The 51176-nt window shown below is 55.2% G+C and overlaps 4 protein-coding genes across 5 annotated transcripts; 2 read left to right on the forward strand and 2 right to left on the reverse strand.

Annotated features, from left to right (window-relative positions):
- Nucleotides 1-1045: 1045 nt before the first annotated feature.
- F8A1 (coagulation factor VIII associated 1) lies at nucleotides 1046-2547 on the reverse strand (the record flags this gene model as incomplete). The annotated part of the gene is made up of 1 exon (XM_082004139.1): nucleotides 1046-2547. One exon carries the CDS (start codon nucleotides 2545-2547, stop codon nucleotides 1486-1488), a length of 1062 nt encoding a protein of 353 aa, XP_081860265.1. The 3' UTR covers nucleotides 1046-1485.
- Nucleotides 2548-9801: 7254 nt separating this feature from the next.
- On the forward strand, nucleotides 9802-12898 carry LOC309408375 (putative G-protein coupled receptor 34; the record flags this gene model as incomplete). Its single annotated transcript, XM_082004186.1, is given in 5 exon segments — nucleotides 9802-10120; nucleotides 10123-10275; nucleotides 10278-10417; nucleotides 10419-10834; nucleotides 12646-12898. Coding segments are annotated over 5 exon segments (1281 nt in total).
- Nucleotides 12899-13304: 406 nt separating this feature from the next.
- Nucleotides 13305-23826, forward strand: DKC1 (dyskerin pseudouridine synthase 1; the record flags this gene model as incomplete). Its single annotated transcript, XM_082004334.1, has 15 exons — nucleotides 13305-13320; nucleotides 13581-13642; nucleotides 13937-14023; nucleotides 14590-14681; nucleotides 15205-15389; nucleotides 15912-15976; nucleotides 16550-16676; nucleotides 17054-17184; nucleotides 18174-18317; nucleotides 18766-18886; nucleotides 20177-20295; nucleotides 21434-21537; nucleotides 21995-22061; nucleotides 22818-22976; nucleotides 23478-23826. 15 exons carry the CDS (start codon nucleotides 13305-13307, stop codon nucleotides 23544-23546), a joined length of 1548 nt encoding a protein of 515 aa, XP_081860460.1. The 3' UTR covers nucleotides 23547-23826.
- Nucleotides 23827-26476: 2650 nt separating this feature from the next.
- MPP1 (MAGUK p55 scaffold protein 1) lies at nucleotides 26477-44995 on the reverse strand (the record flags this gene model as incomplete). Of its 2 annotated transcripts, none has more annotated exons than XM_082004336.1 (12): nucleotides 26477-26653; nucleotides 28518-28592; nucleotides 29241-29443; nucleotides 29911-29991; nucleotides 30613-30693; nucleotides 31589-31695; nucleotides 31972-32108; nucleotides 35575-35643; nucleotides 36846-36931; nucleotides 37959-38037; nucleotides 38376-38519; nucleotides 44894-44995. In XM_082004336.1, the coding sequence occupies 12 exons, from the start codon at nucleotides 44993-44995 to the stop codon at nucleotides 26477-26479; spliced, it is 1341 nt and encodes a 446-aa protein (XP_081860462.1). The 2 variants fall into 2 exon arrangements, with proteins under 2 accessions (XP_081860462.1, XP_081860461.1); XM_082004335.1 differs by having other exon boundaries at nucleotides 31972-32168.
- Between the last annotated feature and the right edge of the window lie 6181 nt (nucleotides 44996-51176).

Raw genomic sequence — 51176 nt, forward strand, 5'->3', positions numbered from 1 at the left:
GCCACCAGCCTGACCTGCAGCACACGTCCCTGCTTCCTCTGGACACAGGCTGTGGAAGGGAGCGTCTGTGTGTACCACAGCCAGCCCAGTGCACCCGAGGGCGGCCGGGCACTGGGTGGCTCAGAGCAGCTGGTCCTCACACAACCACCCTGCCTCATGGTGGGGTCCTGGTGTCCCCACCACAGCCCTCCCCTGGTGCTGCCAGCAGAGCTCTCCTCAGAGGTGCCCCAGGCCACGTATCTTAGAGGTGTGAGCAGAGACTACCTGACCCCGGCAGGGCACCCTGGGAATTCCCAAGCCAATCTCTGGCTGTTGCTGGGCTGGCGCACCCACCCTGCCAACCCCCCTGTGATGGCAGCCCGCACCTGGCTGACCCCCACCAGTCACCAAAGCCACCTCATAACCCTGCTTCAATTTACTCTCATCTCCTCACAACCTCTAACCACACTTATCAGATTTCCAACCCCTCCATTTGGCAGTTATCTCTACCTGTTTATTATAATCCCAATTAGGACCAACTTGAGGCCAGGCAGTCCTATTTCTTCCCAATTACACATGCTTTTAAAATTATTATACCTTTCTCATCTGGATGAAACAACTCTCTCAATAACATGTTAACATCGGCCCTGGATGAATTATATCCCACACAAGCATTAGAAGATGATGATGCACATTGACCCATATCTTCCCTTAACGTGGGCATTTGATTTCTTGTAACATAACCAAATCCCCAGGGCTACAGAGGTGATGGAGGTGAGGGAAGGAACATTTCACAGACACAAACCCCCCACCTGCATCGCAAGAGGGTTATGGATAACATTAGAAACAATAGCGTGAAGCCCAACAGAAGCAATTGCAGGGGGAATCAACAAGCAATAGGGGACTATAGGGTGGTGCAGAGACCGACTCTGCCAACTGTGCTACAAAAAAGGTAGTCAGGCCATGACCACCCGTCCCCAGGCAACCACTTGCAGGTCAGTGATCAACTCCTTTGGTCTACCACAAAGTCAAATGCATGGCGTCATGTTGGCTGCAGTCTCTTTTGTTTTCAGGAGAGAAAAAAGAATTAAAATCTCTTTTAATGTAGTTTTTTTTAAAAAAGCAGCTCCAGCAACATTTGATTCCTAGATGTGCAAATGCTCCAACACATGTACCCCTGGTGATACACTCCTAGGAAGTTTTCCTGAATGCAAAGTACAGCCAGTTCTTAAAGAAACAGCCTGGTTCTGCCTTGGGTTTACATTTTTCCAAGCATGACAACTTTCAATACATACAGTGAGCAGTTTACTATGACACAAAATAAACGAGTAGATGCATACATTCACTCATCCATTACTACTTGCTTCTGTTACAGAATTCGTAGTAAAAAAAAAAATAACGAAACAGAGTATATGCCAACACAGACTGCAGCTTAAGGAACAAAAGTCCATGTCCAGCCCTGCCGCCCTGCAGAAGCGTGGCGAGACCCGGACCTGCCACCCCCGCTCAGAGCCCCTGTCCAGCGGGGCTGAGCATCTCCTGCAGCACCAGGTGCAGCAGGTGGTTCTGCTCGGCGCTAAGCAGCGGCCAGAGCTCGGCCTGCAGGGCCTTCAGCGCCTCCGCATCCTTCTCCTGACACGCCAGCACAGCCGATTGCAGCAGCAGGAAGAGCTCGGCCGGCAAGTAGCTCGCCGCCGGCGGCAGCCCGCCGCCCGCTCCGGGGCCGCCCCCGGGCCCCAGGCCGCCCTCCGGCGCCTCCCAGCAGTACTGCTCCAGCGTCCGGGCGTGCTCGGGCAGCAGCTTGGCGGGCGGCGGCTGCAGCAGCAGCAGCAGCAGCACCCGGGACACCTCGCAGCGCGCCAGCACGTCCAGGAAGGCGCCGCCGGGGGCGCCGCCGCCAGCACCGCCCAGCCCGGCCCCGGCCAGCGCCTGCGCCCGCGTCAGTGCCGCCAGCGCGCCGGCGTAGTCGCGGCCCAGCAGCAGGCAGGAGGCGCGCTCAGCCAGGCAGCGCAGCGCCTCCAGGGGCAGCCGCGCCGCCGCCAGCAGCTCGGCCGCCCGTTGCAGGTGCGCGGCTGCGCGGGCCGGCCGGCCCGTGTCGCGCAGCGCGGCCGCCAGCTCCAGGCACAGCCCGGCGGCCAGCGCCGGCTGCCCCCGCTCCAGGTGCAGGCGGGCGGCGAAGGCGCTGCAGCTCTGCGCCGCGGCCACGTGCTCGCCGAAGCCGCCGCGCAGCCCCAGGCGCTGCCGCAGGTCCCGCTCCTGGCGCAGGAAGAGCCGCGCCGCCTCGGCCAGGGCGGCCGCCTCGGCGGGCCCGTGGAAAAGGCTCTGGGCGCAACGCGCTACGGCCAGCTGGCACCAGGCCGCGTAGGGCAGGCTCTCCTGGGCACGCAGCTCCCGCGCCAGCGCCGCGAACTGCTCCGCCGCCTCCGCCACGTTCGGCTTCCGCAGGAATCGCCACCGCAGCTTGGCCGACACCAGCCGGTACCGTGACAGAAAGTCCCCGTCCCCGCCGAGGCCCGGCCCGGAGCCGCCCGCCCCGCCGGGGCCGGAGCTGCCCACCGCCGACAGCATCGCGCGCCGCCCGGAACTGACGCGCCCCGCTTCGCTCCGCTCCGCCTCGCGTGCCGCCGGCCAATCGGCGCCCGCTCCGGGGTCACGTGGACGGTGGGGCAGCGAAGAGGCGGGGAGGGGGCGTGGCTACTGACGAGAGAGACGTGATCTCAACGGCGCCGCGCCCACTAGGAGGCGTGGTTATAGGTGGCTGGCCCCGCCCCAGGCACGGAGCGGGGCTGGGCAGCATTGCGCCACCCCGCGGCTGGGCGGGGGAGAGCCGCAGGGCGGGGGAGCCTGGGGAGCCGGGGGAGCCGGGGCTCTCGGGTGAAGCAGCAGCAGGTAGGCTCCAACAAGAAGAGTTCACCCAAATGGTAGCAGGTGGGTGGGCGAGTCTCTGGGCCAAAGGATGTGGGTGGCAGGAATTTTAGATGAGATCAGAGGGTGACAGATGAACACTTGGATGAGAGAGCTCTTGGGGTTCCTAAACACAGAAACTACATCTGACTTGGGAAATACCCAGTGCTCAAAATATTTGGTGCTGGAGAGAGTAAGTGGGTGGGGGAAGCATCATGCATGCTTGCCTGCTTCTTGCTTTTCCCTGAGCATCTGCTTACAGCACTGCTGGAGGTACAGTTCTGGGCTGGGCAGGCCCTTGGTCTGGCTGAGAGAGGCTGTTCTTATACTCCTAGAGGTATGAGCACATATACCAAACTGCACCCACACCGTGAGCTGAGGTGGCATGGCTGGGGAGCCCTGTGGTGTCCTCTGCAGCCGGAATTCCCTCCTGTTCTCTCCCCATTCCTGAATATCATATCGCACAGGCTTGATGGCAGGTGGCACGCAGCTTTCAGGGTGTCCCGAACAAGCACAGAGCAGCCATGTGGTTGCTGTGACATGAGCACTTTCCTACACGTGTCCCATCAGCGCACTGGTAAAAGCATAGTCCCAAAGGACAGCGTGGGTGTCAATGCCTGAAACTAAAGTTCGAGTTCAGTGCTTCACATTGATGCCTAGAGTTCAATTTGTATAATAAAAAAACCCAAGCAGAATTGTAAGAAAAAACCACTCTGACCTATGGTTTTAGCTCTTAAAAGGTACTGCAAAGCTGGCATGTGAAACTGAAGTGTGATCGATAATGTAGCTCATCCCTCTGTAACTCTTCAGAATGAGTAAAAAATTCCCCAAGCAAGCGATGATGCTGCAGCATAACAATGCTCACAAAACACCAGCTCACAACAGCCATGCAGACCACAAGCTGTCAGAGTCTCCCTGTGCTGCAAGACAGCCTGCGAGCTGCAGGTCACTGTGTGCTTCCTGCGCTTGAAGCCAAGCACGGGCAGTAACCACCCGTCCTCAGGACTAAAGACCTTTTTCCTGTTCCCAGTCCCAGCAGAGCCTTCTGCTCTGCCAGTCTCTACTCTGGACTGGGCTGCACAGTCAGGCTGGTGCCATCCCAGTTATATCAGCTGATCTAATAGAAGATGTCCCTCCCTGCGAGCCTGGCCTCGCTTCTCGCCTTTACGCCCTTGCGGCTCCCGCCCCGGGTGGCAGGAAGCAGGAGCTCACTGCTCCTGGATCCGTCTCCCAGCCCTTTCAGGAGCCAGGTTGCTGCAGAAGGCTGGGCAGGAACACGGGGGACATAAGTGTGGCCGTGTGCTTAGCTGTGTGGATATGTTTGAAAGTGGCTGACACCAGCCAGCTGACGCTGTAGAAATGCACTTTCAAATTTCCTGGTCTTTCTCAGTTTACAGTTACTTCTCTGCCTGCTGGCTGGCACGTGTGCTTAGGTTTATCTTTCCTAATTACTCTGCAAGGGCTGGAGGTGAAGCTGATGCAGCGCAAGACGCCGGGACAAGTCAGAGAAATCAGGGCTTTCACAGCCTCCAACCTTCGTTCTTTAGGCTTTAAGATTTCCACAGCTGGAACAAACCCTGCTCCCTTACTCATCTTCGATGCTGGCCCTGCAGAAAAGCCGTGGTTTCTCTCTGGAGGGAAGCAGCACCTTGAGGTCACCCAGGGCAGGGATGCTGTCGGGGGACAGGGTGTCCAAGAAGCACAGCCAAGTTGTTTCAAATCAAGCCACGTGCACCCACTGGTAAACTATCCCATGGATCTGGATTTCACTCCTGTTTCCCAGAGCCACTAAGTCAGTATGTGACAGTGCCTTGCGGTGGAACAGAGGATGGCAGGTGACCCAGCCCATCCGCAGGTCTGGGTTAGACTTCAGGATCAAGCCCGAGGCTGCAGATACTGGAAAGGCAGCCCATGGGCTGGGGGGCTTCTGCCGGGGGGAGGCAGATGAGCTGAGATTTCCGCTGGCGTGGGAGGCAGCATTGCTGCAGGAGGGTGGCTGGTGCTGACACAAGCCCTGGCAGCGCAGCGCCTGCCCTTGGGCTTCCTGTGCAAGTCCCTGACAAGGGGTAAGAGCACAGTCAGGTACAGGAAGGGATTTCTCTCTGGCCCGCATGAATGGTGACTTGACCTACTTTTGAGAGGTCTGAATGCAGCTGGACCTAAAGCCTGTTGCAGGGCAGCTGCAGGGTGGGAAGCAGGAGGGTAGGATGTAGACACCTCCTTCCCCCAAGAGGCTCAGACCTCCGTAAGCCCCCACGAGCTGCCCAGCAGCCCCCAAGCTCTGGGCACAGCAGGGATTTCTGGTGCCGAGAGCTCTGCGCTGTCCACGCTGCTGACAGACTGTCATGGTTTAGCCCCAGCCGGCGACTAAGACCCACACAGCCGCTCGCTCACTCCCCCGCGGTGGGATGGGGGAGAGAATCAGAAGAGTAAAAGTGAGGAAATTCATGGGTTGAGATAAAGACAGTTTAATAAGTAAAGCAAAAGCTGCACACGCAAGCAAAGCAAAACAAGGAATCCATTCCCCACTCCCCATGGGCAGGCAGAGGTTCAGGGAAGCAGGGCTCCATCACACATAATGGTTTCTTGGGAAGACAGACACCATCACTCCAAAAGACCCTCCACCCCTTCCTTCTTCTTCGTCCCAGCTTTATATACTGGGCATGACATTATATGGTATGGAATATCCCTTCGGCCAGCCTGGGTCAGCTGTCCTGGCTGTGTCCCCTCCCAGCTCCCCATGCACCCCCAGCCTTCTTGCTGGCAGGCCAACACGAGAAGCTGGACTGTCCTTGACTGCTTAGCAACGACTCAAAACATCAGCACCTTATCAACATTTTCTCATCCCAAATCCAAAACATAGACTCACGCTAGCTTCTATGAAGAATATTAACTCTACCCTGGCTGAAACCAGGACACAGACATTTCGCAGTGCTGACATTTGCATGCGCACAGCTGGAGGACTGATTCGCTTCTTGGCACCTGCTTCATTTACTGCCCTTTGGGGCTCATGCTGGAACACATGCAGATGAAGAGATCCTGAGTTCATGTCCCTGCAGGAGGCACGAGGAGCTGCCTGGGCAGCTGGAGACAGTCATATTTGTGGGAAGAGGGGCTGCAGTGCTTGTCATGGGGCTGGGAGGATGCTGGGCTTGACCCTGAGCTCTGCCCAGCTCTGCCCAGCCACCTCAACTGCTGGTGCCTCCCCTTCCCTGGGTGTACAGCAGTGCTGACGGCATGGAGGGTGCTGCCCCATCTTTGGTCAGGACGGCTATGTACAGCTCTATTTGCTCTCTCAGCCTCAGGCTGCACCAGCCAGTGGAGAGCAGCATATGAAAGGATTTCTCCTTTCTGCTGCCATCACCTGCCTGTTCCTCCCCTGCCTGCTGGGGCTATTTGCATCTGTGTGTGTGCACCTCACACTGCTCTGCAAGCTAAATCCAGTAATGTGGAAATAGTTTGCAGAATGATCTGCTCCATGCACGTGGCTGTTGTGCTTTTGGTGTCTGGGATGAGGGCCGAGGGACGAGCTGCCTGTCCCCTGTCCGTGCAATTCCCATGCCTGGATGAGCTGCCCTGGCAGCTCTGGTCTGTCTCCACACCACCCCAGCCAGGCACTTGGTGCAGGAAACTCTGGGAATATCATTTGGGCAAGGCTGAAACCAGTGCAGAATCAGGCCAGTGTCTCCAAGAGAGTGGGTGCTTCAAGGACTTGCAACTGAATTTCTTCCTCCTCAGCATGGGCAAAAGCTGGGAGAACTCCCCTCCTTCTGCCAGCACAGACCCATGCTCGCAGCCCCGATGCCATGGAGTAGCTGTGAGCAGTGGCACGCTGCCGTGCCCCATTTACCTGTGGCTGAGCTCTCCTCTAAGTGCCCGGCACCCCCATGGCCCCCGAGGGCAATGGATGATGCAGCATGGGGTGCTTTCATGAGGCATATCAGGTTCGGCTTACGGTTTGACCCATGCTGGTGCGAATGAGCCGATGTGGAGAGCGGAGCACCCCGGGCTGGACAGCTGCTCCCTCCAAACAGGCTCATTCACATGAGCTGCTGCTGTGGCCAGTGCTTGCTTGGGAAAATGGGTGTGTGGGGTGTGTTGAAGAGCCTGCATCAGGACAAGCCCCTGCAAAATGCACTTCCTCTCCAGGGCCAGAAGGGGAAAAACCCATCAAGCCCGCATGGGAGGAGCAAGGAAACCGTGGAGGATGTTTGTCACGGTGAGAGATGTCATCACCAGCCAAGGGCTTACAGGGGCCACGGTGAGAGCAGGAACTACTGTCACTGCAGAAGGAGCAGAGGAGAGGTGCTGAGAGAGGTAGGTGACTCTGGGGTGGCTTTTCTTCTTGCTGTGAGTCACTGGGATGTTTTTGTCACAGGGGGTGAGTGTTGGGGGGAAGAGGGAGCAGGGGGTACTGAGGCCAGCTAACTCAGGTTGGGGCTATGGCTGGTGGGAAAAGCTGGGCTGGGGCTGGGTGGGGAGAGCCGCGGGCTCAGCAGGAGCCCAGGACAGGCAGGGTCATCTGCCACACACATGGGCTTAAGCATGGCTGGAGTTGCACACAGGTGTGGGGACTGTGGCACAGTTGTGCACACTCAGGCAAACTGTCACAGCCCTGTAGTAGTCACAGGTGTGCAGACACATACAAAGTGTATCACTGTACCCATGCTCACTTGCACATGAAGGTCTGGCTGCCATGCAGTTGTACATACACGCATGTACCCACACAGAGTTGTACATACATGCACACACCCCTGCACAACACACACGCAGCTCTCTATATGCTTGTATTAATAGTCAGGCTGTGCACACACCCAGGGGTCAGTGCCTGCCTCTGCAGGGACCTGCACAGCCCCCAGGTAAGAGGCACCATGGTGGGTGCATACACAGGCACACAGAGATGCTGCAAGGATCTGGGCTGAAGCAGTCAGGTGCCTGAGGCAGTCAGGTGCCTCAGTTTTCAGCTCCTCATTACAAGAAGGATGCTGAGGTGCTGGAGTGTATCCAGAGAAGGGCAATGAAGCTGGTGAGGGGTCTGGAGCACAAGTCTTATGAGGAGCGGCTGAGGGAACTGGAGTTGTTCAGTCTGGAGAAGAGGAAGCTGAGGGGAGACCTTATCGCTCTCTACAACTACCTGAAAGGGGGTTGTGGTGAGGTGGGTATTGGTCTCTTCTCCCAAGTAACTAGTGATAGGACGAGAGGAAATGGCCTCCAGTCACGCCAGGGGAGGTTTAGATTGGATTTTAGTAAAAATTTCTTTACTGAAAGTGTGGTCAAGCATTGGAACAGGCTGCCCAGCGAGGTGGTGGAGTCACCATCACTGGAAGTATTCAAAAAACGTGGACGTGGCACTTCAGGACATGGTTTAGTGGGCATGGTGGTGTTGGGTTGATGATTGGACCTGATGATCTTAAAGGTCTCTTCCAAACTTAATGATTCTGTGATTACCCCTGTACAGCAGGCAAGAACTGTGAATTTGAGGCATTCAACCCGTGGTGTTTTTAAAGCACTGTATGTCACAAGCAGCAAATCCAGCTAGCTCTGCTGCCTTTGTCCTAAAGCACCCAGGGCTGGCTCTGCCCTGCCAGACGTATGAAGGGAGCAGAGAAGTCTGTTAGAGAAGTTGTGGCAGGTGGGAAGGAAGTTGGAGGTTTTTGCAGCTATGGGTCATCTGACATCATGGAAAGCAGGAAGGGGAGTGAAGTGTGAGGGGCTGGAAGGAGCCCAGAGGAAACAGGAGCTCGTGGGCATGTGAAGTGCTTCTGCGGTAAGTCCCCAGCAGGGCCAGGCAGAACTGGGCCACCACGGCTGCAGTGTCTCCATCCCCGGCGTGGGCTCGTTCCCAGCCTTCCGCCACTGGTGAAGAAGCCCTGCAGCCTTGCACCACGGATGGAAAAGCAGCGGTGGGTAAAGTCATGGGAAGACGGCTGAGACCAAAACCACACAGGCACACGCATGCATGCAGCGCCCAGAGCCGGAGCTCCAGCCTAGCCACCAGGACCAGCAGCACAAGCGCAGCCCCCTGCACTGTCACTGCTGGCCGAGAGCTGCAGCCCGGTCCCACTGTCCTGCACTTCGCAAGCGCCAGGATGACTGTGGGAGAAGGGATGGGCATGAGAGTGAGCTGGGCAGGGAGGAAGAGTCCAGTGGAGGGGGCTTTGCTCCCAAGGCAAGCACAGATATCAGATATGAGAGCAGCAGAATGGCAATGAAGGAAGAGCTGGGTATAGGTTTGATTTCCCAACCTCAGAGGGGACAGTAGGGAGCTCTGACGTCAGCAGTGTCCCTCAACAATGCCAGGATATCCATATGTATCATGCTGCCTGTGGTCTGAATTCATGTTTGCTATACCCATTTGATTGCTCACGTACAATCAAAAATGTGTTTTTCCCCTGCTGAGGAACCACGGATTTTGCCATTTGGTAGGGTGTGCTTACCTAGCACACAGCAGCCAACTTCCACCACTCCAGTCTCACATCCTCCCTTAGCAGAAGGTAGCACAGAACAGCCAGGAAAAAAGATGGTTACCACACCTGGGACAGCAGAGTGCTGCCGGACCATCCGGCAGCAGGAGTGTGGTGGTTTGTTTTCTCACCAGTGTTGAATAATCAGATTCTCTGTGGAGGTTTTCCTGCAGGCCTGAGCCCCACAGCAGAGAAGGCAGTACCAAAAAGCCACTGTGTGGACCTGGCAGACTCATGCTCCTAAGTCCCCAATCTGGTTTTCCATGTGTGTACAAGCTGGTGGCCTTTGCATAACAGTTTGGGGGACATCAAAGTTGTGTTTGTAGTGACCTGGGGCACCAGGGAACCGTAGAGGTACTGCAGCGGTCTTCAATACCTGCCTGTATGGAGTCAGCTCATGCAGATGTCCACTCCAACCTCCTGCATTTTTCTTTCCAGATCTGTGGCCCTAATGATGGACTCCCTGAGCACCCCCTTTCCTGCCAGTCAGCTCACAGAGCACAGACTCAGCAATTCCTGCTGTCAGATCCGAGACGAGTTCCTCTGTGTGACGCTCCCTGTGATGTACTCCTTCATCTTCATCATCGGGCTGCTCAGCAATGCCCTGGCGCTCTGGGTGTTCTCATGCGGTGTGCAGCGCAGGACCTCCCTCACTGTGTACAGGAGGAACCTGGCGCTATCTGACCTGCTGCTCTCCCTCTGCCTGCCCTTCCGCATGGCCTTTCAAAGCAAGAGCGAGCCTCTGATCTTCTGCACCATTGTTGGGGCCCTCTTCTCAACATGTATGTCAGCATCACATTCCTCAGCCTGATCAGCCTTGACCGCTACCTGAAGATCATCCAGCCCCTGCAGAAATTTAGAATTCACACTGTGTCCTGTAGCACTATGGCCTCCGGGGTGGTTTGGTTGGTGCACACAGTGTTCATGCTGACTTTTTTTTTGAGACAAGAGGAAAAGCGCCCTGTGACCATAAATGCTTCCACTTCAGGAGCAAAAGCACCACAGCAGCAGTTTTTAACACAGTTGCAGTAGCCACTTTCTTCATCCTGCTGCTGCTCTTCCTCTACTTCTTACAGCAGGATATTTGCAAAGCTCCACACAGTCTCCTCAGTGAAAGCTCAGCAGCTGAAAAAGAGGACCAGCATGAGAGCCATTGCCAAGACCTTCATAGTCCTGATCATCTTCATTGTATACTTCACACCCTATCACATTGTCCACATTCCTTACATCCTCGCGCAAGTGGGGACCTTTTCTAGTTTGCCCTGGAAACAGGGTCTCCACTTTGCTAATGAGCTTGTGCTCTGCATCTCAGCCCTCAACAGCTGCCTGGACCCAGTCATCTTCTTCTTGTCCAGCAGCTTCCAGAGGGCTGTGCTCTGCACCATCTGTGGCAGGCTGAAGAGAGGCCTCCTAAGGAATCAGGGGTGGCTGAGTGACAGCAGGTCTGAGATGAAGATACAGGCTTTCCAGTGGGACCAAGGTCTCAGGCATGGGACCTTCTCATCAAAGATTTGCTCTGACTGCTGGTGTTTACCAAACAAGACTTGCTGGAAAGGTGGAGAAAGAAAATGGAACCACTTCATGTTTCTTCCACTGACACCACCAGGGCTAGAGCTTTCTTGGGGCATAAATGAAGAGGATAGGATAACTTAACTTAAGGGACCTTACTTTTCCCTGCACCAGCTCTGCTGACACAGCTGAAGAACATATTTCCCAGGAAGAATGAAAGCTGCAAGTATCAAAAGAGAAACAGCCTTGGCCTAGAGTCTCTACCCAGCCTGGGGAAGGGCAGGTACAAGAACCCAGGACTGAGAGAGGCTCCTTCAATGGGAGGAAAAGAAGTGATGGGAGTAATGGGAATGGCAATCTGCTTGAATGTTTTCTAAGTGCCACATTATCTCCATGCCAGAGATAGCAGGAAAAGGGAAAGGGAGATGATGAGTGCAGAAGCATTGGGAAAAGATGAGGGCGACATCCATCAGAGCATTACTTGGGGAGTGGGTGAGTATTTTGCTCCATGACGGAGCCCAGAAATGTGCACTGCGGGGCTTGGAGGACAGGCAGGCCAGGAAACATTGCAAACCTGCAACCCCAAACCAGGACAACGATAACTTTTCCTCTCTTGATGTTTCCACAGTCTTTGTAATTCCAGGTCAGCCTCACTTTTCTGTATATTCAAACAGGCAGCTCCAGGCTTCCTTTAGCAATTTTCCTTTGCACACTTCCCTGGCATGTTCACCTGAGACCAGCAGCTTTGCCTGGCCATTGCACAGCACTTGTTTGGCACTTGGACCATGCCAAGCAAGTGGCCCAATGGCCAAAGGGAATGCACCACAGGAGGGCCTAGCAACATTTTCTGCCTGTCTTACTCTTTGGTGTCATTCTCTTCCTGCAGAAGGGAACATTTCCCGGTTTGTATTTTTTCTGTTTCATATGCCCATTTGTTTGCTTATTTTAGAAGCCTGCAGACACAGACTGAGCCACTCCCACATCAGGCAGACACAGCCTGGGCAATGAGGAGGAGGAAGGATTTTCATTCAAACTGTGAACTGTTGCAGTAACTGCTTAGCTCACACACTTGAATAATGCTTGGGAGAATAAAAATGTTTCATTAAAAACTGAATCCTCTGATCTTTCCAGTTAAGGTCTGAGCAACCCCAAACCCCACGGTAGCTCTGTTGAAGGAGCACCTTAAAAATCAGAGGACAAGACTCGCTGTGCTCTTTCATCTCTGCTGCCAAAAACATTAAGAGCAGGAGAGGGATATTTTACTCTTTAATGGGTGTGGGGGAAACACTGAAAGCCAAGTTCTCCCTGTGTAAAGCTGCAAATAAAGGTCACAAAACTGTTTGCTTTTTCTGATTAGTGTTAATGAGTCAAAGCAGAAACGCTACGTGGTTCAGAAACCTCAGCATCGCAACACCAGCGTAAAGGTAACCCATAGAGCTTGTGGGAAGTCATTTCCCCCCCCTTGTAAAGCAGAGTCCCTCGACACCTCCCTGCCTGTACAGTAGCACAGAGGCTAGAAATCCTCACCACCCCACACGTGGCCAGCACCCTGCGCCCCACTGCAGCGGAGGGCCATGCAGGCCACACAGTACCAGTGCAGGTTTCCCTTTCGGGGGAAACAAGAAGTACGATGGTTTAGGTGAGAGATGGGACCCCAAGGGCAGGTTGAGGGGGCTGGCAGGGACGCGGAGGCAGCCCCTGGGCGGGAGGAGAAACCGCAGGGCAAAGGGGCTGATGCTCCCTCCCGAGAGGCAGGTGCCCCACGCCATGTCTTCTTTCCTCGGTGAAGGCAGCTCCTGCTGCTGCTCCCCGACACCCCAAGGGAAGCGGGCTCGGCCAGCTCCTTCCAGGAGCCAGAGGCACCTCCGAGCCCGGCTCCCCACAGCTTGGCGCGTCCCGAGGTCACAGAGCTGGGCGCCAGCCCTGCAGGGGGGCGGCAGCGGCTCTTCCTGCGCCGGCAGCGGGACCTGCGGCAGCGCCTGGGGCTGCGCGGCGGCTTCGGCGAGCACGTGGCGGCGGCGAGCTGCGGCGTCCGCACCTAGAGCGAGGGCAGCCGGCTCTGGCGGCCGCGCTGCACGACACGGGCCGGCCGCGCCACCGCGCACCTGCAGCGGGCGGCCGAGCTGCTGGCGGCTGCCCCTGGAGGCGCGGCGCTGCCTGGCCGAGCGCACATCCTGCCTGCTGCTGGCCTGCGGCTACGCCGGCGCGCTGGTGGCACTGACGCGCTCATATACAGGGGCGGGGCGGGGCGGGGCGGGGGCCCTGTCCGTGGGTGGGTCCCGGAGCGAGCGGCGGGACGCTCGGTTAGCGCGGACGGTGCCAGGGGGCGACATCGGCCCGCGCCGCTCTGGGCGGGGAGCGGTCACGTGCTGGTGTGGGGCTTGTCGGGAAGGGGCGGCCCTTCCGGTTCCCTGCACGGTGGCGGTGGTAGCACCACGCGGCACGGCCATGGCGGACGGGGACGGTGCGCAGCGGCGGGACCGCCGGGGTGGCGCCTCACCCCGCTGGGCGCAGTGTGCATAGGCGGGAGGGGACTCGCGGAGCCCCGGCGGGGAGGTGTCCAGCGGGGCTGGGGGCCACCATGCCGCCACGTGGGGGAGGGTCGGCGGCGGGCCGGGCCCGGAGGGATTCGGGGCTGCGAGCTCCCTCCCGAGCCTGTCCCGCTCCCGGAGCGGTTGGGCCGGCAGGGCCTCGGCGGGGACGCTCAGCGTGTCGCTCCCGCAGGTTCTGGCGTGAAGAAGCGTCGGAAGAAGGAGAAGCGGGTGCTGCCGGACGAGGATGTGGCGGTGAGTGCGGTGCCGCTGGCCCAGCGAGAGGGCTGCCCGGGGTTCCTGGGGCTCTGCCTAGCCCGATCCGTGGCGGCGCGGTGGGACGGTTCGCTGGGTTTGGCGGTGGGGATGGGAGTGACGGTGCCTCGCGGCGTGCGCAAACGGGCATCCCCCCGCCGCCAGCGGAGGGAGCGTGGCCGCTGCAAGGACCGAGGCCTCGTGGCGGGCAGCGGGGCCGCGTGGCGGCGGCGAGCGGGAGCGTGCGCCTGCGGGTTTCCTTTCTCTGATCTCGGGTAACTTCTCCACCCTCAGGACATTCAGCACACGGAGGAATTTTTCATCAAGCCCGAGTCCCGGGTCGCCCAGCTGGACACGTCTCAGTGGCCCTTGCTGCTGAAGGTAGGGTGGGTTATAGACCACCTCGTGGCACACCCCTGTGCCTGCTTTTGTTTCTCGGTGCAGGCCCGTGGAGATGCACAGCTCCTTCTCTGTGTAACCCTACTGCTAAGAAACAGCATGCGTGACACTCGAAGCAGAGACAAACCGTCTGCATGCAGAGATCATGTTATAAAGTTTGTCCAGCAGTATCATTTGCATGCCTGCTTTCTAAGCTTATCGTCTTCTGTAGAGACCCTGCCAGATTTCTTCAGCTGTTTGGTCTGACAGTGGCCTGTGGTCTGTGTAGACTTCCGAGTTGCTTGTGCTGAGTTTCTGGGGCACACTGGATTTATCTTGCATTGTCAATGTTGATTCTGCTGCTTCCCATCTCTTTTGTTGCAGAACTTCTGTTTCTTTTTGTAAAGCATTGTGGTTTCATTGTTGGGTCATTTTCATTTTGGAAGAGGTTATTTCAACTTAGATGCACAAATCAGGTGTCATGTAACTGGGGAGATGTATTGGGGCAAAACAGTGCTGAAACCAAGGTGAGCTCAAGAACACTTGTAACTTTTGCTTGGATTTTGTAGAACTTCGACAAGTTAAATGTGATGACAGCACACTACACACCTCTTTCTTCTGGTGCTAATCCCCTGAAGAGAGAGATTTCCGACTATGTTCGGTGAGTGCAATAAGGTCCAGAGTGGTTTATTTTTCTTTCACAGTTAGCATCTTCAAAACAGTTTCTGTTCTGGATTCCCTTTGTACCTTTCTGCTTGACTCAGTACCTTGCTACTAACCACTAAATGTCCAAAGAGGACCCGCTGGTCGCTTCGTGTAAAGTTTGCTTTGTTCTGTGGATGGACATGCAAACACTTCAGGAATTCTCTGGGGTCTTACAGAAAGTCCTGTGGCCTGACAGACTTTGAGACTGCTTGGACTTTGTAGCATTTGGTTTCGTTTAAGTGCAGAGTAGTGATGAGCAGTCTGGGGAAAACGGAGTTCTTTGACCATGGAATATATCACCTGCTCTGTGCAGAGCATCTTGATGTGTGCTCACTGAGAGCAGCTGTGAGGCTCATCACTTATTTGGCTGTATAAAAATACATTTCCTTGCAGCCAGAATAAATGTTTCCAAAGTTTTTGTGCTCTTGCTGTGTTTGCTCTGATGCTTAGCTCCTACTTTCTGTCATCTTGTGTTATAGGTCTGGCTTTATTAACCTCGACAAACCTTCCAATCCATCTTCCCATGAGGTGGTTGCATGGATCCGACGCATCCTTCGAGTAGAGAAGACTGGACACAGTGGCACTCTGGATCCTAAGGTGACTGGGTGCCTCATTGTGTGCATTGAGAGGGCAACACGACTGGTCAAATCTCAGCAGAGCGCAGGTATGTTAATTGCCCAGGACCATTTACAGTCTTAAGTGACTAGGGAGGTGGTGGAGTTCTTTTGGAGACAAAATGGAGATTTCCAGTCTTTGAAAGGGCTACCCTTGGTGTTTAGTGCCTTGAGCTTAAGGGTTGCTTATCCTTCTCGCACCAAGCCAGTGAGGGAGTGAGATACACGCTGTCACAAGTGGTGTTTTTTTTTTTTTTTTCTGCTTCTCTGGGACTTGTGCTGTTTCAAGTTGGTGAAAACACTTCTGACAGACTGGTTTCATCTACTAACTGAACTTACAGCCTTAGCCTCTACCAGTCCAGTGAAATAAAACTTGGTGAAAAAATAAATGTAGCTTACATTTATTTTGTTGGAAGAATAACCAGCTCCATAATAAACTGTGTGCACTTCCTAGGAGAGGTGGTTGTGAAAATTTCAGGGCTCTGTGGATGTGTGGCTGTGAAGCAGTGTGGACCTCAAGGTCAACATTAAATGCAAGTGGCCACTCCTGACTGCTCTTGTCGTTCTTTCAGGCAAAGAGTATGTGGGAATTGTTCGGCTGCACAATGCAATTGAAAGTGAGGCTCAGCTTGCCAGGGTAAGTCTCAGCATGCGCTTAGCCATGCTGGCACTTTACATGCAAAGTGTTCAGCATTGGTGGGAGATGAGAGGGTAGGAGCGGAGCTCAGGTGTGCTCTGTGTGTGAGGTGATGATGAAGTTTATCCATTCTCTGAGTGCAGTGGTGCTGCCCTCCTGCAGCACCCCGATTCCTGTTCTAGGGTCTGGGTGCTGTGCAGCCTCCAGAGACCCTCTGGTCTCCCAGTGTCCTACTGGGGGCTGCTGTGGTGTGTGGTGGCTGCCTGCAGGAGTGATGTGGTGCTGGCAGGGTTGGAGCCCCTCTTTTGGGGGGCTCCATCCCCACTGAGACGAGGGATGATGTCTGATCACATACTGCCACCTGATGAAAAAGCCCAGCTGTGCTCACTGGCAGCTGGGGTAGCATTTTGACCACATCACTGGTTCAGACTGGCTTTATTGCACATGACATCACCAAACGATGAACCTTGTGGTTTCTCACTCATGGAAGTGGTCACAGCTGCTGGAGACCCCAGGGTGTTCCTATGTTAGGGCATAGGTGTAAGCTGTTACTTCTTCTGCTTCTACCCTCAGGCAATAGAAACTCTGACAGGCGCGCTGTTTCAGCGACCACCCCTCATTGCTGCTGTCAAACGACAACTAAGAGTCAGAACCATCTATGAGAGCAAGTTGGTGGAGTATGATCCTGAGAGAAGATTAGGTAAAAAAGGGCTTTCCTGCTTCCTTCTTAAGCTGACAGCTGATAAATTTTCCTCTGAAATGGGCAGCTTCATATTCTTGGCAGATGTCTTAAGACATAAATCTTCAGCACCATAAAGCAGTAACTGCTTCATGCATTACTTTGTGCTGAGAAGCAAATCCCATCTGTTTTATGTACTGCTGCATCCTTCATTGAAGAGCCAAATGATGTCAATTAGATGGCATTAGCACTCGGTGCAAAGATGACCTTCATCTATCACCCTAGGCTGATGGCTTTGTGAAGGGTTGGGCATACAGCTTGTCTTGGAGAGATCTTCTAGGTGTGGTTCATTTCTAGATAGGTATTTAAATACTCTTCTGTCCTGTCCTGCATTTCAGGTATCTTCTGGGTGAGCTGTGAAGCGGGCACATATATCCGAACACTCTGTGTTCACCTTGGTTTGCTGCTTGGTGTGGGGGGCCAGATGCAAGAGCTTCGCAGAGTGCGCTCGGGCATCCTGGGAGAGAAGGTAGAGTGGTACCTCTAACTGTAAACAGCAAATTTGAAAACGTCAGAATTGCAAGTGTTCCTTGGAACTGCATTAGTTTTACAGTGTTAGGAGAAGGTATAGGTGTATGCTGGCCAGGAGGAGCTTTGTGAATAGCCCTGAAAACATGGGAGCTTTTGCTATAGATGGTCTGTAACCAAAGTGTTGAGTTCAGTTCAGGGTGTTGCCCCTGTTCTGGTAATTAAGCTTTGGGACAGTGAGTGACTGGGAAGTGCACCATGGTGACTGAAAGGTTGTTTTATGCCACCTGTGTTTCTCAGCCTACAAACCATGTGCATGCCATGAGTTCAGGCATGTGAGCTGTCTGCTTAGCAATCTGTGACCACTTGGTGTCAGGGCACACTGCAGGGAACTTGCTTCATTGAAATGAGCCTGGGAGATGCAGTCGTGTGGGATCTTGCACACTTGTACAGTCTTTTCAGTCTGGTCATAGCTGGATGCTGCTGCCAGTTCAAACTCCAGAACTAAGTTCTTTACTTGAAAAGCAGTATTGAAGTGTAAGTGCTTCCCCACCTATCTGTGCTTTTGCCACAGCTGTAATCACTGCCAGTCATTTCTTAATTACAGCTGCTTCAAGAATTTATTCCCTGTCACTAAAGAGCTGGTTAGTTTAGACTTGTACTCGCTAATCTCTGTCTAGAGGTCCCAGGTATTTGTTTAAGTTTGGTCATATTTCAAAGTTTCATGTGGACAGACCTCATACGCTAGGTCCAAGTGCTGTCTGAGATTAGGAAGGTTGAAGGCTATGGTAGCAGAAGTCAGGCTGACCTCAAGCTGTTGATGGAATGTGTCCTTGCCTGTTTTAGGGTGGTTTTTTGATGCTTCTGAGTTGGGCATCTGTTTTTCATGCCCTTTCAGCACACTGTTTGCTGTTGGACCTTAGCTGTTTTCTTCTGTGTGTTCCAAGTTGGAAGCTAGTAGGAGAGTTTAGAGGCATTGTTTCTTTGCAGGACAACATGGTGACTATGCACGATGTACTGGATGCACAGTGGCAGTACGACAACAACAAGGATGACAGCTACCTGCGAAGAGTTATCCTGCCGTTGGAGAAACTGCTGACTTCACACAAGCGACTAGTCATGAAAGACAGTGCGGTAAGTTCCTCAGATAGTGCCAGTTGACAGCCAGAGACTGCAAAGTGTCCTCCTAACTTGTACAGCTAACATAATGACTGGAGGAATCGGGATCCATATGGTGTCCTGATTGTGAGCTGTGTAGCACCTAGTATGGGCCACTGACAGATGAGCAGTAAGATATGAGTGCCAAGAATTGAGTGGCAGAGAAGCTGCTCTCCTCACTTCAGGAGGATGCTGATGGTTATAAGAGATCTGCCTCACATGTTGTTTGGTGTGACAGGTGCTTTGCTTTGTTTGCTTTTTCCAAAGCCTCGAAGTTTTAGATAGTGGACAATAAGAAATAGGTACATAGGGATGTTATTACAGGGACAGTAATGGCAATGGGAAGCTAAAATATTAGAGGCACTTCTTACGTTGTTTTTATTCTCTAATAGCTTATAAGCCTTCCTGTTCCCTACATTTTCAGGTTAATGCGATTTGCTATGGAGCCAAGATCATGCTGCCTGGTGTCCTGAGGTACGAAGATGGTATTGAGCTTAATCAGGAGATTGTTGTCATCACCACAAAAGGAGAAGCTATCTGCCTAGGTATGAAACACCTTGTTCTTCTTGTGCCCAGCTAACTGCAGAAATAATAGACTGCGTTCCAGTGAATGCACAACAAATGAGTCCCTGTGCACAGCTGGTTTCAGTAGTTTTTCCTGATTGGGACTGTGGGTTAGTATGGCCCAAGGCAGCTGGTCTTGGGTAGCATGTTAGGAAACAGTGGCTGCATCAGTCCTTGGCACAGTGTGAAGAGTTCCTCAGCCTGGTTTCAGCTGTGTGATGCTCAGGTGTGCTTTGTGTGTGAGGTGATGACAAAGTTTATCCATTCTCTGAGTGCAGTGGTGCTGCCCTCCTGCAGCACCCCAATTCCTGTTCTAGGGTTTGGGTGCTGTGCAGCCTCCAGAGACCCTCCAGTCTCCCAGTGTCCTACTGGGGGCTGCTGTGGTGTGTGGCTGGCTGCCTGCAGGAGCGATGTGGTTCTGGCAGGGTTGGAGCCCCTCTTTTGGGGGCTCCATCCCCACTGAGATGAGGGATGATGTCTGATCACGTACTGCTACCTGGCACATCACACTTTCTAAGCAGATCAGTGTAAAAGGACTTGAGCAACTACCAGCTCAAGTAACTTGAAAGGGTGCTTTGTTCTAGCCAGGGTCTTCAGAAAAGCTATTTAGGTGGACAGTGCTGACATACTGTACAGATGGTCTGTCACGATGCTCAGTGCCGTACACCCTTGTGCTCAGTCCAGACCCGTGGGACTGAGGGGCCTTGGAGGTGTAACATAGCCAACCTCTTCCACCCTGTTGTGTTTTTACTGCCTGCACTCTGGCAGTCTTGGGGACCTGGCAAGAAAAATCTAATTTACTGATAAGACTAGTTTCCTCTAGTTTGGCTCTCAAAGTTTTGGGAGCTGATAAAGGAGCAGCACTGTTCCTTTCTATAGTGGTGTGGTTCCTTGAGTTGCCTGGAATTGCTCCAGCAGCTGGTCACAGAGCTTTTCCCCATCCAGTAGTTGGTGCTGCTCTGGGAAATGGTTGGTCTTACTGTGTTCACTGATCCAGAACTGGTTGTCTGGTGTAAGCCTGAGAGGCCTGTGCTTTATGGTGTGGTTAATGCTTGACTGACACACTTGCTGCCCTTGAGCAGGGCAGCTCTCTGAAGTATTAGTCCAGAACTTAACCTTCAGTGATGTTTTGGGGTGAAATGGCACTAGTGGGGGCTGTTGCTCCTCTTTGTGCTGACAGAGGAAGAACAGGGTGAACACAGCAGGTTCCTGTGTTGCTGTCATAGTTCTGCTGTTAAAGAGTTAATGACCTCTCTGCCTTGCTTCTGCAGCCATTGCGTTGATGACCACAGCAGTCATTTCTACTTGTGACCATGGCATTGTGGCAAAGATCAAGAGAGTGATCATGGAGAGAGACACATATCCCCGCAAATGGGGTCTCGGTCCCAAGGTGAGCAGTGTTGGGGTGTGGTCAGTCCCAAGGTGGCAGTGGGAGCCCAGCTGTCAGGATGTGGGACTCCAGGCTTTTCAGGCAGAGCTGTGCCTGTGTCTTCTCTAGGGTCATGGTGTAATTCTGTTGTGCTCTAGAGCCCTGATGGTGGCACCTTCCCAGTGCTGGGGCCATGCCAGCCGTGTCGGTGGGAGCAAGGTTTTCCCTCCCAGTGGAGCCTGAGCAGCTCTACCTGAGGCCCAGCGGGGGCTGCTGCTGGTGCTCAGGCGTGGGCTCAGGTCTGTACAGCACCATCCCTCCTCTGGTAAAGAGCCAAATGATGTGAAGCGGATGGCATTAGCGCTCTGCGCAAAGATGACCTTCCATCTATCACCCCATACTGATGGCTCTGGAGGGGATGGGCAAGGAGCTGCTTTTTGTTCTGGTGCAACTGCAACAATGCCAAAATGTGAACTATCTGGTGAGACACTAAATTGTGCCTGAAGGGCAGGAGCAGTAGCAACTGTTGGGTTCCGCTACTGTCTCAAGCATGTGGTAGTCATGGAAATCAGCATGTCAGCAGTGCAAGCTTTACTGCAGCCAGACTGGTGAATGAGGTGATGTGATCACTGTGGTGAGTGATGCAGCTCGGACTGAAAACTTGGTGTCAAGTTGCTGTGGCTTACTCCATTCCTGTCATTCAGGTGAAATGTAGAAAGCTGTGGGATGCATGCACATCTGTCTTGCAGCAAATATGAGGTAATGTGAGCCAGTTCAAGCATCTTGGAGTCTTAGAAAAGCCTTGCATTTGGAGCTGGAGTGGTTCAGCTGAAATGGAGCAAGTCATTAAGCTGGAGAAACCCAGTCAAAAGATCTGAGCTCCATGATGTGCAGAGTCATCTTAGTCTGCTGCTGTTAACTTCCCAAAAAAATTAGGCCTTGATGAAGATGCCTCCTGCCTGAGATTTGTAGGCTGCTGTGCAGGGGATGTTTCGTGTGATTTGTTAGAAGGTCCTTGGAGAAGTGTTAAATCAATAATGCTGTAGTTGTTGGCTTGGCTTGTTCCTGGATTACCTCCTCTTAGGCCAAGTAGCTAAAGCCCCAAGGAGGATTTCTCCTTCCTGGAGCTGCAGTCTGACTTGTTGCATGTTGCTCTCAGGCCAGTCAAAAGAAGATGATGATCCAGAAGGGTCTGCTGGACAAGCATGGAAAGCCCAATGAGAGCACACCAGATTCCTGGAAGAAGGAGTATGTGGATTACAGGTGGGTACAGGCTGTGTGGCTCCTGCATGGCGGGCAGAGGGGAGCCCTGTGCAGCGAGGGCTAGGCGCTGCTGGTTGTGCTTGGAGCATGTTAGGCTGGGCTGAAGGCTGTCATCCGTCTGGACCCGTAGGGTGCAGTGACATTTCTTGCAGTCCTAGGCAACGTGCTGCTAGTGGGCAGCACTGGAGGAAAATGCCCTGAGCAGATGGTTATCCCTTTCTAGCCTGTGCTTGTGGTTTTAGAGGGAGTCAGTCTGCTAAATTAAATGGGGGAGGCCTTGCTGTTGCCCAGCCCAGCTGGCCCTGGTGCAGGCTGCAGGTCTTCCCCCACACCAGCCTCCCCACCTAGTGCCTGGTGCAGGTTATGGAGCCCTTGCAAGGAGGTCAGGGCTTTGTACTTGTACAGAGTAGCATGAGGCAGTGGCTTTCCTGCTCAGCGTGGGGATCTTCTCTTTCAGGGATGCTTCCAAGAAAGAGGCAGCTGCCATTCCCCGAGCTGTTTCAGAGCTGGAGAGGGCTCCAAAAGTGAGTATTGTTAGTACTCTCTGGCTCTAAGTTTGCTTGGGCCCTGATGTAGAGTGGATACACGCCTGTTCCTTTAGGCAGTTGATATCGGGCACTGGATTGTGTGCTGCTTTGGCTGGCTGTTTTACAGGGGAAGGTGTTTTGTATTCTGGGAGCCTAGTGCCCCAACATGTGTTGTGGTTGCATGGCCCATAAGGCCCCTGTTTAAGGCCTTGCCCCTGGGTGTTTTTCTCTGGGATGTTGTACTTTGGGTGTGAGTCCTGTGGCACAGTATGAGAATGAGGAGCTCTGACATGTGGTGTACAAGCTGAAGCATCCAAGGAAATGTTGTACGGCCACAGTGGATGTTTGTTGTGCCAGAGAACCTTTCTGGAGTCTACAGACAGTTGCAGAAATGTCCACGCAAGAGTTGCATCTAAAGTTCCCTAAGTCAGGACTTGTGCTGTGATCTAAGGATCTAAGTCAGGGCTTGTGCGTGCACTTGGAAAGGTGTAGCAGTGTTTCAAACTCTGGAGCATTTGGGGTACAGGAAACACTGAGAAATATGGGGTGCAATTCTGGCAGAAGCAAATCCTAGACAGTATATGCTTGGAGACGACCACTGGCAGTTTGTAGCTCAACCTCCTGCTGAAAGCATTGTTAACTGCGAACTTTGATTGAATCAGGCAAAATAGTTGCAATGGGCTTGCAAGCAGTTTTCCCATCACTTGAGCTCATTTGGAAGATGGCGTGTCTGACAATGTGTTCCCCTAACAGAGGAAGCGAGAGTCAGAGAGTGAAAGTGAGGAGGCTGTGACCCCACCATCCCCTGCCACTCTGCCACCAGAGGAGCTGAGCAAAAAGGAAAAGAAAAAGAAGAAGAAAGAGAAGAAAGCCAAAGAGGCAGCTGAGAGTGGGGAGGAGCAAATAGATGTGGTATGTAACTGGGTGCTGCCATGGTACTGTCCCAGCATGGGAGAGATTCCTGGAGGTATTGGGGAGAGACAGCATAAAGACATCATCATCCTGTCGCTGGAGTGCCAGGCTCCCAATAGACAGAGGAAGATGTCTATGCAAGTGCATTTGTAAACTGAACTGGTTGAGGGTGGTGGAAGATTGTGCAGGTGAGGCTTGTGGGGTGGGTCTGCAGTGGGGCAGGGATGGGGTGAGCCACAATCTGTCCTGGGGTAATTGGTGGGTACATGTTCCTGCCAGGCCACCTCTGTGCTCTGGTACCCTGTAATGGGCCTCAGTGCGAGGATGGTGCCTGGTATTGTGATGACATTCAGTCAGTGTGCTTCAGTGCTTGTACAGTGGTGAGGGAGGATTGTGGCCATGGGGAGCCTGCACTGTGTCTGGAGTGGGGCTGTTCCTCCTGAAATGAGCAGTGGGGGATTCCTTTTTGATTCCTTCCTGACCTCTCTAACCTCTTCACAGACCAGTGAGATCAGCACCAAGAAGAAGAAGAAGAAGAAACAAAAGGAGGTAGAAGAGAGCTCAGAATAAGCGACTGGATCTGTCCAAAGCAGGCGACCTTGTTGGGAAGGAGTCTTGAGACCTTGGGGAAAAAAAAAGTGGATTGACTGTGTGGCAGAGAAGCCAGCAAGTTCCAAGTTCCTTTTCTGCTGTGTACATGAGTGAGCGGGTGTGTTTGCACAGGATATGCCCTGCTTAGGTACCCCTCCTCATCCTGTTTTAAGGGTTGCCAGAGGAGCGGGGTGCCTGACTGCCCCTGCACTGGATTGCTCTCTAAAGCTGAACACCGTGATGCCAACAGAAGTGGTATCTTCAGGGAAGTTCTAGCTTCTGGCTCTTACATCGTGTCTCTGTTTTTACCTTGAGAGAGAGGAATAACATTTCTCTCTTCTTCTGTCCTGCCTCTCTCTTCCTTTTCTTCCAAGGTTGAAGCTGTTACCTGACAGTCTCAGAACGTGTTGATTGTCTGGAGGACTGGCTTTGTCATGGCCCATCTGAATGGGTACAGCCAAATTGGTTATTGAAGGGTTCCGGTTTGTTTTAATCTGGCTGTATGCTTGGTGTGACCCACAGCTAGATGAGATCAATAGTCCACCCAGATATTCTTCAGTACTTTTTAACTTTATCATAAAACAATTACAACTTTAAATTCCTGCTTTTTTGCTTTACAGTGTGGGGACCTGCTTGTTAGTTGTCAGGTGATCCCCAGACCCAGTGCCCCAGTGACCTTGACAGTGTGTACCTCTTGCTGGCTCTTCGCTCTTCTCTACTCAGTTGTTGGAAAGGGACTGCAGCACTTTGTTGCCTTCCCTGGTTTTGATATCTAATATGCTCTGAAGGCTGGAAGTGGGGATGCTGCTTTGGAGCAAAAGTGAAGTAACCAGAAGGTGGATGGCCAGTACGCTTTGTGCTATTGGGACTGGAGTCCTCATGAGGAGACACTTGGCCAGAGGCAGCTCTGCAAGGGGCACTGGGTGTGGGTCTTGAGCGGTTTCAGAAAGACTTGTCCTAATTTCCTTATCTGGGTGGCTCACTGGGGGTGGGAGGTCTGGGTCACAGGGGTACTGCTGAGCCAGGATTTTAGCTGCTTTGTTCTGAGCTTCATCCCTGCAGAGATTCTGTAATGTTTCTTAAGCCTTGTGCATTGCTTTTGTCTTTACCATCTGATTTTTCTCCCCTCCAATGCTAGAGATACACACAGGCAGTGGGGCCAGCAGCAGGTGGCTCTCAGAACCTGAGCGGGAAAAACTCCATTTTTATTTACTCTTTTTTATATAAAAATAAAAGCCCTATTTTTGAATAGGTGATTTTCTTGCTCATCTGGCTCCTATAAGAGGTCAGTGGTTTGTTCATGGGGAGGGGATGCAGCTTAACAGATATGCATGCTGCAGCTGGGCAGGTAAATGGCTGCCCCTTCTGCCCAACCTTCATGCCGTTCTCCTAAAGAAGCTGCTGGTGCAGAGAAGTCATACTGATGTGGACCATCACTGGACAGGCCTTTGTTACTGGTCAGGACTTTGCAGGTGCTATGGGGCCACCCTCCACTTCTGTAAAACCCACTGGGATGTATGCCTGGAAGCTGATCTCTGTTCTCCTTTGCCTGTGCTGGAGTGAGCTGCTGGAGGGGTCTGATGGTGTCTGGATGGAGGGACTGTTTGGTCCGGGACTGTTTGGTCCTGGCCTGCCTAACCTTGAGTGTGTTAGGGTCAGGGAGGTGGGAACAGAGTTGTAGCTGTGGGCAAGTGCTCAGCTGAAGAGGTAAAACACCAGACACAGCAACGTTTCAGCACGTTTATTGCTGCTCATTGTTTCCCTGCAGTGGATCAGAACCAAGGTCCCTATTGCACATCAAGAGATTTTATTTTTGGCATCCTTAAGAAATTGCACAAGACTTCTTAACCCCCTTCCCCTAGCTGACTGCTGAACACACAAATGAGATTCTTTCACCTAAACGATGGTTATGGTTTGCCCAGGAGCCATGGTGATGCTTCCCAGACATGGTCATGGCGGGGCTTGTGCATCAGTACACACCTGCAGAAGAAGGAACCCCTTTGTGCAGGTGGCTTTTATGTTTGCATACAGGGTGCGAGACACCCTAGACTCTGGAAAACATGCCTGGATGATCTTTATATATATTCTACTGCATGCAACATACTTGTGGCTGGATCTAATTTACCTGTTGAACTGTCCCTGTGAGGTTTGGTCTGTAGGACTTCCTCAGCTGCTGCCAAGTTTCTCCAGCCAGGTGGTAACAACCCAAGCTGCATGGTGAGAATCTAAATACAGTGAGTTTTCACAACTACAGTTGCACAGGGTGAATTGTAGAACTCCCACCTTGGAACACAGGGCAATACCTGTGTTGTGGTGGTGGTGTGCTTCACCTTTGTCAAATCCATGCTTGCCTTTTTCTGCTCTTCCCCATTTGTGAGGGAAACCATTGGATGTAGGATCTCTGACGGGGTCTGTGTAAAGCCTCCTGAGCTGTGGGCTTCCTTGAAGCCTTGCAGACACCAGCCAGGCTTTCAAGGTGTTTGGGGTGCAGTGTGCACTCCTGCAATGGCAGGGAACATCTGCTTGGGAAGACCCTGCTCTACCATTTCCCTTGGGACCGATGCAGAGAAGGCTGGCTGGGTGCTACAGCAGGACTGTGCTTTTCCTTGCCCAGTGAGGTGGGGAGCTGTGCTCTGAGCTAGTGGGGTGCCCTGGGCTCTGCTGTAGCTGTTAACTTAGCACTGCCTTGCAGTGCCATAGCAGGCAGCCATCCCCTGGGCAGCCCCTGTCCTGCATTCCCTTGGGAGAGGAGAGCCAGACACCCTGTGTGCCTGTCAACCGAGACCATGTCCGTGGAGCAGCAGAGGAAGGGAGTTGTGCTGGGCTGTGTGTGGATCAAGGGAAGCTGAGGAGGTTTCTCCTCATGGCTGTAGGATGGTTGATGGGAAGCAGCTGGGATGGATGCCCTGTCAATAGACCCAGGACACAGGCACCCACTGTGGAGAGCTGCAGGCCTGCTCAAAGGCTTCCTGCAGCAGCTGGAGGCTTTCTTCCACCCCGTTGTTGACCACTGAGAGGTCAAAGTAGTGTGCGTATCGGCTCCGGATGCTCTCTGAATCCTTCTGCAGCTGCTGCAAAGCCTCTGACTGCAAGAAATGGAAGAGTGCTCAGGAGGCTGGGGAGGAGGGAAATTTCACAGCCTCCCCAACAGGCAAACTCCCTACCACCAAGACAACTCAAGTGACTGCTAAACTTACAGCACAGAGCATCCCTGCAGCTTGTCTGACAAGCTAGGAACTGTTGTGTCATCTCTGGGAACGTGTGTGTGAGTTTTGCTGGACTTCTATGCAATACTGGAGCATGTTTCCTGCTTGAGTGAGGCCAGACCTGCTTGGTCTTGTATTGATCTTAAAAATGTTTTGTGTCAGCTCCCTGGGAGGAGAAGGTTCACCGGGCAGCAGGCTGCTTGTTGCTACACTATACAATATAGCCAGCTCAAGGCTGAAGGCTGGTTTCAAGGTAGGATCCCTGCAAGATGGTCCCTTCCCAGTGGCTTTTGACCAAAGCAGCACTGGCTGGCAGAGTTGTACCAGCTTCACTCTACTGGTTTTGGGTGGGATAGTTACATTTTTTCACAGTAAAAGCAAAGCTGCCTGCGCCCTCCTGCTGGTGTGGTTAGTCTGCACAGCTCCCCAGCTACCCCAGGCATCCCAGGAGTCTGTCCCTGCAGGCAGCTGTGCCCTCAACAGTGAAGTCCAGAACGATTTCTACATGGCTCCCTAATGGAGCTTGAAATGCAGACTGCTCCCTGCTTCTGTGCCTGGGGGTGGGGATGAGCGTGGGGTGCTGTGCTCTGCTGTGTGTTGCCTGGCAGCTCTTGGAGGTGGAGAGGGGAGAGCACTGTGCAGTTTGCCTGGATGATGTGAGCTCTGCCGGGTCACATTTTGGCTCTGTCGCATCCTTTCTGGTAAGCGGTTACCTGAGCTGTGGCAGCTAGCTATATATAGTGCCTGCACCAGCGGGGCTGGCCCTGCCCACTGCGGCAGGAGTTAATTCCTGTCTGGAAGCAGCGGTGGGTGAAGAGCATGGAGGTGGGGGCAGCAGGCTGCCCACTGCCCTTTCTGCCCCGACACTTGCCTCCCCTTTTCTCCCCCCACTCTCTGCATATGGCTTTACAATCCTCTGCAAGTTAACATGACTCTAGTGTTATGTTACTCTAATGCTGCTGTTTGTGTCTAAATGCCTATGCAATGCTTGCTCCCAAGGCTGCATAAGATCCTCCCTGCAAACTATTTGTATCTTAAGCGTTATGAACCCCAAATTAATAGGTTGGGAGAGGTGGCCTTGGCTGGCCATGAGTCCGGGAGCACAGCTCTGTGGGTTCCCCTGTTCTCCCATCGCTTTCCGTCTCCCTGCAGAGGTTAGCCCTCAGGGGAGCTGGTCCCAGCTGCGGCAGGGCAGGGTAGGCAGCACTGCGCCCTGCGTCGGGGGCTTCCTGGGAAATGGCAGTGTATGGCTGCCAGCCTTGTGGTGCTTGGCACTGCGTGAGTTAACTGTGGCATAAGTGCTGCTTTTATCCTGATTTTGGAGGGATGAGCAACCTAATGAGGCAAAGAATGAAAGGAGCTGCTGTTTGTGTCGCATTTGCATAGCTGATGGCAGGATAAATGTTCCTGCTGCAGCTCTGCTGCAGCTGGAGATGGGCCTGGGTGCTGGGCTGTGTCCTGTGCTACATGTTAGTGGCTGATTATGCTGCAGGAATGATGGTTACTGTGGGGGTGTCTATCTGGGAGAGAGTCTACGGCTGCAGGAATCAGCAATTCCTGTTTCTTAGGTCTGGTCTGAGGAAGTTGCCCTGTTCTCCTGGACCACAAAAATCAGTGCAGACAGGAAAAGCTGCTGTGGAGCAGGAAGAGAGCCCTGGGCTGCTGCAGTGGGCTCCTTGTCCTCCTGCCAGAGGCCAGCAAGCCTGGCCAGAGGGGGACTCTGCCTCGGTGCCCTGCCACCCACCTGCTCTGCCTTGTCTGTTGGGGCAATGAAGACTATGAACGGGGAGAGCTCAGCTGTGCGGACGATCTTCAGGGTCTGTGGAGAGAGGGGTATAGTTACCAGAGTGTGGCCATTCCTCAGGGTGGGAGCAGTGGCTGGCTGCTGTCCACCACTACCCCATGCTGCACCCCTGCCAGGGTGTGATGGTGCCTGTGATGCAGCCGTGGGTAAAGGGGCCAGCCCTAGTCTGGGGCCATGGGCTCTCTGGGTGGTATCCTGAGCCGGGGGGTAGTTTGGTGATGTGGAGGCAGTTGGGTGAAGCTGGAGCAGGGGTCCCTGCATGGTTTCCCTTGCATCTCATGGGAGAGGACATAACAGCAGCCCCAGCCCTGCTTCTGGGCTGGTACTGGACACAAATGCCGCTTTCCAAAGCAGCATCCGCAGACTTGGTGTTGGAGATGGGAAAGGGTCCTTGTGTGAGGCCCATGCTATCCTGCACCCCGACTCCCACAGCAGCCTTGCTCTGGCCTTGCTGTCATAGCCAGGTGTGTCCTGTGATGGGGAATACCCTCACTGCACCCATGTCTTGGGAATGGAAATGCCACTCCAGCACTCCCTGGCTTTTTCCTTTGGGATGGGAGGGTGGGCCATGCACTGGGGAAGGCAGGGCCAGTCACAGCCAGCACACAGGTACCTCAATCTGTGGCAGCCCCTGTCCTGCTCACCCTTTCCCCAGCTCCCTACCTGGGGCTCAATGTCCAAAATAGCAACTTTGTCCTGTTGGTGAATCTTGTGCACTGTTTCAAACTTGGTGCCAAACATGTTTCCCTGGTAGCTTCCAAACTCCAGGAACTCGTTGGCTGAGATATCCCGGGTCATCTCCTCGGTGGAGACAAAGTAGTAGTCCTTCCCGTCCACCTCATTCTTCTTCTGGGGGCGTGTGGTGTCTGGGGAGGGAGGGATATGGTGAGTGTTGGTCCCCAGGACTGGGGAACAGAGTGGAGCAGGCAGCCTCTGCTCTGGGTGACCCGAGCATCTTGCCTTCCCTTTTTGAACATGGGGCTACGGCGTGCAGGACCTGTGTACCTCAAGACTAGGCTGTACTAATCCCCTTTCAACTCATCCCTGGTTGGGACAAGTAGGGAACTCAGCCAGCCGGAGGAGAGCCACTGGGATGTGAAGAGTGAGGTGTCTCTGCAATGTGGGTGGTAGCAGCCCTGCAGCCATCTGTGGGCAGGTTCAGCCTGTGGGACAGCAAGCAGGGGGACCCTGCAGTGCCCTCCACGGTGGCCTCTGACACTGGGGGCTGAGTGGCGCTGAAGGAACATCTCCCCACCTCCCATCTGCTGTCTGAAGGTCCTGGCTCAAGGAAACGTGCCCTATTCTGCGCTCTCCACCCTGGCTGGGTACTTACATGGAGGTGGGTACATGAACTTCTCTGGGTTGTTGCTGAGCAGAGCATTCTTGATGTGGCTACGGCCCACGCCGCTGGCCCCTGCAGAGGAGGAGGGATGGATAGATGCTGGAGCTGGGCTCAGAGAAGCCTGGGAGGAGATGCTAGGGCCACTCTGCAGCTCTGGGTCTGAGGAAAGGTGCAGAGCTCCTGCGACCTTACCCACAATCTGCTTTCTGAGCTGGTCTGTGGTGTGTTCCAGCTCTGGAAAAGGCTCTCCCTGCCCTGGGCACACTCGCCTCCAGCTCCATGTGGAGATGGGACCGATGCCTGCTGAACGGCCAGCACAGCTGGGCTGTGTGGACTGCCCATGTCCGTGGGGTCCACCAAGTGCTCGGCCCTCACAGTGTGGGAGTGCTTGCTTTGCTGCAACTGCACAGACCAGAGCTGCTTTTAATAGAAATTACCCATAAAGATACTTAGGAACTGGAAACTCCTGAATTAACTCTACCTCAACATTGCAGCGCAGGTGCCAGACCATGTACAATGCTGCATAGAGGAGGTCAGCCTGCTTGGTGACTGCTGCAGGCAGAAGAAATGCTCCCCAGAGCTTACTACGTTTTGAAGGGCAGCAGTGCCCCAGCCACTGCCCAGTCCTGGTTCTCCCTGGGACCCACCACACGCAGCCCCTGCGCTGCAGAGGATGCCTGGGGCAGGACCTACCGATGAGCACCAGGGTCTTCCTCTTGAAGGCAGGCAGCCTCACCACCTCCTCATACGAAACCACATCCAGCTGGTCAAAAACTAGGGTGGAGGAAAAACGAGACAGTGAGTGGTCAGAGCTGGCTTGGCTGCAGCAGCAGGACCACATGCGTGTCAGACCAAAGCCACATCCTTGGGCAAAATGGAAGGAGCCATCAGGACGGGGCTGGGAGCTCGTCCCTGTTTGGCTGCTCAGGGAAGAGGGCAGCAGCCTTCGGAGAGGGTGCTGGGGAGCTGGACCAGCAGCAGCCAAAGGAGAAGCCAGGGCTTCTCTTGCTCAGTAATTCTGCTCAGGACAGTAGGATCTGGGAGCTGGGTGGGGAGGCGGCAGGATGCTGCAGCTTGTTGCTGCAGGAGCTTTATTTATTTTGCTGATTTATGGCCTTGTTTGTTGCTGGTTGGAGCTGCAGGCTGGGCTAGGAGCCAGCATGTCCTCACGCACCTGCCTTTGCCGGCCCAGGGCATGCTTAGCATGAGGCTCCCTGCCCCACCAGGGACAGTGCTTGGCAGCTGTGGGGAACAGCTCAGGCTGCTCCCTAACTGCTGAGCAGCAATTAAGTCCACTGCATGCCCGGTGTTCAGCAGCCTGTGGGGTTGGAGGGCCCAGGAGCCTGACCTCCCAACCAGCTCAGGGCCAGGCGTGCCAGGGATTGTCGCTGCAGGAGAGCACGGGAGCTCGGTGCCGGGCTCCTGCGTGAGCCAGCCCTGGCCTCGTGCACTACAGAGCTGCATGGGGACGCAGCTGTGGCCACCTGAGAGGCATGAGAACTTTGGAGAAGGGACTCAAAAAAGCAAAAGAGTGTGGGGCATCCCCCAAGGTCCCACTGCCAATACAGCTGGGCCGTTTGGTCTGACTCCCACAGAGACCTGCCCCTGCCCAGAGGCAGAAGTGGTGGCCAGGGCTGGGGATGGACCCCATCACCCTGCTCACACTTACTTGAGCTGTGCTTCGCCAGGTATTTATCTTTGCACTTCTTCTTCTTCCCAAAGGGGCTACAGCTCGGGGATTCGCTCTGACTGGACTGGGTGACGCTCGCCACACGCCTGCCAAGAAAGGAGGACACCACCATGATCCAGCTGTCACCCCAAGCCCTGGGGGAGCAGCAGGATTGTCCCTCAGACATGCAAGGGCAAGAGAAGCAGAGTGGCTGCTGGGACAGGTAAAGGCTCACCCTGAGGCAGATGAAGGCAACGTTTGCCTTGTTTTCCCAGCCAGTGATGCTGGTGTTACCCAAAGTGGTCAGACTCCTGGTAGCACATGGTCACTCTTTACCCCTCCACTCCCAGATCCAGCCTTTCTGGACAAATCCAGGGACCTACCACTCCTGCAGCTCTGGAGAAGGGATGAGTCCTGCCGACTCGGTGCAGGAGCCCTCCACCCGGCCCTGCCACCAGTTGCTGTCGTCCTTGTTTATGATTTGAATCACGTCGCCAGTCTGAAACTTCAGCCCCGCTTCCTTGCAGGGGATCAGGTTGTCTTTTTTTGGGTCATAGTCAAACTGTGCCCTCATGAACATCTGCAAAAGAGAGTGAGCTGGAGTCAATATGGCCATGCAGGGTGGCTGAACTCAATTGTGTCCAGCTCCCAGCACCACACTGCACCCCCCAGCAGTGACTGCAGAGCCGGCTCCAGGCACAAGGTCCCTGCTCCAGGAGGGACCCCAGCCCCTGCTGCTCTCCAGGCCCCATGAAGCTGGGTGGGGAGAATGGAGATGCACAAAGCCTTGCGCGGGGAAAGCTCTTGGGCATGCAGCCGCAGTGAGATGCGCTGGTGGGTGGGGGAGGGAGGAGGACGGCATCTTGGCCCTACTGGGAGCAGTGAAATGGCTGCTGCCTCTCGGCAGGCCTGAACGCCTCGCAGCTAGTGCTTAAACCCCGACGTGTAGCTCCCCTGCACTACCCTGGGTGCTGCACAGTGCTGATGAGCCGAGCCAGCCAGCGAGGAGTCCCACCACCTGGACCAAATGGTGCAACAGCAACTGGGGTCTGCAATGGGGTGAGCAAAGAGGAGCCATCGCCACAATGCACCACATCCTGGGGACCCCAGGGAAGGCCACATCTCTGCAGCAGCCCCAACTGCTGTGCCCTGGCCTCTCCCCAGCACCAGGCACCCCCCTGCATGGCACAGGGCCTTTGGGGAGCCAAGGCTGCAGTGTTGTGTCCATCCCTGCCTGGGTCTGTCCTGCCCTCTTCAGCATCAGCTACTCTTGCAACATCATGTTCATCACAGCTGCAACTGGAATGAGCTGCTGCTGCTTCCCAGGCCACTGTGTCACCCTCCTGGGGCTGAGGAAGCCCTGGGGACCAGGAAGGCATGAGAAAGTGGCCTTTCCCTGTCCCTTCTGCTTGCTCAACTCTTTGGGAGACAGTCTACAGCACTTGTTCCCGCTGGGGCAACCCACCCTCTCAAGCCCCTCTGAAGCCAGCAGGCAGCCAGGTGCCCCTGGGCTCTTGCCAGCCCCGAGCATCTCTGCAAGGTCAGGAGAGAAACAGCATGTGGCTTTTGCACATGGACCTGTTTTCCAGGAAGGCTGTTTCCAGGAAGAACAGACCGTCAGAGAGCAACAGGATGGACGAGAGTCACCTATCCCCTGGAAGGAGGGCAGACCACGCATGTGCACCCAGCGTTTTCTGCATTCCCACTTGCTCTCAGTGCCTGAATTAATAGTTTCTCATCTAAAATGCTGCTGCAGCTGTAATTTGTCTCTGGCTGGCGCAGCCAGCAAGATCAGGACCAGGTCAGAACTAAAGTGGGGGCAGGGTATGGAGGATGGGGAGCAAAATGCAGGGTTTAGGGAACAAAGTAAGGCTGTGGCTAAGCACAAATCTTACACTGCCCTTCTTCCCCTCCTGGGTTTTTTTGTCCTGTGGGCCTGAGGCTGCTGGGAGCCCCCAGCCATCATGTGAAGCCCTCCAGGCTGTCCCACAAGTCATGGGTGGTCCATGTTGTTTGAGACTTCTGTGACCACTCAAAAGGGTGCTGGGCCCTGAGCCGGTGGCGTGCCTGGGGCTGCCCAGCAGTCATGCCCCTGGCAGGAGATCCTTCTACAGGGGAAGCAGCACTATCAGACCCAGCCTCATGCTTGCACTAATGCAGGCTTCCCCTGAGCACAACCTTGTCAAGTTATTTATCCCAGAAACGCAGCAAGTGGGCAAAGGGAATCATGTGGGTGATGCCTATGTCTTGTCCTCTGTTCCCACAGCCCTGGTACTCCAAGCAAGACAGAGCCAGGTCACTTTTGGAAAGACCCTCCCTTACACCAGTTAGGAGTTAGCATCAGACATTACCCACAGACAGCAAGCTATCTGCCTGCCTGCTGCCAGCCCCATCTCTGGGGCTGGAAGCCCAGCTACTGAGCAGGCTCCAGCATGAGAAGCCCCAGTCCTTAAAGTCAAAAGGCTGTGGATTGCACCTGGGAACAGGTTGGAGGTGACCTCGAGAGCCCCCAGTGCTCAGTGCTGCTTCTCATTAGGATACTCTCAAGCAGACCTGCTCCAAGAGACACTCAGTTGGCCTCAAAGTGGCTGGCTGCCAGGCTGCAAGGCAAGCCAGGGCAGGGGGGCATTGTGATGCCAGGATCTGCACTGTCTTGCCTGCCAGGCCCTGATATGAAGGTGATCATGGAGATCCAGGCATTGAAACAAAGTCAGAAGTTCAGAAGTCCACTCTCAGTGGTAGACTGCAACAAGCAGAGACACGGGCAGCCTGTGAACTGTGGTTCTGGGGAGCAGGCACCACCATGGCCCTGGACAAAGCAAGAGAGAGGACAACTGTTGCTGGGAAAGAGTTTGTCCTTGTGTCCTTCCTTGAGCCCATGGCCAGCACACAGCAACTGTGTTCTTTTTCCCAGAGGTAACTTTTCCCCTGGCCTGGCTGAGGGGAGCTGGCTGGGTCAGGCCAGGGAGGGCTGATGGACAGCAGGGAAGGGCAGGCATGGGCTCATGTTAAACAAACATGTGCGAGGCTGGTTGAGCTGGAATGGGACAGCATGGGCTGAGCAAGAAACAGAGACACTTTTCACTTGCCATCCTGTTCAGAAACTTCAGTTGCTCTGTGTAAGGAACAAGGGTGACATGGGCTCCCCCAGCCCATCCCAGCCCCACTCAGCCCCCACCCTCTTTTGGCTCCCCCTCCCACTCCTGCCTGTCCACAACAGGGGGGCTGCGCAGGGGTGGCTCCTGCACACAGAGGCAGGACAGCATCCCAGCCACCATGCACTGAATTCTTGGCAGAGGAGCCAGCCCTCCTCACTAACCCGAGAATCTATCTCGGCCACAGCAGGACTTCAAAGGCAAAGCCAGGCAGGGGTCACCCCCTGCCACAGCACGTCACCCCCACCCTGGCAGTGGCAGCAGGCGCAAGGAGCTGCCTTCCTCTCCCCCATCGCTTCCTTCCTCCCACTCACTGCACAGAAGCGTGCTGGCGGCATCCGGACCTACGTCACCCTCCTGTGGCTGACGCACCCGGCGTCAGTGACAGCAGGGAGCAGCGAGAGCCTGGGGCTGCACCTGGAGGTGCTGCTGTGGCCCTGTAACGGGGATGTGGCTCTAACAGCTGCAGCTCTGAAGGTGGCAGCAACCTCTCTAATGCTTCTTGGTGTGCACACACTGCTGCTTTCCCACCCCCAAATACTGCACACATGTATGATTGTGGCTCAGGCATCCTATGCCCACATTCCTATACACTGGGTACATGCATCCACAGAGGCCCAAAATCTGCTCGTTTGAAGGGACGTAAGCATCAGGACAGGTCTCTTCATCCTCCAGCAGCTCATGCAAGGTGTCAGGCCAGCCATACCCTTGTCCTTCCCCTGCCTCAGCAAAGCTCTCTCCCCAGCGCTGGTCCCTCATGGTTTGCTCTGGTCCCACCTGGCCCCACAGCCATGTCCTAGCACAGCCCACAGGTCTGGAGGCTGCACTTACCTGGAGAGCAGGGAGGCGGCTTTGTTGGTTGGGAATGACTTTTATTGAGACCATCCCCTTGGTTTCTTTCTAGTGAACAAAGGAAGGGGAGAAAGAAGAGTTGGAGGAGGTGATGCCTGGAGGCAGCCCGACAACAGCGACCTGTGCAGGGAGCTGCTGAGTGCCAGGATCTGCAAAGGCAAGGCTCCTGGGTGCTTCCAGCTATGCTGTGATGCTGGGGGATACCACAGCTTGGCTGGGAACAGCTCTGCTGGGGCTAGGCTAAGAGCCATAGCAGCATAGCTTTGCTATGCTTGTCCAACAGCTCCACAAAGGGCTGGCTGTGGGCGCTGCTAAGCATCACCAGAACGAACATGGAGATCTGTATCATCTCCAGCCTGGCTGCTCCAGTGAGGATCCTGGGAGGAGAGGCTGGTTCTGCCAGGTCCCCTCCATGCTGGCCTCTTGCTCCTGCCCTCCTGGTGATATTAGAGGCACAGCACTCCCATGCCTGCCACAGGCCAGATGCACTGTTGCCCCTTTGTGCTTCACAAGGCCTACATGGTACCATGGGGACAACTACGTCTGGAGGCTTGGAGGGTCCTCCTGGGCCAACCGCCCTTCTCGGGAGGCAGACAAAGCCAAGTTTCTCCTTGGTGCTGCTGTCTGGAGCGAGGACATCCCACCACCAGGCAGGAGAGGACCCTGGCACTGCAGCAGGGCCAGGCCTCCTGCTGCTGATGGGTGTCCTCAGCACCACTACCACCACCTCCCTCCAGCCAGATCCCACATGTTGGGCATGGATCAGGATGGCCTCAGTATGTGAACCCAAGTCAGGCCTGAGACCCTGTCCAAAGCTGTCTCTAGCAAGGGCCTGGCAGGATCACCATGACCTCAGCAGCAGGAAAATGGCACCAAGGTGACCTGCAGGAGCAGCTCAGGTCTGCAAGAGCAGCCAGCCCCTGGGCTGGAGTTGCACACCAGCCATGGCGAGCAGAGGCAGTTTCCAAGCCCCACACACATCAGTACATGTCAGGGACCCAGCCAACAGCCTTTGCTGTTGCTCTGGGGAGGCCAGAAACAAGCAGCAAGCCCAGACCACCAAGGCAGCATAAGGAGACCTGGCGCTTGGCTGTATTACAGTGGCCCTGGCTCCTGCCACATCAGCCTGCTGCAGGCAGCTGTGTGTCGGCTCTGCTATCTAGGAGGGGGTGAATGCTCAGCCAGCATGCACGTCTGCAGGCCAAAGGGGTCCTTCCTGGGGAACAGCCTTGCCAAACACAAATACCTACCAGCATCTTCTGCAGCTGGTCAACTGAGTGGTTGCTCACACTCTGCCCATTGATTTCTATGATTTCATCACCCACATGAAGGGAGCCTGCCAGCAATGGGAGAAACATGAAAATGCAGAACCAGACAAGAGCCATTTACCAAACCCAAACTACACAGTTGCACCAGCCTCCCAACCCCCTGGGTAAGCTGTGGCGAGGACACTGCGGTGGTTGCCTGGGCAATGCCTGTGGAGCCACACATCACCTAAGCACACGGGACTAAAGCACAAGGGGAATTAATTCTTCCCTCTCCTCTCAATACACATACTTCATTCAGTCTGAAGGTCATCAGGTTGCTTTCCACTGTGTGTCCTTCAGCGCTTTAAACTGGTCAAAGCACCTGTTTCAGAGTTATTCAAACGCAATCCCAAGTACCACGCCTGAAGCCAAATGACAGCTTCCTTACAGGGCCCTTAACAGAAGCATTCTTGACTTTGTGTTTTCAGTTTATATACTCAGCCAGATTACAGCCTCAGATACACTGCTATAAATAAGGCTCCAGTAGCATTATTGGAATGGCTCCTGGGTTATTTTGGCAGGGGTAAGCTCAGACTTCCCGCTTGGATGCAAGGCTGGAAAAAGGGGCCGCCTCTTCTAAGCGGAGAACATCTCATTTCCATGCCCCCTTGGCAGGACCCAAACCCAGGAAATAGCACCTATTTACTTCTTTCTGCACTTTCTTTTGCTCTGTAGAGCCAATCCACAGCAAACCTCTCCCACCTGTGCGCTTCAGGAATGAGAAGAGTTTCCCCTGCAGCCTCTGGTGTATGATCCATCTCTTATTACAGTGACCCCATCACAAGACGGAGACAGACTGTCTCCATTTCCTTTTTGGAAGAGCCGTTCCCCCAACCCTTCATTTCTCCCTAAAGCCTCCAGTGTATTAGCATGACAAATATGCAGAAACATCAGCAAGTCCTGAGTTCCTGACACATTCCTAGTGAAGGAACAGACACAGATGTCCATGTCACAGGGGAAAGCCAGCAGTGCTCAGTGGCTGCCTTATCTCAGCACAGAAAGAAACCAGCTGCAGACATGTAACCCCATACACTGCCTCTACGAGGTCCTCGTTACCTTGTCTGTGAATCATGCCACCATGGAAGATCCTGGCCACCATGCAGCTCTGCTTGTCGTTGAGCTTCAGCGTGATTCCCTGGAAGACAGGAAAATCCATGACTGCTCGCTGGAAGGGAGAGCTCCAGCGCTCTCAGCAAAGTCCTCTCTAGGCCCATGTCCACGGTGGGCTGTGTAGTGGCTGGGGGGGAAGCCCCCTGCTTGGCCAGCTCAGCCTGCTGCAGCTCCTCTTGGCACATGCGTCATCACCCTTTGACAGGGCTCATTCCGGGTCCCCAGGCAGGATCCGGCACCCTCTTCCTGTGGCCAAGGTCTCCAGCGATCTCCTGCTTCCCCTGAGCCCAGTCCATTGGCACGGCTCTACCTGCCCCTCCACCCCCGGGTGCCACCAGGATTTGGGATCTTGACAGTTCTCACCATGGGCTCCTCCGTGACCTTCTCGAACTGGACGAGGCGTATCTTCCGCATCTCGCGGCCATTGCTGTGGGAGGGGCTGCCCAGAGTCGCTGAGCCATTGGTATAAATGTCCTCAGTCATGGCGTTCAGGGACTGAGTGATGGCCTGTTGGGGCAAAACAAAGACTGGGGTTTAGGGATTCCACCTGAATGGGGTATGGGCATGCCGGCTTCCCACTGTGGGGCTGAGCTACTCCACTGTGTTAGGGTGCCTGGGGTGCAGGTGGGGCACAGGGGGAGGAAAGACCCGTGCGCTGGAGGAGAGGACAGTAATAGCAAGAAAAGAAAAAGAGCAAAAGAGCTTCACCCTTGAAGATATGGATGCGGGCTTGATCTGTAGTTTCCCCGCGTGGCAAACACAGAAGGTAAAAAAACTTTGGAAAAGCTACAGGTAGCAGAAGCCAAATGAGTCAATAGCTGATCATCTTCTACAGTAACGAGTCCCAAACACTACTTGTGTGTCGCAGCAGCACTTGGCCCGCAGCTGGCTTGTTGCAGAGCATAAAGCCCAGGACAGCTTCACCGAGTGAATGGAGCAGTTTGGGACTCACCCTTGAGAACTGGGGCCAGGCTCTGCTCTTGCTCAGTTTGCAAGTGCAACCTTTCCTCATCTGTGTCAATGGGCAAGTGACACGGTGCAGAGCCATGTCCACATCCAGGCACTGATGGCAACAAGCTCCCAAGCCAGCCAGAAAGTCCCTGTTCCCCTCTCCAGCTCCCAGCTACAGGCCAGTCCATGCTGGCTGGCACTGGGAAGCCACGCAGGAGCGTTCAGCCGCGGGGAAACCTCTGTTCTTCTTCTCCAGCAGGCGCTGGCACCAGGGCAGGTGGAGGGTGCATGGGCTCCCGAGCAGAGACTTCCAAACCCGCCTTGCCATGCAGCAGGGACGCTGCAAAGTCAGCTGCCACCTCCCAGTCTCAGAAAGCCTGGTGCCGTCCTGTTAAACCCCTCCGGCACACTGGGCAACTTCTCTGCGTAGTTCACAGACGCGCTGGCTTGGCCCCAAGTGCAGTGGACTTCCCTTGAGCCTCTCCCAAATCAGTGCTGGCCCAGCAAAACCCAGGCCAGCTTTGATCTGCAGCCCCTGCCTGCCTTGTAGGCACGCTCAAATCCCCACGCCACCCCACAAGGCAAAGCAAACCCTCCTGGCTGCCCCACCCCACATCAGGCTGCCAGCTTTGCTGCCCATTTTGTAGCTTGCACCCTCCCGCCCAGCAGCGCCAGGGTTGGAAGTCACAGCCAGCAAACCTGCAGGGACACCCAGCAAGGTCCTCGCCATCTTTAGCCCCGCATCAGCGACGTGTCCAACTAGGCAGAGCCAACACCTCTCCCTGCCGCACGCCAACTTGCCAACACCCGACCAAGTGCCGGGCCCCGGGACTCCGTGCCAACAGCTGGGGAAGCAGCAGCCTGGCCCTGCTACCCTGGCTTGCTCTCACCCACCACAGGCACCCGGCCTGGAGCAAAGAAGAGGCTGAAGACCCTTGCTGCCAAGGGGCAAGGTCAGCCAGGCCATGGGGACGTTTGTGTGGGTGCAACTGGCATGAAGAGCATTTGCTGGTGGGGTGCAGCCACAGCACTAAACCACAAAAAAATTAGCTTTGGTAGGGATGTGCTGGAGTGCTGCTGGGCTGAGACAGCAGCCCAGCCCTGTGCAATGACTGAAAGCAGGGAGGGAGCCGAAGGCAGGGGCAGCAGAGAGGCACTGGCAGAGGGGCACGGACCAGCATCGAGGCACAGGCACTGTCACAGCCTTGACAAAAGGGTGCTGGCCGGGCCAGGCTGGGGCAGGAAGGGTGCAGGGAGCCACGCAGCCCACGTTGCAGTGACAGGGAAGATGGTGTCATTAAGCCAATTACTTCTAAAAGAGTCAGCCAACCTACTCCTCAGAGGAAAAACACAACCACGTGGGCTCTGGCTGCCAATGGCTTAAACATTGAGGTGGTTTGAGTCACCATACTTATTTGGTCACACCTTGGGAATTTGTTATATGGTGCAATCCCCAGCTTCAAACCTCTAGGCTCAGCAGAGCTCGATGACCCAGGACACAGCACAGTCTGGTCCAGGGGCTGGGAGTTCCCGTCCCTGCCATCATCTCTGCCAGCTGAGCCTCCCAGCCCTGACCTTTGATTTTTGCTGAGAGCTGGAGAAAACACCCAGCCTTCGACGCTGACGCAGCACCAATGTCACCCTGGTGACTCCCTGAGAGCAAGCCTTGTCACCAGAGACCCACTGCTGTGCCTGGGGACAGCCACCAGTCACTTGACGGCAGCTCTGAACCCAGCAGGGCCCTCCGGCAACTCCTTCTGCCCCAAACAGAGCCACGCTGGGATGGCTTGGGCTTTTGCTGACCGCACTGGGCAGCCGGTGGATAGGGATGGGAAAACGCCTGGCTCACAAGGAGGACCAGGACCCACGTGGTGGCAGATTCTAGCCCCAGTGTTAGGCAACCTGAAGCTGGAGCTCTCGCACTCCTTGCACATGAGCCAGCCGGCCTGATCACCTACCTTGCACTCTCCTGGCAGCTGCCACGGTCTTGGCCAGCGCAGCCCGGCATAGTCTGTGACCTCAAGAGCCTTTCAAGTCATGCTGGCAGTGGGCCAGATCCTGCTACTTGTGAGCTGCTCTGCAGGAAACATCTGCGAGTGCTGCTAAGAGCCGGCTCCGAGGCCGCCAGCCATTGCCGGTTCTGCATGGCCCTGGGCTCGGTCACCACTGGGGCCAGCCTTGGGGCAGACATGGGGCGAGGCGGTTGGGGGGCTGAGCTGTGCAACAAGGGCTGCTGGGTGCTGGCCAGGGCTGAGCAGCCCCACGGGGGTTGGTCTGCACAGCCCAGCACACAGCAGCCCTGGGGGTGCCTTGCAGCTGGCTGGTGAGAATACAAATCCTCATGCATAAATCCTCCTCGAAGTGGCAATGCACAGAGGAGCCACCAGCTCCATGGGTCAAAAAGGTGCATCCCAAGTCCCTGCCTGCATTTTTCTCAAGACCCTGTATTTCTGCCCCATATTCTGTGGCGGAGGGAAGGGCACCAGCTCCCCAGGCAGTGTTTTGCCAACAGGGAATTTGGTGAGTGCGGAGCAAGCCTCAGCAAGGACCCGAGGGCTTGGCGTCCTGTCCCCTGGCTGGGTCAGCGTTGGCTGCTAGGGTTGCTCCTGCTGCTGCGCTGGCACAGCTGGGCTGCACGCCGCCGGGCAAATCAAGCATTAACTGAGCAGCTTGTTTGCAGGAGGTTGAAGCAGCACTCGGGGAAAGCATCACCGTAGTGTAATGGGCATGTTCAGTGTTTTGATTCCTGGGCTCTCCTTGCTGCTGTAACCAAGAGACTTCAGTATCAGACTTGGAAGCGCAGGTCTCCCTGGCAAGCACGTGGAGAATGGTCAGACGCTGCTGGCTTTACCAAGTGGGCCCCCAAAGTACAGCAGCTGGGATGCAGGAGGGAATCCTGGAGCTGGGATCCCCTGGGACTACCCTCCCGGCTGGCAGGCAGACACCTCCACTGCCCACAGTGAGCAACAAAATCCCAGCTCCCTCCAGGAATCATCACCCCTCACATTATAATCACCAAGGGTGTGTGCAGGGAGGCTGGGGCACTGTTTGGTGCAGAGATGTCCTGGCCCAGCAACCTCGCCTCCCCACTGTCGAGCAGTCACAGTCTCAGTACAGCTTAAAAAACACAGCAATGTGTAAAAAGAGAAAACTAGCAAAAAAAAAAAAATTGAGCCTGGGAGTTGCTTTCGGGGTGCTCCAGCAGGCTGGGGAGCAACAGCACGTGGACATTTAGAAATAATTCATCCCTGCCTTCTGCTGGGGGCTACTGCCTTCTCAGGTCTGCCAGCACAACTGCAGGAGCAATTTCACCCAAGACCCTTTCCAGCAATATGATCCAGGTTTTTTTTTTTTTAAAAAAAGCATTTAAACCAAACAGGATTACATTGCTGACACTAGGAAAAGGCTCAGCAACACCAACAGATCACAGTGGGAAGGGGAACAGAGAAATAGGAGGGATACAAGCGGTCGTGGAGGCCCAAAGATGTTGCTGGCTCTGCATGCCCTTGCACTGACTCCAGATCACGGAGTGCTGCAACGGAGAAGAGCCAGATTTTCATGGCAGCACAGACAGTTTTGTTGAGCCACCATCTCCCCACCAGGAAAGGCTTCCAGATGTGTTTGTGAAACTGGTCACCTCCAAGGAAGAGTCAGTAAAACCACAACACTGACAGAAGAAATCTTGAGGAGCTGCCCAGCCACTCCATCCCCACCTTCCAGAACAGGCCCTGCAAAACAGCTTTTCCCCTGCAGCTGTTGCAGACTGGAACATGGCAAAATGCATTTGAGATTAAAAGGTTGGAACCAGCCCTGCTCACTTCATTTTGGTCAAGCCCAGAAGTTTTGCTCAGCTTTTAACCACTAGTTTTGCCCGTGGTCATTTCAGGATTTGGTCCCTGGGGACTGTGGGCTCAGTCTGCTCTGCAGCTGGCACCAGCTGGATACTGGGAACCGCTGCCCACAAGGAAGCGCAGTGTCCCCTCTGCACCCTCAAGCGCAGCCCTCTCCAAAAGCTCCCTCCTTTTCTCCAACAGACTCCCAAAGGTCACATTCACTGCCTGTTTTACAGCTGGGGAACTGATACAGCTGATAAGGGGACATGCCCAAGGTCACCCTGCCAACCAGGTGCGCAGCTCAGAATAAAGCCCACACCTCTTTGGTAAATCTCTATTTGCCAGTTGGGAGATAAAGAAAAGATATGCAGGCACGTGGTGGGGCTCAAGGGAAGAGGGCAAGCGGCTTCCTCCACTTCAGCTTATGTCTGCCTTCTAGCAATGACATAGCTTCCACTCACCAAGGGTTTGCATTCCCTGCCACCACGGGAGGAACGCAGGATGGCACTTCCCACCACGCGGCTCTGCCAGAGGAAATGGGGAAGAGAAACCTCCCGACCACCCTGTTCGACTCTAACCAAGGAGCAGCCAGCCGGACCCAGCACCCCCCCCCCGAGAGCTGCTGCCAGGCAATGTCCCTACTGTCCCACAGAGGGGCCCACAGCCAGCGTGGGCCAGCACCATCTCTGCATGCATGCAACACGGGGATGAGTGACTGGCAAGCTCAGGACACATAACCCCGGATGGGTGCCAGTCCTACAGAGCTCCTCTTACAAGGCCCCGGGCAGATGCTGGTTCACCACCTTTCTCTTTCTCCCTACTGGAATAAATTATACTGTAACGCCAGGGAGCTGTAGGTCAGCTCCTACATTTTCCATGCCCCACTGCCATTAGCAATTTATCCTTGCTCTGCTTGGATCCTGCAGACCGAGGAATGGGAGAGCTCCTCTCAGCAGCTGCCTGATCTAGGCACTTTGCTTTAAAAGCCTTTTTTTTTTTTTTTAAAGCATTCTGCCAGGGTTGAGCCATAAAAAGCGCATGAACCAGTGGTGTGGGACATATCTGACGAGCCTCTTTTGGATGCTGTAGTGTCCAACAGGATGGGCCAAGGACAACACTTCAGGGAAATTTCCTCCCTGCTCTCAGAGGCACCCCAAAGCTGCAAGGAAACCTCAGCCCTGGCATGTTATGCCATGGCTCCATCAGGTACTCCTGTTCGAAGTTGAAAATCTCTCCTGGGAGAAAAGCACCAGCTGCTTAGCACCAGGAACTGTTAACCTTCTCCCGGTTGCACCCAAGCTACTCCAAATGACACCAGCTGCGGAAGGAGCCCTCCCAGCACAACCCAGACGACTGGTGCAGCCTGCTCTCCTTCCACCGCAGGAGGGGTGCGCGTGCCCCTCCGGCCCACTCCCTGCCCCCGGGTAGGTGCGAGAAGGGCTGGTTGCATCCCCTTTCTCTGGGGCTGAGACCCACCAGCACCCCTCCCGCCCATGCTGTGGACCTGCAGGTTGCTCAGCAGCTGAATCAGCTCATGTGACAGGCAGTTCCAGTTCAGACCAGCTACAACTTTGCAGCAAAACAAGCACAAGCTCCTCCGTGGCGGGATGCTGAAGCTTTCCTCCCCTCCACCCAGCTCCTTCTTCCCCGTCCAGCCATGCTGTGCCGGCCACGCTGGCTAAGCGTTCCCCCAAGGCGCCCCACGTCCCCCAGCAAGAAGCCCCGCTCCGGGGGTGCTGGGGACCTGCAGTACCACATACAGGGCACGTACCTGGATGCCCACCTCCTGCCCGCCGTGGGGTCTCTGCCTTAGGTGCCCCGCTCCCCGCTGCGTGTGCGGGAGGGACGGGATGGGGGGGGGGACACACACCCCAGGGGCTCCGTGCCGGGCCTGCGCTGGGCACAGGGTGCTGGGCTACGGGCCCGCGGGTCGGGGGGGGCCCAAGGGATGTGGGATGGAGGGGGCACCGCGGAGCTCGCTGCCCGGCTTCGGCAGGGGAATGGGGCCGGGAGGCACTGGCGCTGCCTGGGGATGCGGAGCCGCCGCGGGGGCGGATCGCGGCTGGAACGCGACGCTGCCCCCCAGCCGCCGCTCACCTCGGGCTTGGCCCGGTTCTGCAGGAGGTGCTCCAGGTAGAGGTCGGAGAGCGCCGTCCGCATGCTGCCGGCGCTGGCGCTGCGCCCCGACTTGAGGGTCATCCCGCCGCTCCGCCGCCGTGCCGCCGCCGCCGCCAGCAGCTGCAGCCGGTTCCGCTGGCTCCAGCAGAGCGGCTCAGCCCCGGCTCCGCTGCACGGCCACGGCCCCGACTCCAGCAGCACCGTAAACCGCCCACACTCTCAGCCCGTGTGGCGGCGGGGCAGGCCTGCGGGGGGAGGCCTGCGGGCGGGCGGAGCCAGGCGGCGGGGGAGGGCCGGGGCCGCCCCGCGGGCCGCGTCGCCGCACGGCTGCCGTTGGCCTGCGCACGGCCGGGGCGGGGCTGGCGAGCCTGGGCGCTCCGGGGACCCTGCTGGGGCGGGGCCTGGCTGCACCCCTCACACCAGCTCACACGGTTGCCGAAACCAGGGAGGAGGCTGGATCCGAGAAAAGCGTCGTCCCATGGCATTCAGGGCAGAGGCCCAGCACCGACACGGGGAGCACCTCGCCAGAGCAGCACTGGTGCATACCTGGCTCTCACAAGCCGACGGTCACCCCTGGGCGCCGCTAATGTGCAGAGCAGGCTGCGCGGGGCTCCGGAGTGCCTCCAAGCTGTGGAGACCCAGGGATTTCTCTGCGCGGTTCAGGGTCTTCCACCTCCTGCGACTCGCATGTGATGGCAAATCCCTGCCTTCGTGAGCTGTGCGTGGTGGGAAGGGCTGCTGTCAAACTTTTTGTGCTCTCACTATAAGTCTTACTGATGCCAGAGCCTCAGGTGAAGCCTGAGCTTTATTGGGCATGGGAAATTCTGGTGGAATCTTCTTTAACATAATCACTGAAATGATTTTTGATGCCATCCCCGAGATCTTGGAGGTCTTGAGGTTTTCTTGCACCAGACACCCACACTGCTGCCAGATGAGTTCCTCAGGTTGCCTCAGCCTAAAGTGACCCTAAGAAATACAAGGGAAAGAAGGGTGTAAATTCCTAGAGAAAGGAAACAGGAAAGCAGGGGAATAAGAGGAGGAGAAGAAAAGAAAGTCCACCTTGTTCTGACAGCAAGTTTTTTCTGCCTTGTGGGAATAAAACTGCTCCTGACTGGGCTATCAGAAAGCCCCGAGTGCTGAGGGACGTGGGGAAGAGGAGGTGTGGGAGCTGCAGGTGCTGATGCGACTGGCTCCAGCCGCTGCTCTAACACTGCCAGCAGGAAAGAGCACAGCTGGGCAGGGAGCAAGGAGAGAGCTCTGCTGCAGCAAGGCAGCCCAGCCCTGCCCCTCACAAGGTGGGTGCTCACAGGCAGGAAAGGAGCTGGGGGTCTGCCCCCAACACATCCCACAGGGGAATTCAGACAGTGACACCAGGAATGCACCATCTTTGTACACAGACGGAGCCAGAAAGCTTACTTCTTGAGCAGCAGCCCTGATCTGGAAGCGTGGGGAAAGTTCTGACACAAGCTTTTGCTCTGGGGCCCTTGTCTGCTTTTCTTAACTCACTATTACCTATAGCCTTGTAGACTGGGGACTAGCTTTCAGTCAGCATCCTCCCTTGTAAATCTTCTCCTGCTGCGTCTTACACAGGTGGCCAGAGGTGCACCTCCTCACTGTCACATCTTGCTCATGACAGTGCGGATTTCAGAGCTATGACCCAGACAGCACGACCCAGAGGAGCAAACCTGCCCCAGAGAAAGGGATGACCAGATGGTGGGTGATGCACACATGTACGCGAGGCAGCAGAGGAGCAGCAGGATCAGCACGGAGATGGGGAGGGTGTACAGGAGTGCCCGTGGGAAGTTCTCTTAGAGGTGAGACCACAAGTCACTCAGTCTGCCACCCAGCACCAGTGGGCGCCTGTGGAAGAGATGTGTCCTAGTGACTGCAAGGAAGTGATGGGAGAGGGATATGAGCCAGGGCCTGTGCTCCCAGGAGGTCTTTGTGGGACAGTCAGTGGTCAGGGCTGCTCGCCTCGGGGAGTTGGCTGGTGGCAGGCCCGGAGGTGTTCAATCCTGACTCAGATTTCACATCCCTCATGCTGCCAAAATGAATCCCTCTGATCCCAGAAGCTGTTAGAGTCTTGCAGCAAAACTCTCTACTGCGGAGAGCAGAGAGACACTAGAAACCCTCCTTTTTCTTGGATCTGAGTGTGCTTTGAGGCAGGGTCAGGCCTTCTTCCCGGTGTTGATGTGCCTCTCACTCCACACATGCCACTTCCCTCGCTCTGGGGCCACCATAAGGAACTTCAGCCCCAGGACAAAGCCAGTGCCCTCTCTGCAAACCAGCTTTACTTGTGCACACAGCAAGTGGAGGAGCGAGCCTGCTCGTGCACCCATGTACACAGAGGACGAGAGGGTCATTTGGGGCAGCACAAAGAGCGTTCCCTGGTCAGGGCTGTGGGGTGCCTTGTCTGCTGCAGGCTGAGGCCAACAGGGTGGACAGGGAGCCCCTAGATCACAAGGGGCAGTGTGCCCACCCCTCCAGCATTGAAAATCTTCATCCTTCCCAAGAAACTTCCTGGACTGAAGCTTCCCCCCTGGGCTGAAGGTCCTGCAGGGGTCTCCCAGCCAGGGGAGCCCAGGACTGTCCCGTAGAGCTAGCTGCCTACCACTTTCTGCTCCAACAGCAGATACATCAAGTGGATGGAGATTAAGAGGCAGAAACCCATGGCTCTGCCACTCAGAGGTGGTGGGAGTGGGCAGTCAGTGCAGCTCAGGGCAGGCTCTTCCCATCAATCCCTCTGCTGTGGTAGGCGTTGCACACTTACGTGGGATCACCCGGCTGGAGTCTTCTGCATCATCCAGGTGTAGTTCCAGATCCACTTCCTGCCCTATCCTCAGCCTCACACTGCCCTGCTGGGAGGTGGCCTTGGGCTTTGTTGAGGGAATTACACCACCTGCCAGGACTTGTGCCATCATCAACAGGGCTCGGCCCTAGGTTCCTGCTCGAAGAAGACGAGTCGCCAATCCACTGAGTAGACAAGTGGTTTATTTATCCGACATGCAAAGCAGATTGAGCTGGGTGCCTCCAAAGAGAGATCCCGAACAAAGAAATCCCTGGGCAATTATAGCCTTACAATCAAAGTTCCCCACCCCTCACATGACAGTTCTGACCAGTAGTAATATTAGGGTCTGGGGTCTCCCCGTTCTTCATTGGGTCCCTTCATTGTCTCTAGGCAGGCAGTTTCTCCTCTTATCTCCAAGACTGCTGCGTCAGCTGATGATGGTAGCAGCCTTCCCTGCTTCCTTATCTTCCAGCTTGAACCAGCTCTGGGGCCTTCTTTTACTTAACTAGGTAAAAGTTCAGCATATCTGGCTAAAAGCTGACAGCCTGTGGCCTAAGGCTTGAGCAAATTTCACTACTAATGCTAAGCAGGTTCTGTATAAGTAGTACACCAGATCGCACAACAGGCTTGCAGCGACAGCAGAAGATCAGGGCAGTCAGCACCAGGAGTAGAAGACAGACAGCTATGAGGGCCATGTGGGGCCCTGTGGCCCAGACTTCTCTGTGGGGTTCCCTGGAAAGCCTGTAAAATCAGATTAGGGTGAGAAAACAATGGACTACATTGAGGGCCTAGAAAAGTCCCGGGGTGCCTGACTGCATTCAGCACCAACAGACACAGCCACTAGGCTGGAGGACTCTGCTCGGACCATCATCTCCCCCAGCCCTGGACGGCTGACCAAGAAGGATCTACGGAGCACTTTGGAGCATCCTTACCCAGTGGCTGAGGCAGCCTGGGAGGAGAAGTGCCCATGGAGAGCAAGCCTCGCCTCTCCTGGAGAGAATGGGTTGGGGAGAAGTATGGACATACAGTGGGATCATGGGGCATGGCTTTGAAATGTGCTGCCCTGATCACATCCTGGAGGATGCCTTGGCTCCAGGCTCCTCTTACGCTCACGGGCTGGAAACAGGCTGGTAACAAGGTGGGGTAGGAGGCAAGAGATACGGAGAGCAGAGAGAAGCCCTGCAGTTCGCTGTGGAATACGTAGCAGGAGGGAGAAAGGTGACGAGAGACACCTGACAGACAGAAAAAGGGAAGTGTAAGTCTGTTCATTCCCTCCTGGTTACATACGGGGAAACCGAGGCGGAGGCGGCAGTGAGCAGCTTGGCCGTACCTCCCTGGCAGAGCTGGGAATTAAACTATGCTTCCCCGAGTCTGCTTCGCTCCCTGTTGGCCACGGTCCCTGCTCGGGTGCTCTCTTCATCAAGCTGCTGCCTGTTTCTGTTATGTTCTGGCAACTTGTTCCGAGAATGGTGCCCAGCTGCAATACCTGCATACATCCCCACGCCTGGCTCGGATGGGGGCTGCACACTGGGGGCTCTCTCCATCCAGCACGGGAGAAGCCGGATTCAGAAGCAGCCCTGGCCCATGGCTTATCTGACTGGGGCTCAGCACTGAAACACCTCGCACACCTTGGATCGCAAAATAACCCCTGCGTGGGCTGTGCTAGAAAAGGATGGCAGGGATGTGTAGATGTGATGCTTGGGGACATGGTTAGCGGTGGACTTGGCAGTGCTAGGCTAACGGTTGCACTTGGATCTTAAAGGCCTTTTCCAGCCTAAATGATTCTATGATGTGTTTTGTCTGGTGTGGAGACACCAGACAGCTGCGTGATCACTGGATCACCCCCCAGGCAATCCTAGGAGCTGAGCCATGAAAGAGATTAAGATCCCCAGTGTCTGGGTGGATCTGGCCAGGCAGCCTCCAGCGCAGCAGGGCTTCCCCTGGCTGAGAGGCAGAGAGCTTTGTGCTGGTCCAGCCCTTCACCTGCACAGAAACATCTGTGGCTTGGGGGAGGCTGTGATGCATCTCAGATCTGCGTCGTGCTGGGAGGAAACAGCATCTGGTCTCCATTTCCCACGAGATAAATGTCAAGAGACACTTCCAGTAACAGATGCCAGAGCTTGGCAAGCTCTGACACAGCTGCCTGCCTGCCTACAGCCCCTTCACTGCTTTCTGGGTGGCTGAAGAACGTCCTGGAGCTGCTCAGGGCTGGTTGGTGAAGGCTGCTTGGTCACCTGCAGAGATTTCAGCCCTGTTTCCTCTTTGAAAATGATGCAGAGAGGGCTTTGGTGCATAAAGCTTTTACTCTGATCTAACCCTGTGTCACTGGACACAACACAGCAGCCCATTTCTGGAGTCAGGATGAGCCTGAGCATCCACTGGTACAGGCAGGGACCAACTCCCTGCTTCACCAAGCAGAGCTGAGTACCAGCCCTGCATATAGGACAAGGCAGCCAGGACCATACGGAGCAGCCCATCCTGTGTGTCTTACTACACCTGCGTCTGAGCCAGATCCTGGGTGGACTTGCGATTCTCACCAATTTTGCATTGCCCAACCAATTGCAAACCCCTGCTATCAACCAATCTCCCTCAGCCCCTCACCCTGATGGGCATTTAAGCTTCAGCTGGTCAGGCCCAGGCTGGCCTGCAGTGGCAGCCACGGGCAGAGGTTGCAGAGGTCTGCCCTTGTCCAAGGCCATCAACATGGGGGACTAGGCCAGTTCCTCAGCATGAATGGCTCTCTGTCTATGGTCCAGCTGCTCTTTGGGGCTGAGCTGCTGCCTCTGCTCTTTCCTCTCTGCCATCAGGCTCTTCACCGTGCCTGGGATGCTCCTCTGCACTGGTGGCCTGGAGACTGCAGCACTGGCCACTGCACTCAGGAGAGATGCGGTTGCCTTGGAGCTGAGGAAGGTTGCCTTGAGAAGGGCCCAAGGTGGCAGGTTTTGTTCTCCCAGACTGAAGGCTACCCTGCCTCAGCAGGGGTGTTCCCCTTTGAGATGCTTAGGGCTCCAGCTCCTCTCTTCAGGCCAGCTCTTGCCAGGCAGCCTTTCCTCACATCTGTGCCTGGCTATTGTCAGAATGCAATTAAGCCAAAGGGCGACTGCATCTCCTGCTTGGGGCTGTAACACAATCACTGCCAGGGCCACAGCAAAGGCTCCTTGTAGAGCAATGTGGAACCAGGCAGCTGCATGAGGCTTTTTCAGCCCTGCTTCATCTGAGACACCAGCTTCTGCTCTCTGCTGGGTGTAGGTTCCCGGACAGGTCAGGCCACCAGCCTGACCTGCAGCACACATCCCTGCTTCCTCTGGACACAGGCTGTGGAGGGGAGCATCTGTGTGTACCACAGCCAGCCCAGTGCACCCGAGGGCAGCCGGGCACTGGGTGGCTCAGAGCAGCCAGTCCTCACACAACCACCCTGCCTCATGGTGGGGTCCTGGTGTCCCCACCACAGCCCTCCCCTGGTGCTGCCAGCAG

The sequence above is a fragment of the Phaethon aethereus genome (assembly GCF_964289735.1).
Source record: "Phaethon aethereus genome assembly, chromosome: 10".
NCBI classification, from domain to species: Eukaryota; Metazoa; Chordata; class Aves; order Phaethontiformes; family Phaethontidae; genus Phaethon; species Phaethon aethereus.